The sequence below is a fragment of the Lycium barbarum genome, chromosome 5 (assembly GCF_019175385.1).
Source record: "Lycium barbarum isolate Lr01 chromosome 5, ASM1917538v2, whole genome shotgun sequence".
NCBI lineage: Eukaryota > Viridiplantae > Streptophyta > Magnoliopsida > Solanales > Solanaceae > Lycium > Lycium barbarum.
Window position 1 is genome coordinate 122,344,806 of NC_083341.1, and position 72,089 is coordinate 122,416,894.

General features: G+C 35.4%; 3 protein-coding genes and 2 long non-coding RNA genes across 7 annotated transcripts; 3 read left to right on the forward strand and 2 right to left on the reverse strand.

The window, feature by feature from the left end:
* The first annotated feature begins 3,733 nt into the window (after window positions 1-3,733).
* Window positions 3,734-7,626, forward strand: LOC132641329 (2-methylene-furan-3-one reductase). Its single transcript, XM_060358276.1, has 4 exons — window positions 3,734-4,239; window positions 5,469-5,792; window positions 6,554-6,713; window positions 7,185-7,626. The coding sequence occupies exons 1-4, from the start codon at window positions 3,829-3,831 to the stop codon at window positions 7,448-7,450; spliced, it is 1,161 nt and encodes a 386-aa protein (XP_060214259.1). The 5' UTR covers window positions 3,734-3,828; the 3' UTR covers window positions 7,451-7,626.
* A 23,310-nt stretch (window positions 7,627-30,936) lies between these two features.
* LOC132641331 (probable nucleoredoxin 1) lies at window positions 30,937-35,228 on the forward strand. Its single transcript, XM_060358278.1, has 4 exons — window positions 30,937-31,173; window positions 33,084-33,563; window positions 33,663-34,148; window positions 34,521-35,228. Exons 1-4 carry the CDS (start codon window positions 31,090-31,092, stop codon window positions 35,037-35,039), a joined length of 1,569 nt encoding a protein of 522 aa, XP_060214261.1. The 5' UTR covers window positions 30,937-31,089; the 3' UTR covers window positions 35,040-35,228.
* A 3,164-nt stretch (window positions 35,229-38,392) lies between these two features.
* On the reverse strand, window positions 38,393-44,570 carry LOC132641332 (uncharacterized). 2 transcript variants are annotated; one of them, XR_009582815.1, is made up of 3 exons: window positions 43,795-44,569; window positions 38,998-39,162; window positions 38,393-38,793 (listed from the first exon to the last, which is right to left on the reverse strand). It is a non-coding gene; the product is annotated as an uncharacterized LOC132641332 (long non-coding RNA). The 2 variants fall into 2 exon arrangements; XR_009582814.1 differs by lacking the exon at window positions 38,998-39,162 and having other exon boundaries at window positions 43,795-44,570.
* A 1,180-nt stretch (window positions 44,571-45,750) lies between these two features.
* Window positions 45,751-49,227, reverse strand: LOC132641333 (uncharacterized). 2 transcript variants are annotated; one of them, XR_009582817.1, is made up of 5 exons: window positions 49,082-49,227; window positions 47,820-48,014; window positions 47,630-47,740; window positions 46,903-46,968; window positions 45,751-46,219 (listed from the first exon to the last, which is right to left on the reverse strand). It is a non-coding gene; the product is annotated as an uncharacterized LOC132641333 (long non-coding RNA). The 2 variants fall into 2 exon arrangements; XR_009582816.1 differs by having other exon boundaries at window positions 49,023-49,227.
* A 12,759-nt stretch (window positions 49,228-61,986) lies between these two features.
* LOC132641330 (probable nucleoredoxin 1) lies at window positions 61,987-65,405 on the forward strand. Its single transcript, XM_060358277.1, has 5 exons — window positions 61,987-62,024; window positions 62,142-62,398; window positions 62,524-63,003; window positions 63,081-63,554; window positions 63,955-65,405. The coding sequence occupies exons 2-5, from the start codon at window positions 62,300-62,302 to the stop codon at window positions 64,546-64,548; spliced, it is 1,647 nt and encodes a 548-aa protein (XP_060214260.1). The 5' UTR covers window positions 61,987-62,024; window positions 62,142-62,299; the 3' UTR covers window positions 64,549-65,405.
* Window positions 65,406-72,089: the final 6,684 nt, after the last annotated feature.

The following is a 72,089-nucleotide window of genomic DNA, read 5'->3' on the forward strand; positions in this document are numbered from 1 at the left end:
CTTTTACTCTATTTATTCAAATAATATACCCTGTCATGAATATAATCTGCTTAGATTTAAGTACGATAAAATGATCATACAACATGTCGATATTGGTTGTTGAATTCTGTTTGGTTCCAAATCCGAATTCTGTATTGAGTTTCATTAACAAGTCATGTATTAAACCTTGTTCCATTTTCAGTTGGTCAGGTTGTAGTTTAGTAACTTAGCAGGATTGTGCATATTTTGATTAGTTTGGATTAGGCACATTCATGTTTTAATTAGTTTAACTTCGGTTTTTAGTAACGTCCATACGTTCACATCTTAGTTTAGTTTTTCCAGTCTAGTAGTTAACAGTCCTACATGTTTATGTCTTAATTTGGTTTGCTTTAATTTCAATTTATAAGTGCTTACATGTTCACATATGTCTGTCAGTTCAGTCAGTTCGATTGTGTGTGTTTCGTGGTTAGTCAATCTAGTCTTAGTTAGTATCTTGATAGTATTCGTATATGTTTTATGTTCAGCTAATGGCAGTTTAATGGTCGATAACACAGTTGCTGCTAATATGATTTTCAAATCTGCTTCAAAACCTTCTTAATAACATTTTCTCCTTTATTCTATGCTGGGTATATCGCCCCTGTTCTACACTGTTTGGTATAATTGTTAGGATGTGTTTGCTTCAGCTTCTTTCTATTATGATTAGTGTAAGTTGATTTAAGGTCGAGCATAATTTAAACTTAACAATCCTCTTCCATTTGAAACTTTTTTTTTGGGACAACTGATTAAGGATGGCCTTGTAACATGATCCTTGTAGTCATTATTGTTGTTAGTTTCCATTTGCACCCTACATTTAAGTTGAGTATAATTAGTTGTTGAAACATTTTAGTTTGACTTCCCTTTGGGGAATTGGCTGATGCATTAGGTTTTAATGTTCATTACTTTGTTATGTGCTGGAGTATCTGTTCGTTCCTCTTTATGTTGTTTGTTTGCAAGTATTCTTTGAAATAATAATCAACTAATATAGATAATCCGGGATTAGTCTTCTTGTAGGATTGGTGTTGTCATATCTAAATAACTGCCAAAGATGATTCTTCCGAATACATCTTAGTGTTTGTCCATCTTAACAATACCTGTTTGCCTGATTAGATATTGAGAGCTGATGTTTGATCCCTTAGAATAATTCCTCCTTTTCTCTTTGGTAGATTCCTATTTATGTTAAAGAACTGATTGTCTTAAAATATGACTAGTTAGCATTGGTCCTATCCAGTTAAGATTTTCATGCCTAGTTTAGTTGTTGTCTGTTTCTTTTTATTTTACGTAGGTAGTCTCTGGGTTCAGTTTCTTCGTTTTGCTACCATGTTTTGAGTAGTCTTTCTGCTATTATCTTGCCACATTTAAAGGGCGAGTTCTGTTGCATTCTGACTCGAACTTTGTTATATTTCTTGAGCTAAGCTTCTGCTCTGCTTAACTGATGCCCCTCTTGGAAAATTGTTTAGTCTTCAAATCCCTTATGATACGGATGCTCTTATGATATTACAGTTATCTTGCTACTACATCTGCCATACTTGCCTAATTTTTTTTTTTTTTTTTTTTTGTTGTTTGTTTAGATGACATTAATATTCTAGCCATATGGCAGTCCCGGTTTTTAGCCAAAATATATTGACTTGTTTGGAATTTAATTATATATGTTTAACCTTAGTCGTGGATTGTGTACTAATCTTTTTCCCTCATTTTTCTTTTGCATGATTATCTTGCATACGAGTTCTTTGGACTCGTCCTCCTCCGCATTCGGTGTCGGACTAAAAGCCCAACAAAATCCTCTCGTGTCCAAACCCCGTCCGCGGCCGAACAAAAAATAAACATCTGGGCCAAGGCCCAACAGACAGAGACAGCCCGCATCAATATATGAATAAATTTGCTGGGCCGAAGCCCAACACTAGCGGACAACAGTATTCCTTAATGGGCTGAGCCCATTTACATCATACCTATTCCTCTATTTTTATTTTTTGTGTGCATTTGATGTGTATTGTATGACTAACATTTTTTTTCTTGTTTGTTAATTTAGATAAACCTTAGTGAAGTTAAGGGTTTTAGTTTAGTAACGGGTAGTTAAATCCACAAATTACATTCACTTCTATTTTCTAAATTATTTATAGTGTCTATAACATTTATTCGGGTAATTGATTTTCAAATAATATGACTATATATTTTTTTGAGTTAAATGAATCATCTTTCATTCTTACTATCTCATGAATTTCAAACGTCGTTAAATAGGAGTACAATTATATTTTATAAACATTTTCAAGATTTATCCAATTATATATATTTTTTGCCGAAATTGTTTAAATAAAGAGTGATAAAAAATAGAAAGAATTATGGACTTTTCATCATATTTAAGAACATAAGTCTAGGCATTTCTACACCACCATATTCATATAACATCATTTTTATCTAAAGATAACATTTGACAAATCATCTTTTAAAAGGCTATTATTCATAGGCAAATTACCCTATTTTCTACAAAATCTTATTTTTCGAATAACATTATTATATTTTTCATTTAAGGCCTTAGCAATATTTTTTAGTCTCATTTAACATTTAGAATCTTCTTTTACGCAAATTATTACATTTTCTACAAGTATTATTTTAAACAACACTATTACACTTTCATTTAAAAACTTTAACAATATTTGTAAGTCGTATTTCAAAATAGCATTAAAAGTACTCTTTTTATACAAATTATTATTTTTCTACAAGTTCTATTTTAAATGGCATTCTCACATGGTTATCTACAACTTTAGTCATATTTACAAAGCTATTTCCTTTCCTATAATACTATATTTACACTTAGCCTAACTAATCATAAGTCCGGTCGGTTAACCATTGTTAATGGGTCTTAAAAGGTGTCTAATACCTTCTCTTTAGACTAATTGAACCCTTACCTAGAATCATTTGGTTTCGTAGACTTTAAAATAAAAATCAACTTTAGATAAATCACTTTAATAAACTTTAGGTGTCCTAATTCACCGTAAATAATTAGGTGGCGACTCCTTAAAATAAACAAACAAAAAACAGGAATCACCAATATGTTGTACTTCTAATTTAACCCGGTTAAAATGGGGTATGACAATAGGTATTTATACATAAGAGGAATAAGAGATAAAAGGAAGCTAATATCCTACACTTAGATGTAAATCCTACCAAATATTCTACGTAATATTTTCTAGTTAATGCTACACAATATTCTATAATAAATATAGAATATCTCTAAGTATATTTTCATATATTTAGAGTATATCTATTTATGTTTCCAATAATCATAATATCATGTCCATCATGCTAACATTTAATAAATTCAAAATCCATAAACTCAAAATCCTACCCCTGTCCTGCTTCTAGGTTTCATACCTGGCTTAGTCACTAACCTAAGTAAAGTTCCTCAATAGATTAATTTGCCTAATGTACTGTTTCAGTGTATCCACAGTGTCAAGGGGCATATGCAACAAATAAAAGGTGTTAAAAAAAATGTAAAACCTATATGTTAAACTTTTTCTGCCCATAATCACTAGTCTCTAACAGACTAAAAATTCCAACAAAAAAAATAAAAATTCCAATAAGGCCCAATATGTTGTGTCTCCAATGCTCTGGTTAGTTTGTGGCTATTAATTTCCTTTTGGCCACATCAAAAACAGGGAAAATTGTGAGGACAGGATATTTCAAATCACTAACTTACTAACAAATGGATGGCTGAAAATTGAAGCCAACATCAAACATTCATCTTCTATACCACACATAAAGTGCATAAGAAAAATATAGACTCCGGCAAAAACAGTTGAGAAAAAAAGAATAATGGAAGCTCTATTATCTTCCACTGCTCTTCAACTCAAACCACTTCACCCACCCTCTTCTTTCTCTTCTCTTCACTCTCCATTTTCTTCAATTCTTAGAGTAAAGGGTAGTAAAAAAGCTGAAAATTTTATTCAAAAGAGCACATTTTCCACTGTTTTGCCACTTAGAGTATCTGCTAGTTCTCAGGCTGCACCTTCTGAAACATCAACAAGTACTTCTATTCCTTCTGAAATGAAAGCTTGGAGTTATACTGATTATGGAAGTGTTGATGTTTTGAAGTTTGAGTCCAATGTTTCTGTTCCAGAAATTAAGGAAGATCAAGTCTTGATTAAGGTTGCTGCTGCTGCTCTTAATCCTGTTGATTTTAAACGACGGCTCGGAAAATTCAAGGCTACTGATTCTCCACTTCCTGTATGTTTTGGTACCTTTTTCTTGTTATCTTTTGAGTTTGGTTTGAATTCCATGTTTGAATTGTAAATATTCATTTCTCATCACTTGTTTTATAGTGCTAGTGCAACTTCTCTCCTTATATTTCAGCATATAAAATGTTCAACTATTTTTCATGTACATTTCATTTCATAACTATAGTGTTCACACTTCACTAGTGTTTAGATTTCTGTGACAAAGTCTCAAAAATTCCACCTTTGAAATCATTGGAGGCTAATCTTAAATTAGAGATTTTAATTGTAAATTGAGAGACTTATCTGCACTATCCTACAACTGTTGAAGATATTAATAAGGGAAAAAAACTCAAATATGTCATCGAACTATAAAAAATGACTTATTTATTTTGTTAATAGTTGGACGCATTTATGTAATCGTCGTGATGGAAATGGCTCATTCATGCCGCTTACTGTTAACAGATTTAATGGCTGGTTTTAAAAAACTGGATTTTACACGTGGCCTCCAATTAGCGGCTCACTTAGTCAACTTAAACCAGCCTAAATTAAATGAAAACCGATCCCAAATTAAATTAAACCCGACCCAGACCCGATATACCCAGAACCCTTTTAACCCAAATACCTATTCTTATTGAGTTATTTCCCTCATCCACATTATACAGAACCTTTGATCGTATAATGTTGCTTTAATCGTACAATGTGTACCTTTGATTGTTAATAGCTTTAACTGGAGGCCACGTATAAAATCTGGTTTTTTAAAATCAGCCATTAAATCTGTTAATGGTAAGTGGCATGAATGAGCCATTTCAGTCAAGGCGATGGCATAAATAAGTCCAACTATTAATGAGTGACATAAATGAGCCATTTCAGATAATTCGATGGCATATTTGAGCTTTTACCCTATTAATAATTAAATAAAATTGTCACATTCCTAACTGTTTAAGTTTTAGATGAGTTGGCCGCACATTTTAACATGAAGTCAGAGCAAACACAAATTCTGGGTTCAATTCTCTTTGGCGTCAATTATAAAATAGAATTTTGAAGTGCCTGGCCCATGGAAAATAAACATACTGGCACATGAACGACCGTGTTAAATTTATAATTAGGTAGAGAAAAGTGTATCCTTTGTGACAATTAAAGCTTTTAGAAGGGATGGTCACACAATTCAACAACACTATAAGACAAAATCGTACAAATGTTCGATTTAATTGTTGTAAAAGATGTGTTCTTTTTGTGTAGACTGTGCCAGGATATGATGTTGCTGGTGTGGTAGTGAAAGTTGGTAGTCAAGTAAAGGGGCTTAAAGAAGGGGATGAAGTATATGGAGATATACATGAGAAAGCATTAGATGGACCAAAGCAATATGGATCTTTAGCTGAGTACACTGCTGTTGAAGAGAAACTAGTTGCTTTGAAACCCAAGAATCTGAGTTTTGCAGAGGCTGCTGCTCTTCCACTAGCTATTGAGACGGCTTATGAAGGTCTTGAGAAAGCTGGATTTTCTTCTGGCAAATCTATTCTTGTTTTGGGAGGTGCTGGTGGTGTTGGATCCCTTGTAATCCAGGTATGCACATTTCAATAAGTTTCATTTGAATGTATCATTTCAAATTTAGAAAAGCAAGATTTCTGGAGAAGTGTTTAGTTCACCTAATGATAACTATGAGTAACCGTCCATAAAGCATGGGCGGAGCTACATATGCCGAAGGGTGGTCAACTGAACATCCTTTGCCGGAAAAGTATACTCTGTATACATGTCACATTTTAATTCTTTTATATATACCTATTAAATCTCGAAATCCCTTGGCAAAATTTCTTGTTTCGCCACTGCTATAAAGAGTAGATTAGTAACCTAGAAATTAGACACGCTGTCCACTACACTGATGCTAGTGTCATACGAAGATAGCATAGTGACTTGGCTTTGGGAAGGGTTCTCTGTGGACAATGCCACATTCAATCGTTCTTTTAGTCTTCATCATTTACTCCCCTTAAATTTAGCAGTCGCCCGTCTTCTTCATTTGGCCACATTACATCATATGGATCCAATAATCCATTTGGTGTTTCAAAAATGGATAAAATAACTTCTTACCCTTATTTTTGTTGAAAGGATCTAGTAGGTTGGGTAGCTTTTGCTATCTTTTTTCCGTTTGGCTTTTTATGCTCCTAATTCTTGGGGCATCACGGCAATTATATACTGCCGATCCAATGTTCACCCTGACTCATTGTGCCAGAATGGCATTTCTTGTCGATCCATGTTTCATCCTTTTTTATTTTCATGTCTCTGCTGCAAAATATAAAGCTGAAGTGTCGCATTTTCCTATTATGCAGCTTGCTAAACATGTATTTGGTGCTTCAAAAGTAGCAGCTACCTCCAGCACAGGGAAGTTGGAACTCCTGAAAAGCTTAGGAGCTGATTTAGCTATTGACTACACCAAGGAAAATTTTGAAGATCTGCCTGACAAGTTTGATGTTGTTTATGATTCAGTTGGTAAGAACTTAGTTTCAACTTAAACAATATAATGTCCATTCTAATATACACATTGGAAGGACAAAGTGCACATCTAAATTTATTAGACACGAGAAAAACAAGATATGCTCGACACTCAAGTTAATGTTACGAGCGATCGCTAAACTTTACCTACTATTAACAATAAAGTCACAGAATTTGTATATTTTCGTCTCATTAAAGTAACGGAACTTTACCCACTATAAAAAGTTAACAACAACATAAAAATATTTCTGTGACATTAAAGATGCTGAACTTTACTCACTATAACAGTAAAGTCACCTTGACAGGTAGATTTTGCCATTATAGTGGATAAAGCTTAGTGACTTTACTGTTATAGTGGATAAAGTTCAGTTATTCTAATAGGATAAAGGATAGTTGTGACTTTACTGTTATAGATGGTAAAGCTTAGTGATTACTAATTTGAGTACTGACTTTGTTTAAAACCTATAGGTCAAGGCGAAAAGGCGGTAAAGGCAGTGAAGGAAGGTGGAAATGTGGTAGTGCTAACAGGGGCAGTAACACCACCAGGTTTTAGATTTGTAGTGACATCAAATGGAGAGATGCTGAAGAAACTGAACCCATACTTGGAGAGTGGGAAGGTGAAACCAGTGATAGATCCTAAAGGACCATTCCCATTTGATAAAGTTGTGGAAGCTTTTTCTTATCTTGAAACTGGCAGAGCCAGTGGAAAAGTTGTCATTCATCCCATTCCTTGAAAGGTAGCTCTCATTTTGGACAGTTTCTATACATTTAGGCTACCTTAGGAAAAGGAGAAGTTTTTGTACGTCAAAGCCTACTGTGGCATGTTACATGTGGATAAAAAAAAAACATGTATTGTTGATCGTGTTGGACAAAGAGAATAAAATTCTTGAGGAGGATTTTATTGTCTTTATTCTTTCTGCCATGGTTTTCCTATTTGGTGTTTACCAACATTTGAATTCTTAGCTAAAGGAGAGGGAAAAAAAAGTAACAATAAATTAGTAATAAATGTTAGAACCAAACTAGACAACCATTAGATGGAGGACAAATATGGGACACAATAGACGACGCGGGGCGGAGGACAAATGTATTAACAAATCGAATATTTCAAGGATAAATTTGACATTTTCCCGGTCATATATATGAAAACGGAATGAACAAATATGTAATCGATTATTTTAGTATGCACTAAAATGGCATGGTTTGTTTTTTATTTTACAAACAACTCAAAGACAGGTATTGTAATTAATTAGTAGTTTAGGAGATTTTTACCTTGTATCAGTTCTTATTAGCTATTTTCAGAAATAACAAATCTTTTGAACTATACATAGAAGCTTACTTAACTATACAAACTTAAAATACATATTACAAAATTCTTAACAACATTCTCAAATTTACATTCCATGGCAGATTTCAATCCATAAAAGGAATCCCTGCTGGACCCAGACCAATCACTTCCGATTGTTTAAGTGCACCTTGACTAACTCACTGGATATATTTAATTGATTTATTTCGTATCAACGTGTATATCAAATAACTCTACCCACCAAAATTTGTGCAGATAGTAAGAAAAATCACCTAACATTTTTTCCCTCCTGATATATGTGTCAATTTTTTCTCATGTACATATATACACTCGCTACGTCAAGTCTAGATCCGTCACCGGGCAACACGGTGGTGGAAGCAGTAAGGCGGCTAGTGTTCGATACAACTTGTTGGTATTGGGTTCATATGAAATCACTACTTGAGATGCCGAGTATAAATTTATATGTAAAAATTCAGTAAAACTACAATAAAGAGTATATATGAAATCATAACTTTAAAAAAATAATAGGTTCAATGTTAAGAATCTTAAAATTAAACCTATACAATTTAAATCATGGATCCGCCTTATATTGGGAAAAATGCTGTCACGACCCAACCCCGTAGGCCGTGACTAGTGCCCGAGTTGGGCACCCTAACACACTTATCCAGATCGAATCACATACAGATAACGTACACGGGCACAAATATCACACGCTGCCCCAAATCATATCAAACTGGCTTAGACATATTTCAAACGCAACCATATATATATATATATCAAAAGCCGACAAGGCTATCAAATGGCGCAACGGCCCAAAACATATACGAATGCAAGCCGACAAGGCTGCTATGGCGAATAGGGTCATACAAACACACCTGTACAGAAGTAGGCACGACCCACAAATACATCTACAGACCTCTAAACAGACCAACAGATACATATGGCGGGACAGGGCCCCGCCGTACCCCTGAATCAAATATATACATATGCAACGAACGAGGATATATACCAAAATGTAGGCTCCGAAATGATAGGAGCACTCCAAACAGTAGAAGGGGGATGTCCTAAACTGGTGGATCACCAAACTGTGCGTCTGTACCTGCGGGCATGAAACGCAGCCCCCGAAGAAAGGGGGTCAGTACGAAATATGTACTGAGTATGCAAAGCAGAAGCTACAGAAACAAATCTGAGGCATAAACAAAATAGTAGTACAGAAAATAAGTACAAATCCAATATATCAAAATGTTTAATTTAAAAAAATATAAGTCATGCATAGGGTACAGAAGAATATGGTCGCCCGCCCGTCAATGGCGCCATAACACAGCATAACACCAGAAAGGTTTCAAATCTCCGTATCCCCGTCACATATCATAACGCAGCATAGCGCCGTACACATCATATCACCAAAATAAGTGGAACCTGGCCCTCCAACGAGTGGCTCGGTAAATCATAAACACAGCATAACACCGGAGTATATCATAGTGCGCACGACAACAGAACCGGCCTGGGAACCGGCGAAAGATATAGCAGAGCGGACGAGCGGAGTCATGAGTAACCATATGCATAAAATCATTAACATAGACTCAAATATAAGTAATTGACCATACTTGACTTCGAAATGATAATCATACCAAATTCTTTCAAAAGTCGTCCGAATTACATAAAGGAAAGTCGCGGGACCCACGGACGGGTATTGACCCGAGTCGGGCCCGCCTATGGAAAACATACTTATCATACGCCATACAAATTCCTACAAAATATCGGAACAATCCGAGCCTTTCTGTGAAAGATACGATATTCATAGTTACGAAATTTCTTTAAAACAACCTTTTTGTACAAAGTTTGGAAACCAATTCTTTGGAAGACATAATGGTTCATATTTCATCACATCATACATAAGAATGCCAAGAACATATATATAAGGATCATATCATACTCGGATTTCGAATTTAGAATTTCCTCGAGGCTCGTGATATAGCCTATTGAAAACTAAGGCATGCCAAAAGAATGAAGGATGGAGCTTTACATACCTCGTACGCACTCCAAGCTAGCCAATCTAAAGTTAATCCCAATCTACGCCTCAGGCTCCCCAAGGTCTACAAATACGCCAATGAATATCAAACATTAGCTATAGGTACTTAAGCCATTTATTCCAAACTAATTCTAAATTCTACAGAAATTTGGACAGCATTTCCCCTGTAAATAGGCCACCCCGAAAATTTAACTCGGCCAAAATCAACAACACAACAACAATAATCAACCTAGCAACATCAATGACCAACCCGAAAAGCGATATAACATTAATAACTCTCTTTTGCATCATTCGACAACATTCATAATATTCGATTCGACGCTTACATTCAAGCCACATTATCGCTCATACATTCAATTATCAACCCAAATCCTTTCCAACAATATTCAAGAGCACTTTTGACAATTTACATAATAATTCCAACAATCCAACAATTTGCTCTAATTTGGCCGAAAAACAGTCCCCCAAACCCGAGACCCCACTGTGCACACTCCTCATTTCCAAGTCATGATTTTATCAACAATTCACACTATAACAATATCACTCTCCTAAATATACAAATTACATCAAACGCACAATAAGCCTCAAATCAGCCCATACAATTACAACACCATTCTTGAGTCGTTAAGCGCTCAATTCCAAACTAGAATTCATAACGACAACAACTAAAACGCTAAGCGATATTAATGCGTTCTTCGGCATATAGCAAGACCAACACTCGGCTACCCTACACATATACATGTATTGGTGATTCTTAGCCATCCTACACACTACAACAATCAAACATGCTACAAGAATTAATCCATCAACTCAATTACAACACCCATTTACACGGCTCACACACCATACACACGGCTCAACTTCAACATACCATATTTCATGATTTTCATCCATATTAAAATACTACAATATGCATAAAACATTTATAACACATAAAACATGATCAAAACTCACCTTTCTTCTTCAATCCCTCAATAGGTTAGGGTTTGCGATCCACTAAACGAAAGACTTGATCGCTCCAATAACACTTCCACGCTACTTAGGGACCTCCAAATAGTGGGTTTGCACCAAGGAATAAATTTTGGAAAAGCTAGAATTGGAGTTGGTTTTGCCCTCTCTTGGCCGAGAGTTTGGGGTTTGTTGGTTCTCCAATTTCTTGATATTTTGCTAAGTGTAAATGAAAGAAGATGACTTGAAAGTCATCTTTTAAGTCCCACACAATTTTCTCCATGTGTCCTTGGGCCCACACATGTGTTGGACCAATTAAAATTGGCCACAACAATGTGTGGGGACCACTTCAATCCACACGGCCACAAGGCCTTATTTGGCAAGATTTTCAATTCCAATTATATAAATTTTGGTCCCAAATTTTCCTAAGTGTTCAAAGTCAACAATTTCATATACAACTTATGTCTCCAAAATAAAATCAAAGGTCAAAAGTCCCTACTTCAATCCCGGAATAGTCTTGGCCCTAACTTATCATAGTTAATCCGGGTTGTCGCAATGTATAAAAATACGGGATATAACAAATGCGCACCCGGGTATCTTTGAGTTACCGGGCACTAGGATGACCGGGGAGCCTTCACAGCTATCGTCCATTCCCAACAACTTGCGTCGCATCAACCGACCTCGATCAGAAAGTCGTTGCACGAATGAACATTGGTGCTTGATAATGTCCAAATCCACTCCTCAAAGAGAAAGTGTACACGGTTGTCGCAATATAATTTACCCAACTATGAGTCGGGGTCGAATCCACATGGAAGAATATAAAGGCGATTTAAACAAGTAAGGAATTGTCACCAACTATGCTAAGCCAAACACTTTTTTAATATTTGATATTTGTTTTAACAACTAACAAAGATAAAACTAACTAAAAAGCGGGTAAAATGATCAACGGCCACAAGTATGGATACAAAGGACATTACGCTCAAGTAACGATCCAATGTATTTCACGATTTCACAACTATGAGTGAGTTTATGCTAATTAGAGAATGATCTCTAAATTTCATCAAAAGTCTCTCGACCAAGTCAATGAATTTCACTCTAAGCTTTCTCAAGCCTTAGAGTGTGATATTAAGCACAATCAATACAATCTCATGTAACTTTCCTATTTTAGCTCAAGTTATTAGATGGGGTTTAATGACCCAAATTCTTGTTAATTAATCTTTCCCAACCTTGATCTTCCTCTCTCGAGCTCAAATTGAAGTAAATGGGCGGGTCTTAGGGTTAGCTAATCCCTTAAGAAACATTAAAGAATAAGATTAATTAAAACAACATTAACTCACTTCATTGGCAATAAAAATCATTCAATACATAAGCAAAACAGGAGTTTCATCCAACACTTTAATCATAGATTATTTCCATAAACAAGATTCAAGTGAAGAAATAAATACTACATACTTAGATGTTCAGTACCTGGGGTCAATCATCCAAGGGACTGACGAGATTGACGACGATGTCACACATCGTATTGGAGCGGGATGGATGAAATGGAAGCTCGCATCGGGAGTGTTGTGTGATAAGAAGGTGTCGCCTATTCTAAAGGGAAAGTTCTACAAAGTGGTGGTTAGACCGGCTATGTTGTATGGGACGGAATGTTGGCCAGTTAAGAAAGCGCATGTCCAGAAGAAGAAGGTAGCTGAGATGCGGATGCTGAGATGGACGTGTGGGCATACCAGGAGAGATAGGATTCGGAATGAAGTGATTCCGGATAAGGTGGGTGTGGCCCCTGTGGTGGATAAGATGTGGGAAGGGAGGTTGAGGTGGTTCGGCCACGTGCAGCGGAGATGCACTGATGCGCCAGTGAGGAGGTGTGAGAGGATGGCTGTGGTGGGCCTGAAGAGAGGGAGGGGTAGGCCAAAAAAGGCCTGGGGAGAGGTGATTCGGCAGGACATGGCGTTACTCCAGCTTACCGAGGACATGACCGGTGATAGGAAGGGGTGGAGGTCGAGTATCAGGGTAGAGCGCTAGTGGGGGGCCGCGAAGTTTCCTTTCTCGTATTAAAAGTATTTTTATCCTGCTTCTATGTGTTGGTCTTTTTTATCTTTGTTATTTTATCATAACTTCGTTGCTCTTGCTATTTCTCATTTTCACATGGTTTTGATTTGCTTGTCCGTATCTGACTCTTTTCCCTTGTTTTCCTTGCTTTCTTTTGAGCCGAGGGTCTTTCGGAAACAACCTCCCTACCTTCCAAGGTGGGAGTAAGGTCTGCGTACACTTTACCCTCCCCAGACCTCACGTTGTGGGATCCAACTGGGTATGTTGTTGTTGTATACTTAGATGTTCAATACAAAGCAAGAAATTAAAGAAATGAAGTAAAGGTTAAAAAAAAGTGTTCAACCAAATCTTCAACCTCAAAGTGTGTTGTAAGAAACCCTAGCTCCCAAACTTGTGTAAAAATAGCCAAAGATGAAATATAATTTCACCAAGTCTTGCTTTTATAGTTGCCCAATTTTTTCAAGTCCAAAAAAATGACAAAATATGCCCCAGATTTCAGTTTTTGCAGTTCTGACCCCTTTTTGCATTTTTAGCCACTTTTTCAATTTTCTTCAATTTGGTCTCTTTTTGACTTGTTTTTCACTTGGTTTCTTCCAAAGCTCTTTTCAATTATATGAACCTATAAAATGAAAGTAAACGACATTAAATGCACTATTTTTTTAATCAAAACATAACAACAATCTAAGATTAAATAAGAAATAAGTTGGTAAAATATCAATCTATCAAACTCCCAAACTTAAACTATTGCTTGTCTTCAAGCAAATCAAATCATACAATTTCCTTCAAAGGACTGCATTCAAAAGTGCACCAGCATCATACCAAGTCAAAAAGGTCCACTTTAAGCACAAAAACATGACTTTGATTGGTACAAATAATTAGGCTTCAAGCATGTGAAACTTCAACCAAATAATTCCCTCATTTCAAAATACAATTTCAAGAATGCAATGGATCCATTTGACTCAATCAAGCCTCAATAAGTAACTCAAAACTACTAGCTTACTAGATATGCTCATTTGACTCAACTTGGAATTTTTCAACATCACCAATCTATCATAATCCATACGCCCTCACAAGAAAGTGAGTCCCAAAATCACTATATTCACAACAACAACAACACAAGGGACATATACACAAAGTCACTCACACTCAACAAAGAAATTCTAGTGCTAACAAATATCACACCATAAGCTTGCCCTTATTTTCAATCATCACTAACTCAAGAACATTCGGTTGGAGATCACATAGGGACTTTTTAAGCTTGTACTGTAGGCTTAGGGAAGGGTAGGATAAGTATTTGAGATACAAGTGACTACGCCCTCCTTGAACACTACACAATACTTTTTGTCCACTTTCCTCTTCGTTTCAAAATATCACTCCTTCCTTTGCATACTAGTTTCCCCAATTATTCCAACTTCTTTTTGTGCAAACATTTTCTTGATTTCTAACGTTTTTGTTCTTTTCCAATTCTTTTTTTTAAAACAAAGATACACTTTTTTTTTGCACAAAAAGTTTGCAACCTTTTTGTATTTTTAAAATTTTCTTCATTTCTGTTGACTTTTCCACAACACCAACCTTCACCACTTCTCAAGCAACACTAACACCCCAACTTAGATTTTTGGCCTCAAATTCACAATTTAATGTTCGAGGAGGGAAAGGTTCAAAAGAGAGAATTTTCATCAGAAAGGGTAAACGTTTGTAATGTTCATAGGCTCAAATGGGATTACTAATGATATTATTTATGCAATGTTAGGCTAGAAAGGCTAAAAAAGTTTTTTCAAAAATCACAAAGATAGCCCAAAGTCATCTCTCCTACCAACATAACCAAAATTAGCATTGAAAGACTAACCGGGCAAGTTCTAGATGATAAAAGTAAGCATAAGAATAATTCGACAAACACTCACCACACATTGCATATGCACTAGTCAAGATAGATCAATGTCACTTCCTAAGCAAGAACAAATAGAACAATATCTCATCATCCCAAGTAAAACCCATCTAGTAGGTAAAGATTCACAAAATGAGCCAAAAAGTTATCACAAAGATCATCCTTTCCTATGCACCTTGCTTTTTTTTTTTTTTTTAACTTTCACAAAAAAATTTGGAGGGGTACTCGCATTTCAACATTTCACATGCAAAGACTAATCAACATTTCACATGCAAGAGACTAACTCTATTAGTACCAAACACGTCAAGAGTTTTCACATTTGTCCTCAAAGGAGCACCTATACTTAAACTACAAGACTAATTAAAGAAGCTAAAAAAGAAAATACAATAATGTAGGGAAAAGTGATGCTTTGAGACTCAGAGAGAAAAAAAATGAAAAAGGCTTTTAAAAAAAAAAATACTTTATATACCTTTGGAATTTACGCTTGAAATGCGGTCGCATTTCAAGTTTGCGGCCTCGCATTCCCTCCGCAAATTCCACTTACCTGACGTGGCAATGGCTGATGGAGGCGAGCAGAGTTGCGACCGCATAAGTGAGATGCGGAGCCACAACTTGCTTGCAAACTTCATGTTTTTACATTGGTCACTGCCTTTTTGTGGGGTGAAGGTGCGGCCGCAACTTTTCGACGCATCCAGATATGTGGTGCCGCATCAAGGCCGTAATTCACCCCGTGCCTTTGGTTCTTGTTTCCTTTTCCAATTTTTCCAAGAGTCCATTTTTGTATTTGTTTTCCCCTTCACTTCCTTGAAACCTTGCATCCTACACACATAAACAAACATTAAACAAAAGACTTGGGTTGCCTCCCAAGAAGCGCTTAAGTTAACGTCGCGGCATGACGATTACCAACTTTACCTCTTTTCCTTCCATTTGGAAGATATGAATTTGCGCCCGAACTTTGAATCAAGATTCCGGTAGTGCTCGTGAGGCAGTGGTAGGAAAGCAAGGAGGCCAACTCTCGAGTATCGCATTTTGCACTTTTTGGCCTTTAAGTGAGGAATGTCATTTTGTCTTCTTGGCATAACAAACTTCAAAATAAAAACACATTGGTTTTCATCACCAAATTCCTTCATAGGCTCAGGTGGTTCAATTTTCATATCGCCCTCCAAGCACAATGTTGAAAAATGGTTAGAATGGGATCCAATGAATTTTAAACTTGCACTATATTTGACATCCTCACTCCCAAATGAACTAGAGTCAATTTCAACATTTTCCATGACACCGATTGACTCTAATTCCCTTTCTTCTCCGGCATCTGCAATAAGTATAGAGTTGGTTGGCGGATGTTCAATTTTTGATTTCTCACAGTGAAGCTCACTTTTTCCTTCAAATATGGACCTTTCTTCACTACTTTCAACACCCTCAAGTTGGTGAGCATTATGAGCCTCAACCAATAATTTCATTTGATCCTTCAAGGTGTGAATAGCTTTGTCGTTGCAATTAATTGCTTGACTCAAGTCATTAAGTGCTTGCTTCAAGCCCTTAATTGCTAAGTTCTACGTTTCCACCAAGGATGGTCCCCAACATGAGCATTATCCTCTCATTTTGAGCATTTGAGACTTCCTCCACTTCCATATCCCTATCATCCTCAAAATCAAAAGTAGAATCGTCATAGTAGGGGTTCGGGGAAGGGAAGGACAAATAAGCACAATTAGCCCAATGACCATTTTGACCACCACACTTATCACAAATACTCCACTCATAGGTTTGGGATTGTGCCCACAATCCGCTCCCGGGGAAATTCAAACAATTTTGCCATGAATGTGGTCCTTCACAATAAGGACAAGGGTCATCAAAGTATATCCTAGCTGAATACTTAAAAAATAGTTATGATGACACGATAATACTATATGTGTACATATAATGAAAATACGACTAAGGGAATTAATAAAAAATAAGATAGTACATGTATGATATGCGCGTATGAAAATAGTATGTTGGTACACCCATAATAAAGGAAAGCAATTAAGACAAGATGTAAAATTATATGTATTAGAAATATATATATTGTTTTCAAAAGAGTACGTAAGTATATTTTAGAAAATGAGGTATAATATGATTGTTGTATTTAATGTATACTAAAGATAAGTATTTATAATATAACATACATACGTATGCATGTGATGAGAAAATGATTAAAGGTATTTAAAGTAAGAATAGTATACATACATGTAAAATAGGACCTTTGTATATAAAGTAGAGTGTATACCTTGTAGCTCTTGAAAATACTTAGACCACTGTACTTGGATCCTAATATGATTTTCTCGTATTAAATTTGCGAAATTTGGGCCTGCTCATGTTAGCACTAAATAAAAATGATTGCCCATGAAATATGCACCTTACCCTTTTGAAACCCCTATTTAGATCGCTAATTTTATTAAATTGGATTTAAATGGAAACGTTAGTTCGATGAGCAATGAACTTAAAAAGGATTTTTTTTTTAGTTAATTTCCTTTAGTTGGAAATCATTTTTTAACCTGAAAGTGCATAAACAAAAGCTGAAAATCATTTGGCGATTATCATTCTAACAAACCTAAGCCAAGATTAATTATCCAAAGGGGAGAGGGAAAAGTAGTGACTAAATTTACCATCATCCTCGATTGGTTTATACAAACCCAAACACAAACCAAGTACTGCATATGTACAAATAGCAAGTTCACAAAGTGTTAGTCGAATGATATAAACAACATATACAAACTGATACGAAGGTGGGAAATTGTGAAAAGAGGAAGGACGGAGACTCAAGACGCGAATGAGATGAGACTGCTAGCTCGAACAAAGAATACGGCTGTTGATTCTTCAGATCTGGGCAGAGGTTGGAGTTACTACAACTCCAAAGATACTCCCAGCCACGTACATGTACATCAATAAGAAGAAGAAAAAGGTTAGAATTGTAACTTGATCTGGAAAGATGAAAATCTATAACTAAGCACGTAAGCTCTAGCAAACTTCTCAGAACCTTAGTTATGAATCTCAATACCAAACATTCAGATTTCAAAATAAGCAAATACTGTCAATAATTTTACATCAAGTTGTAATCTGGATGAAGAAAAAGAAGAAGAAAAAAAAAACAGGTGGCTAACCAACAAACTTGTACCATATTCATGGTTAGCTAGGCATGTAAAGCACTCAGGAAGATATAGTAATTAGACCAAGTATTCTAACACACTGTTACGGGCATGAGAAGAAGATTTAGCATATTCAAGTGATTCACATTCAGAGCATTCACATGCTTGCAAGACAGTAAGAATTAGTTCAGGTAAATACTAATTACCTATGATAATCTTATATTTCTTTTGCCATGTTCATAGCATTGTACTGTTAAGAAAACTGACTAAAGGCTGTACAACCAGTTCGGGTTTCAACTCACCAAGCCTACAGATAACAGCTTAAAGCAGGAAGAGGCTAATCTATTCATGTAGGACTGATTAAGCACTCTTAAGATCAATACAAGGCACAACGACTCAATAAACTCATCATCTTCACTTAATTGAAAAGAGAACACACAAACAAATGCTTGAATGAATACGACTACTACTCCTAGATTTATTCAAAAGGATTACTAATCTTTTCTTTCAACTAGAGGAGCTACACACCAACAGCTATCTACTTATCTCTAACCATAGATCAATTAGATTTCGGATATTGAACTCTTTTTTTTTTTCGATTCGTACTCACTGCCAGACTACTAGCCTGAGACTCTTTTTTTCATATTAACTCGTTTTCACCTTTCCGAACATCACCCTTTAGTCTAGCTTAAGAGTTCTAAAATAGAAGATCAGAAACTCCCTGCTTAATCTAGAACTGAAACAGTCAAGTAAGACAAGTATTAAAATTTAAGTGGTTAACCCAAGTCCATCTAGAATTCTAGATGAATGATGAAAACAAACAAAATTTACAAAATTTGGATTCAAAATTGACTTGACCTGGACAATGATTCATCCTAAAGGTCATCTAAACCAGCAACAACTAAATACAGGTAGACTACAGAATCCAAATAAATAAACAGCAGGTTATTATGCAATCTTTAAGATTTTCATTGTTAAAAACCATTTTTTGAGACAAGAAAACCTCTGTCGTTAACACTCAAAAAGAGACTAAACGCAAGTCGATTAGTTGATCTCTTATCAGCAAACTGGACACTAACCTATGTTTATAAATCAATATAGAAATTTCAATCTAGAAAGGATAAATCAACGCTTCAGACACATTTTTTGAAAGAAAACAAAGTGATCTATGCTTATCTATATTATACATAGTTCATTAGAGTGATTAATTACCTTAACTGAACTATTTAAGCTTTTGAACCAAAACAAGGAACTTCAAAAGGACAACTGTTCATCCAAACATGCTGTAAAGATCTGGTTTAAACGTTAAATGAGTTTAAGTCAAAACAGAGCTAACATGTTTTTACATGTTCAAGCTTCTTATTAGGAACCAAAAACATTCACACTCCTTCAATTCAAGACCAAATTTAAACCATTCTCCAAAGGAGAGTAGTGACTTAAAAATGAGTAAACAGAGATGCATGCATAGCTTATATACAAGTTCTAATAAACTCAAACAAACAAACTTGGGTCCAAAAAAAAAGGAACAAAAAAGAAAGTTGGGAAAGACATACTCATTTAAGCTTAAGAGACTAAGAATAGGATAAGTCCCAAATTGGAAAAAAACTATGACAGAGCTCTCAACTTAACTTAAGTAAAATCCAGAACCTATCTTTGAACTAGATATTCAAACTTAAACTTCAAAGCTCATCATTCAAAATAAATCCCAATCAAAGAGTTCTGTTTTAAACTAAGAGAGGAGACAAGACAACAACTAATCCCCCCGAACCCAAACTAGTTTACAGATAAATCAAATGACCAGTAATTTATAATAGTAAGCAAGCTGAACATAAAAACAAGAAAATGAGCTTAAAACTTAGCAAAGCTGACCCTTCTAAGTTTTCAAAACACCACATATGCTGTCCAGTTTGCCAGAAAGGCGGTAAACCACCCACAGATAAAGACTAATGAAATAAGCCATGCTTTACGAAAAAAAAAAAATAAGGACGTAGCAACTTTTGACGAATGACTGAAACAGAAAATTAGCCAAGCAACAATTCTTCTAAGTATGATTAGTCATTTTACACTAACTTACAACAAACGACGAGCAAACACAATCTAGCCAACTAAACCAAATAAACGATGAGAAATACTTGACAACTACATTTCTACTTTAACAAGATTAAAGACGAAGATAGGACGAATGTGATTACCTTCTCCGTGACAGCGAACTGAGGCTGTTGTCGTCGTCGAGTCTCCGAATCCGCTTCAAGCAATCCTTGCTCAGCCGAGAACTAAAGAGGGGATTTCGACAATCAAAGCTTAGAGCGATAATCAAAACTTAAAACAAGATTTTTCTGAGAATTCGAGTTTTTTAGCAAAGGAATTTATGAGAGGGAAAGTTTATGAAAATAAAAGGGATTTTTGTGGTTCTTTTTTTTTTTTTTTCCGATTGATCTCCGCCCCTTAACAGCCCATAGAGGGGCTGTATTTATAGCCAAAGGATGGGGTTAACGGCTCCCTCAAATGCTGAATTCGAATTTTGAAAGAAGAAAAAAAAGGAAAATTTCTAATGACTGGAAAAGACAAAATTCTGGTCAGGAGGAAAGGAATCACCTTTCCAGATAAGATTTGATGGCTGTGGATTCGTTGGGACTCCGAATCTCGCGGGTATGACAGTTGACGAACCTTTACCCACCGGGTCGAATAAGAGTCGACCTCGAAACCGACGGTTCATCGCACTCCTCTTCCACAGAGGTTGATATGATCCCCTACTGGCTCCTTTAGAGACGTGGTAGCAGTGGAGGCGGCTATGGCTTCGAACCAACGGATTTCGATGTTTTTGGGTTAAAGAGAGAGTGGGGTGCTTGGTTCCGTGGTCTGATGGGCGTGGTCGTGGTGGTGGTGGTGGTGGTGGTGAGGTGACGGACGTGACGGGGTGGAAGAGAAAGAGATGAGAGGAGCGTTTGGTTATGGTTACAGATGAAAGACTGATTAGGGACTTAGTTTAGGTGTTGGGCCGGGTCGGGTCAGTGGGGTGGATATTGGGCTGCTGAATATTGGGCAGGGGCGTTTAATATTGGGCTGGGGCGTTTGGGGTTAAGGGGATTTAATTTGGAGTAGAAGGGAATTGGTCCAATGTTTGATAGATGAATTATTTTCTAATCAATTAATAAAAACATGCTTCTTTGTCCTAATTAATTCCCAAAAACGTGTACATATGAAAATTATAATACAAGTAATTTAATATACGTATTTAGTTTAAAATAGAATAAACGATGATTAACATAGTAATAAATAGGATCAAAGGAAAAATGTCAACACCAATATTGATATAGGAATATCAACACTATTTTTGAGTGATTTAATTGTAAAGCACGATGTTTAGTATTTTTTTTTAATTATATATAAAAAAAAATAATGATGTTTCGGTGATTTTTAAGAAACGATAGAAATCTTTCTTAGTTTTAGAGAAATAATATCTTAAAAATAGTGTAGTAATTAGTGAAAATATTCCAAACTCATTTCTGGGGAATTTTCACGACTGAGAAGCATAGTGAAATTAATTAAACGAGAAAGGAGGGCCAAAATTGGGTGTCAACAGGTATATCTCCTTGACGGTCCATAAGTTCCATGCCATCATCGCTATTAGTGTTGATTATCTCTTCATATTCTTTTTCTTCTTGACGGGTTAATTTTGGTAGCCCACGATTTCTTCTTTCTGCGTTGATCCAATCCCTGAATAAGATAGAAATCTCCAAGCTATCTTGTGCTAATGAATGTCTATGATCTCCGAGTTGAAATCTTGCCGCGCTAAAAGCTGCCTCCGAAGCTACTGATGATGATTGAATAGTTAGGATATCTCGAGCCATTTTTTAGAGTAATGGAAATGCCTTGCCACGCTCCCTCCACCATCTGTATTGTTTCTAAATTGAATTTTAGATTTACTAGAAGAACCAGATTTACTAGAAGAACCAGATTTACCCTTACTACTACGGCTAAAAAGGTTAGGGATTTCGACAGTTTTACCTAGGACCGGGATCTTAACTTTTTTAGACATATTATCAAAGTATAATAAAATAAAATATGAAAATTAATTGAAAAAAAAAAACGCAAATAAAATGCAAGAATTAAATAAATTAAAGGATGGAACGAGTGTACCAAACGTCTGCGTAAAAGCAGATGTAACCGTAACTGTAAACGTTGAAATTGAAATCATGTTACGTGAAGCTTGAAAGTTGCTCCAAAATTCAAATATTGCCCACTTCACCAAAATAATAATAATAATAATAATATTTCACCAAATATTAGAGAGAGTTATAATTGATAATAAATATTAGAGAGAGAGATAATTGGTTGATGATTTGTGTGAAAATGAATAAAAATGAAGAGGTATTTATAGTTTAGAATTTGGATTAAAATGCAATTTATTAAACTTTGGGGGTATTTTTTTTTTTTTTTTTTTTTTGCGGAAAAAGGGACTCCAACGGTTGAAAATGAGATCGTTGGAGTCCCAATTAACGTTAACTTTTGTTTCCAGTGGTCAAACCCAGCGGCTGGGCCCCACCTCCAACGATCAAATGCTGACCACCTTTAAAAAAAAAATTAAGACTAACGTTTTCAGGCAGGGCGGGACCGGTCAGCCAGTCCGGTAACGGGCCTCGCCGGGACTTTCCGCCCCCTACCCGTCTTCCTTCCCCCTCTGCCCGCTCCCCCATCGTTGACCAGAATGGGGACGGTCTGGTGTCGGACCGGGACGGACACGGGGCGGGTCCGGGACTGTCCCGTCCCCTCTGACACCCTTAGTGGGTTGTATGTTTGGTTTGTATTCAGGAGGTCTCAGTTGAGTTTTAGGTTGAACTTGGTGAAAAACCAAAATTTTGCTGGTCTCTAGTGTATCACACCTGCGGGTAAAGGGGCGCACCTGTGGGCCCTCCTATACGGGATTTGGTTCGTAGGTGTGAGTATCTGTGGTCAGGGGTTGGCCGCATCTGCGGACCTTCCCCCGCATCTGCGAACTTCCCTAACTTAAGTGAGGCCGCTTCTGCGGCCAATTTTCCGTAGATGCAAGATCGCACCTGCGAGGAATGGTCCGCATGTGCGGGATCACTGGATCAGAAAGTCCTATTGAATGCCATATTTTCCAACTTCGAACCCCATTCTCCCTAAATCATTTCTAGGACCTAGTAGCTCGTTGGAAGGGAAAATGAAGGTTTTTCAAGGTAACTCATTGGGGTAAGCTTTCTATCCTTGTTTTATGATTTCATTATAAATTAATTAAGGATTTTCTTGATGGGAAACTTGTTTTGAAAGAGGATTTTGTGACTTCTAAACCTTTGGTTAGAAAGTAGTTTTTCTTAACTAATCATGTATGGTTTTGGAAGGATTTCCTAGTTTTTTGCTTGATTAAGCTTGGATAAACTATTTCTAAACTCTAGACTTGATTTCAAAATGGATTTTCAATGGATTAGTTTATGGGTTTTGGAAGAGCGCGGGCCCGACAGGTTTGGAGTGGCTGACTAGGTTGTTTAATGTCATTTTTAAGACGACAATGATGCCCGAAGAATGGAGGTCGAGTGTAATGATCCCTCTATACAAGAACAAGGGAGATATTTAGAGTTGCAACAACTACAGAGGTATCAAGCTGCTAAGCCATACTATGAAAGTGTGGGAAAGGGTGGTGGAGATGAGGGTAAGGAGAGGCGTGTCTATTTCAGAGAACCAGTTCGGATTCATGCCGGGACGCTCAACTACTGAAGTCATCCATCTTGTGAGGAGACTGGTGGAGCAGTATAGGGAGAGGAAGAGGGACTTACACATGGTATTCATCGACCTAGAAAAAGCTTACGACAAAGTTCCAAGAGAGATCCTATGGAGATGCTTGGAGGCTAAAGGTGTACCTGTGGCGTACATTAGGGTGATCAAGGACATGTATGAGGGAGCCAAAACCAGGGTAAGGACAGTAGGAGGAGACTCAGAGCACTTTCCAGTTGTGATGGGGTTGCATCAAGGATCAGCTCTTAGTCCGTTTTTATTTGCCTTGGTGATTGATGGATTGACGCGGCAAATTCAAGGTGAGGTGCCATGGTGTATGCTTTTCGCGGATGACATAGTCCTGATCGACGAGACTCGTAGCGAAGTTACCGCTAAGCTGGAGGGTTGGAGACATACTCTGGAGTCTAAAAGGTTTAAGCTGAGTAGGACCAAGACAGAGTACTTAGAGTGTAAGTTTAGTGAAGCACCTCAGGCGGCTGGCTTGGAAGTGAGGCTTGGTACCCAGGCCATCCAGAAGAAAAGTAGTTTCAAGTATCTTGGGTCTATTATGCAAGGAAGCAGGGAGATTGACGATGATGTCACACATCGTATTGGGGCACGGTGGATGAAATGGAGGCTTGCTTCCAGAGTGCTATGTGACAAGAAGGTGCCACTACAACTTAAGGGCAAGTTCTACAAAGTGGTGGTTAGACCGACTATGTTGTATGGGGCGGAGTGTTGGCCAGTTAAGATCTCTCACGTTCAAAAGATGAAAGTTACCGAGATGAGAATGTTGAGATGGATGTGTGGCCACACCAGGAGTGACAGGATTAGGAATGAGGATATTCGGGACAAAGTGGGAGTGGCCTCGGTGGAAGACAAGATGCGAGAAGCGAGATTGAGATGGTTTGGGCATATGAAGAGGAGAGACACAGATGCCCCACTGCGGAGGTGTGAGAGGTTGGCCATGAATGGTTTCAGACGAGGTAGGGGTAGGCCGAAGAAGTATTGGGGAGAGGTAATTAGACACGACATGGCGCAGTTACAGCTTACCGAGGACATGACCTTAGATAGGAGGGTTTGGAGGACCCAGATTAGGGTAGAAGGCTAGTAGATAGTCTCGTTATCCTGTCTTATTAGTAGTCGCATTATCGCAGTATAATTTCTTGTGCTCTGATTTCTGCTATTATCTGTTATTTCCTGTGCTTTGATTATCCTATGTTATCTGTGTCGCTTGCGTTATTTCATTTCCATATCGCTTTGAATCTCTTAGCCTTATCTGACCTATTTTTATGCTTTTTTTATTGAGCCGAGGGTCTTTCGGAAATAGCCGTCCTACCTTGGTAGGATTAAGGTCTGCGTACACTCTACCCTCCCCAGACCCCACGTTGTGGGATTTCACTGGGTTGTTGTTGTTGTTGTTGTTGTAGTTTATGGGTTTTCTCCAAAATTGGGAGTTTTGATAAATTGATGAAATTAATGCTCATTTGAGATTAGATTTGCATGAAACTTAGGGTGGTGATTGTTTAGACTTCGGGGGAACTAATTTTCCAACAAATTTTTTATTTTTCCCTTGTGGGCCCGGGGTCACTTTTCTAAGGTTATTTTTTAGTTGTTTGAGAAGTATAGCCATATGAGTGTCCTTAGACTCATATACTAACGTACAATACTAAATTGATAGACTTTGATCGTTCTGGGACGGTTCGGAAAGGAAAGGCTCAAGTGGATTGATTTGTGGCACATGTTCGTCTTTGAGGTAAGTTACGGCTTACCTTTGTTAGACTTCGATTAGAGAATCATATGTATTTCGTAGGTGTTGACGGGGAAAGCATGATAGGCATTCGGGCATGGTTGTGTTGATGAATTCACTGGTTTGGTATGGATGCTGTTATGTGGGCTTGTCGTCATGTTTGCTAATACATGTGTTAGTTGATTGATCTGTTTTGTCATTTGATTCTCATTCATCTCATGGAAAGGAAGGGCTGAAAGTAATGACTTGAATGGTTCAACATTTTTGGCATGCATTATTTGATTCTATGATACATGTTGTTATATCTCACTTACCTCATGAAAAAGGAAGGATGATAATAAAGCATTGAGTTATGATTGTTAACTCATTCATCTTTGGCATTTGATACCTCACTTAAGACATGGAATAAAGATGGATAATTTGGTCGACTCGAGTTGTGATTAGCATTTGTGGCATGCATTGTAAACTCCATGATTGAGTTGTTGATGATTTGATTCCATGCATGGCATACATCCCATATTTCATATGTGATTTGATATGATATGTGATTTGACATGATTGTGATTTGAAATGTTGATAAGTAGAGAGTGTAGCCTCCGAGGTCTTTCTCGGAGAGCATAAAAGAGAGAGAGAGTGCTCGTGATCTGAGGTCTTTACCGGAGCGAGATGAGTGCCCGTGATCCGAGGTTAATTACCAAAGCGAGACAGTGCTCGTGTCCAAGGTCATTTGCCGAAACGAGGGTACATGGACTTCGCGGGTCCCCCATGGGCCATGGCTTTGAGGCATTTCCCTTAGTATGTGTGTACGGTTTTGAGAGGAGGCTTGGGGACATTGCATAGCATTGCATCCCATTTGTATTGTACTTCATATCATTGCATAGCACATTATCTCATCGAATTCTTTGTTGGTGATTTACTTGATTGTTGCTTGCTTATTAAGTGATTACTTAGAAACTTGGTGGACTTATGGATTAGAAGCTTCCACCTAGTCTATGACCGGAGGATATTGAGATATATTGTGATTATTACTACCATGGACTTTTACATGAGAAAATGATTTGTGACTGTACTTGACTGCTTATCTGCTCTACTTGTTAATTTCTTCCTGTTTATATGTGTTATCTAATCGTTGTCGGCCTATGATGTCTACGAGTACTAGTGTTGTGCTCATGCTACTTTTGCTGTACTCCGCAAGTTTGATCTAGGTTTGTGTTCGAGACGTCGTGACTGATCCCGAGGCTATCATCAGAGATGTTTGGGTGAGCTACTAGCCAGACCTATTACCCGGAGTCTCTTCTTATGCAATCTGTCTGTTTCTTTTCTATAGACAGTATTTATTTCAGTGTTGAGTCAGTATTTTCATTTTCAAACTATGTATTCCATTTGGAAGCTCTTGTACAAGTTTAGACCAGGTTTTGAAAATTTTATTGATTAAAGTTTTCTTCTGCACTTGTTTACGTTACAATATTTGTTGATTGATGTTTCGGTGTACTAAATTTCCGCACGTGTTTTAAAAAAGAAGTAAATGATTTGGGGATGGTTCGCCTATCATGAGGGATAGTGTAGGTGTCATCATGACCCGAGAATTGGGTCGTGGCAACAAGTATCTTCCACTAACTCATCTGGATCCTCCTTTTTCCCCTTTATTTATCGATTTTACACTTTGAAGAAGAGAGGTGGATAGAGAATCTCCAAGTTTAGATGTAATTTCGCATACCAAAGTATTTTCTCACATCCTACTTGATGTGATACTGCATTATGGTACAATCTTATTGGGTACATAATTTATGTATAAATTAATACAAGTAAATATATTAAATAAGAGAAGTATTTGAATATTTAAGTATGCAGAAAATTTTGTAATAAAATTAAATTTGCTTTGCTGAATACACTTGAGGACTTTACGTTTGTAAAAGCTGTACAAAATAGAATCAAGATTTTAAGATAGTACAATAGTCTAATTTTAAGATATTTTAAAGTACAATAGTCTAATATAAAAAGTTTGATTTGGATTGTCCCTATCACCTTTTCCTTGCCCTCATCCTCATGTAATAGGATTTAAAAAAAAAAATAGATTGTTGGATGTTAAACACCAACAAAACTATTTGACCATAAAAGTCACAAACTATTTGACCATTTCACTTAATCACATGAAATAATAAAATTTTATCTGAAAATATATGTCTTGTATTTATTTATATAATATAAGTAATAGATGCAAGTATTTTTTTCTTAAATTAGAAACTATTAAGGGAGGGAGTATAAATTTGGAAAATTAGTAGCCTCAATGTTTTCATTTTTAAGCCAAAGTGATATCATCAAATTAAGTAAATAAATATTAAATGGTGAAAGCTAATAAGCAAAGATATGACGAAGACATGTGCCCAACACCTCTTCACCTACTCAAACATCTCATTTGCAGAATTTCAACATTCCACAAAATTGTTGAAAGAAGTTAATGGTATGTTTTCTTTATTTTGTCTTAAAAGCAACCTAAGTAGATAGAAATTTATCTATTATCGGGTTCGAGCTTCGGGAGGGAAAAGATTTTCGTTAAAGGAAGTGTTTCTCCTTTAATGATCCTTTCGCAAGGCGAATGAGGATTAGTCAGGACCTCACAACAGGAATCAAATATCGGGGCGAGAAACAAAAAGAAAATTCCTACTAAGTAATACCAATCAATAAGGATATAATTATAGATTTATTTCGACACCTACAATTCAATTAAGAAAAATTAATAATCAGTGCGGTTGGGCCTATCGGTTTTCAAATAGGGTAAAGTACATATATATACATATTAAGGAGAAATATTTACGAAACGTGACGATAGTTTTTTAAAAAATTATTTTTTTCGCTCAAAAATTTATGTATGAAATGTGTATATCTCGCTCAAGGCTTAAAAAGTTCGCTCAAAATTTAGTGTATGAAAACGGTATGAAAAATGTATGAAATGTGTATATTTCGTTCAAGGGTTAAAAAAACCGCTCAAAATTGTGTGTATGAAAACGGTATGAAACTTGTATCTCGCTCAAGGCTTAGAATTTCGCTTGTATTTTCATATATAAAGTTCATGTTAGATTTCTGTAAAATTAATACAACTACAAATATTGTATACAACTTTGATACAATACTCAAGACTTAAAATAAATACTCAAATTTTTGTGTATGAAATGTGTATATGTTGCTCAAGACTTAAAAAGTTCGCTCAAATTTTGTGTTTGAAAAACGTATGAAATGTGTATATCTTGATCAAAGCTTAAACATTACGCTCAAAATTTTATGTATGAGAATGGTATGATATGTGTATATCTCGCTCAAGACTTAGAATTTCATTCATATTTTTCGTATATAAACTTCATATTAGGTTTCTGAAAAATTAATACAACTACAATAACATTGTAACAACTTTCATACAATATTCAAGGCTTAAAGTTTTCGCTCACAATTTTATGTATGAAAACTATATTAAAAATTTCGCTCACACATAGACATTCCATACATTTTTCATACAGCTTTCATACACAAAATTTGAGGTAATTTTTTTAAGCCTTTGAGTAAAAAAAAAATTTTAAAAAATAAAAGTTAAATTATTTTCTGAAAAAAATTAAAAAACGAAAAATATATGAAAATCCGTCATGTTTCGTAAAATATCATTATGTTTTGTAAATAAAGAAAATTATTTATATATTTTATAATAAAGAATCTTAAGTAGGTAGCCTATGTCATTTTCCCTTTCAAATAATCATTGACACTCATGATAGAAAACATTTTGTTTCCTTAATCGGCTTTATACAATACAAATAAATCGAGGCTTCAAAACCTATTTCGGACACTAGACGTAAAATAAAAAAACAGAAAAAAAAGTCCTGCTAAGTACTCCCTCAGGTTCAAAAAGAGTGTTCACTTACCAAATCAAGAAAAAATTAATCTTATTTTTCCAGATTTGTTAAGTGACTAAATCCCAATACCAATTTAATGAGGGATAATTTAGTCAAATCACCTATTTTTATTCAGGAATTAGTATTTTCTCAAGAGGTATACAAAAAGGTAAGTGAACACTCTTTTTGAACAGGAGGGAGTAATAAGTTGAACCTTTTGGCTTTTAGTTTGGATATTCCTTCATTGACTAAGTCTTTTTTTTTTTTATAAAAAATCAAGTCTTCTTTGATAATTAATTTAAGGATGTTCCAAGATAATATTTCTCCATAAAATATTCACTCAACCAGTAGTCCACTCCCAAGGGCATCTTTCTTTTTTCCCACGTCTTGTCCATTAAGAAAAACTAAGGAAATTACAAGCTTGAATGAAACATCATCTTGACCGTCCATTACGTTTCAGTCAACTCATGTCCAATCCAATCAAATTTGCTGTTTAATAATTCAAAATACTCCAGAAGCCCTACTGGAGATATGACTTAGAAACAATGGTCCTTATAGTTTGAGGTAAATTTAAAATAGTCTCTTAAGTATGCATGGTACGATTTTAGTCCATTAAGTTAGTCAAAAGTTATTAATCTCCTATAAATATTTACTGTCAGATAGATTTGACATGAATTATGAAAAAAAATAAAAATAGGGAGAACTCACATATAGAGGTGCAATTTTTGTAGCATCTGCTATTTTTGATTTATTTTTAGTAAATACAATTTTTTGAGGTATAATTTTTACTATTTTTTATATCTTTTTGTAATTTTTTGTGTTGCATCTTTTAGAATTGATGAGATTTTCTTAGTGTTTATAGTTAACTCTTATTCCCACTATTTTCTTCGAATCGAATATCAATTGATGAATTATTATTCAAGGATCAAAACTATTGGGGTCATTTGCACTTTTGTCCTTATTTTGTGTTGGTCTTTAATTTTTGTCCCTCGAGATAAATAATTTTTTTTTGGGCATGTGATTATATTTTCACATTATAATATTCTACAGATTATGCCCCACCCTTAAAGAAGTTATGCCGAATTATGCCCTGCTAGACATAAGTTTGATTTTGAAGGACAAAAACTAAAGACCAACCAATTTGAAGGGTAAAAATTAAAGACCAACCCATTTGAACGGAAAACCGTGCAATTTTTTCCGACTATTTAATTCTCCCTCTGTTTCAATTTATGTGAACCCTTTACTATTTGAGGAGTCTATGAGGTGATTTTTTGACCATGTTTTCCTTACAATTTTTCTAAATTATTTTAATTATAAATTATCATGACTTATACTATTTTTAATGTAGTTTCTAAATATATAAATGTTATTTTTAAAAACTTAAAAAATCTATATGAAAACTTAAGGTCAAAATTATAAAGTTTAACCCTCGTACTCCGAAAAGGTTCATATAAACGAAAAGAGAGGGACTATCATACTTAGGAAATTATATATTTGTCATTTTCTCTATCTTTCTTTTCCAAGAAAGTTTCTCTCTAGTCTGCAATACTTCATTAATTTTCTTTGCACCTATATAAGCAGGTCCAAGTCTTAATTTTAACTTGCATACACTACAAAACTTTGTTATTACCACAAAGAGAAAAAACAAAGAAAGAGGCTAAAAAAAGGAAATGGCAGAGCAGGATAATCATGATTTGATTAAGTTACTTGGTTCTTCAGACCGTGACTTTCTGATTCGCAACAATGGTGACCAGGTATCAATAGTTCTATAAATTATTTTTACGTTGTGTGGCAACTCCATAATTTAAGTTTTATTAGTTTAACCTTTTAAAATTTTAACATTCAATAGGTTTACCTCCTACTTTTGCAATTTTAATGAATTTTAATTTTTAATACATAAGTTTATATTACGCGTTGAAAGGACTGAGGTTTACCTGCGAATACTATGTCTTGCTTTTCATTTCGCGCTGCTTTGTTGTTGTTGTTGTTACTGCTTTTCATATCTGTATTCCCTTTTTCATATTGCTTTAAAATGCGTTAAATAAGCTGAGGGTCATCCGAAATAACCTTTCTATCTCTGTGAGGTAGAGGTAAGATCTGTTATACCCTCCCCAGACCCTACCTGTGAGATTACATTGAGTTTATGTTGTTGTTGAAAGTACTCCTCAGACCCTACCTGTGAGATTACACTGAGTTTATATTATTGTTGAAGGTACTGAGTTGAGACGAGCCCGCAGCTATTGGTACGCAGCCATCCAGATTTAAGCCACCTACAGCCCATTAAATGGGCAAGCCCTCACTACCTAAGTTTCTCCATTCCGGTTAAGGGTAGAGGGATCACATCTATTCCACCACGCTCTTTGGTGGTAGTTTCTTGTTATTATGAAAAATTCGAGGTTCATTATTCCTTTTAGACAAGTTAGGCTTGTGGACTTCTTAACCTATCTAAGAAATGTTCTTCTGAGATTGATCTAGGCCTTGGACAGCATATCCTCGAAAATGTTTTCAAAAATTTGAAGGACGATTACTTTTGAATAGAAATTCTTAAAACTCATTGTGTTTGGACTGATTTGTTATTCAGAAAGACAGTTATGATTTATTGCCCTTTACTTTGCAAAGCTAGCCACATCATTTACACCACCTATGTTTTGGAAATGTTTAAAAGAATATCCATAAGTCAACCTGCATAAGAGGAAAGAAAAGTTTGTAACGTAGAAAAATATTAAAGTAATAAATAAATAATAAGCTTTAGCAATTTTACAGTTTAAAAGAAACAAGATGAGAAGACTTACAAAGAAAAAATAAGAACATGATAATGGGGAGGGATTAAATATGTAATAATTAAAAAAAAATGTAACATATATAAAAGGATCAAAGTAAATATTCAAGAGTTAGTGAGATATTGTGGAAGTAAGTTTGGTTAATCTTGCTTACTTTAAGTTGTTTGGAATTGGCTTGATTCGAAACAGAAAAGCGTCGTTTTGTTGTCTTTTAATTTTTTTTTTGGCGAATGTTTTATTCTGTTTTTGAGAAAACAATTTGTTGCCAAATAATTACTTGTTTCTTTCAAGGAGACTGGAAAAAAGATGTTTGGACCAGACGGTCTGGTTTCGCAAAAATAGCTTTTCCCATCATTTCAAATTTGAAAAAAGTTTGTACTTTCAACTATTTGGTTGGTCTTGGTTACTTTAAGTGGTTTGGAATTGGCATGACTCGAAGCAGAAAAAAATCAATTTTTTTTTAAAGTGTTTTATTCTGTTTTTGAGAAAACAATTTGTTGAATAATTACTTGTTTCTATCAAGGAGACTGGCAAAAAGATGTTTGGACCAGACGGTCTGGTTTCGCGAAAATAGCTTTCCTATCATTTCAAATTTGGAAATAGTTTGTACTATCAACTATTTTTTGTTACTCTTTAAGTATCTTTTATGGTGGATTTCAGAACCACTAACTGATTCTGCAATTTTTGGTTGCTGTGGAAATGAAACATTTCAATGTAGTTCAATTGCATTTGCTATCGTTTTTTTCATATGGCTGACTTTTTAGTTTTAATGGTATAGACAGGCATGTTAGAAAAGGGCTAAGGTGAATTTTGAAATTAGTAGCTAGCTTTGATTAACGGATTAATAAATTATGGCAAGTTTCTCACGAACTTGTAATTTTCAGGTTAAGCTTGATACTCTAAAGGGGAAAAACGTTGGTTTGTACTTCTCAGCATCATGGTGTGGTCCATGCCGACGTTTCACCCCGAATTTGGTAGAGGCGTACAATGAGCTCCTATCAAAAGGAGACTTTGAAGTTGTTTTCGTTACTGCTGATCAGGATGATGAATCATTTAACGCGTACTTCTCTAAAATGCCTTGGCTTGCTGTCCCATTTTCTGATTCTGAAACACGTAAACGTCTGGATGAATTGTTTGATGTTAACGGAATACCCCACTTAGTGATCCTTGGTGCTAGTGGGAAGGTAGTGACAGATAGCGGGGTTGAAATCATCGCTGAGCATGGTGTGGAAGGTTACCCTTTCACTCAAGAAAGGCTAAATGAAATTAAAGAGCAAGAAGAAACCGCTAAAAGAGAACAATCTTTGAAATCTATCTTGGAGTCACAATCAAGAAACTATGTAATTGCAGCTGACGGAAGGAAGGTGATTCAAGATGCTGTTTTTTTCTACTGCATTTTTTACCTTTGTTCTTAAATTAAAATTTCCCTCATTACTATTTCACTAAGTCTTGATAACTATTAGGTACCTGTTGCTGAGCTTGAAGGAAAGATTGTAGGCCTGTATTTCTCAATGACTTCTTTCGAAGAATGTGGATCATTTACTCGGAAGCTGATCGAGATGTATGACAAGTTGAAGGCATGGGGGGAGAACTTTGAAATTGTGATGATTCCCCTTGACGATGAAGATGAAGAGGAATCGTTTAAGGAAGGGTTTGCAAGCTTGCCTTGGTTTTCACTTCCTTTAAAAGACAAGACGTGCGAAAAGCTAATCCGATACTTTGAGCTCTCTGACCTTCCTACCTTAGTCATCATTGGAACAGATGGAAAGACTCTTCAATCTAATGTTGCTGAAGCCGTCGAGGAGCATGGCATCCTGGCATATCCTTTTACCCCCGAGAAATTCGCTGAACTTGAGCAGATAGAGAAAGCTAAGCGGGAAGCACAAACGTTGGAGTCGATTTTGGTCATGGGAGATCTTGATTTCGTCATTGGAAAAGATGGTGAAAAGGTAGGATACAATACATCACATCTTGGTATATTTTGTTACGTCACAGAACATGGATCCTTTATTTGCCTTTATGTATCAATGTCGAACTGACGTAGGTGTAGGTACTTTGTTCTGACTCTTAAACTTTTTCAATAAATTTAACCAAGGACTACACATATCTATAGCATATACTTATATACATCTATAAGCCGATTCCATGTGACCTGTCCTTCTTACATGAGATATTGGAGCTTTGGAGCTCCACAATCATATGCTTTTAAATGAACTACGGCTTTCTATACATGTTAATCACAATGCTTTGACTAGTATAATTAACATGACACCCCCTTTCTGTTGATGTCTTACTCAAGCGACCAAAATTTTTCTCTGTAGATTCTGGTGTGTGATCTTGTAGGGAAGACTATTCTTCTTTACTTCTCTGCACATTGGTGTCCTCCATGCCGTGGTTTTACGCCAAAGCTTAAAGAGGCATATGAGACGATTAAAGCCAAAAATGGTCCATTGGAAGTGATTTTCATATCCAGTGATCAAGATCAAGCCTCATTTGATGAATATTTTGCAACAATGCCATGGTTGGCTCTTCCCTTTGGTGATGAAAGGAAGGCATCCTTGAGTCGCCTATTTAAAGTTCAAGGCATACCAAAATTGATTGCTATAGCGCCATCAGGCAAGACTATTACAACTGAAGCCAGAAATTTGATCATGTCTCATGGTGCTGATTCTTTTCCATTCACTGAGGAGCGTATGAAGGAGATTGAGGCAGGAATTGCTCTAGAAGAGAAAAAGGAAAACGACATGAATCCTGAGGAAGATCAAAAGGAGCAAGGCAAAGAGGAACAGAAAGCAAATGAAGGATGGAATTGTGATGGTGAAGTTTGTTTCAAAGGTTAATTTGTTATTATGGTTCGGTGGTTTTAGTCTTACTTCAGGGCTATGCTGTATAATGGGCCTTACTATGTAGTTATAAGGCACAATCAATAAAGGTCACTTTGTAGTAATGGTTTTGAAATCGTTCTTTGTGAGACACTTTTAACTTGTCACTTTTGTGCAATACAAGTTTAATTAAGCTTTGGACCTGTATTTGATCCAGATTATACTGTCTTATCTACAGGTAAATCATCACTATAAGTCAAGTTACTTGTGCAAAGGATATGATACTGACTTGCAGAGTTGGATTACAAACTTTTCATTTCTTTATCTTCAAGAGTGTTGAGATTATCTGCTCCATCGTGGTCTGTTTGTTTCGCTATGATAAGCTTTTTGAAATTTCATAATTTGTGGCAAAGAATGCAACGGTTTTGGAGATGTTCATTATGTAAGTTAAGAAAATGCAGCGACTGTTCAGAGAAGTGTGTCCGCATATTAATCACAATTTGCTGCGAATTTGTTAAGGCTGTCCAAGATTTCCCAATTTTATGATGATGTTCCGTATATCAGATTTTGATGACTGGAGTGCAAGTGATTTTGTTTATTGGCATTATAACTTGCAATTTGTATTGTGATTATATCCTTATGGCATGTCAAATGTTATGGGTGCTTGGTTTCGGAAGTGTTTCTTTGTTGCACTCTAAGGGCTCGTTTGGTTGGAAACAACTTATCCCGGGATAAGTTATCCCGGGATTAGTTATTCCACCCTCAAGGTGGGATAAAAAAACACTATAATCCTGGGATAACTAATCCCGAGATTAGTTATCCCGAGTTTTTATTCCAACCAAACGTGGAATAAGGCGGCACTAAATTTTATCCCAGGACTATTTTTGCTTATCCATCATACCAAACGAGCCCTAAGATGTTCTTGTATTTGATTTTTTTTTTTTTGGTGGATCTTTCGGGGAAAACCACATCTTTATTGATAATTAGGCTTTGGAAATGTTTTGTTTTGCAACCTTTATCAAATAGAAATGAAGTTTTATGATGGCCAAGTAGCTTGAACCTTCAATAACTTTCTGTTATTGAACCTAGGGGTTGGCATGATACGGTATATACCGATTATCATACCGAAATCAAAATTTTTTATACCGTGTTTTTGGTACGGTATTTGGTATGCATTTTTAGAAAATTTGGTATTCGGTACGGTGTTTGGTATTTATAAAAAATATACCAAAATACCGAATACTATACCGAAGTATATAGTTACATATACAATTCATATATATTAGTATTAAATACTAAAAACTATATAATCTAGTATTAGTACAAAATTAATTATTTAGATGTTGGAATTTTGACTAATTAAGATTGATTGAAATGCCCTTTTGTCTAATTGGTTTACGAAGCGGACTGCTTGAGAAGGACAGAGGCTTTAGTTCAATTGAAGAAAGGAATATAACTACAGAATTGATGCTAAGCCGGTAGTAAGTTAATCAAAGCAATATACTAATCAAGGATGGCGTCTAGCAACTCCTTAAGGGCCGGATAGAATGAAGTATACAATTTACTCTTAAAGAATTTGTAGAAGAATAATCTAGTGTTTCCTTTTGTCCTTATAGTTCCGAGACACCCTAGGATATGTTTCTTCTGTGAAATCCTAATAGGTGATCATCTATGTGTACATGTTAAAATATAATCGATCATTGGATGAACTAAGAAGCTCTTGTCTTTTCTTTTCTTTTTTCCATTCAATTTTCCTAGCCAAGGTCTTAAAATAAGTCGTTTATAATTGACAACATAGAGCTTAAACTTATTACCGTTGACAAATCGCATCTTGATCAATCACTAATTTTACAAACATTTTATCATAACCAGTATCCTTTTAACCATTTCCGTAAGGCTATGAGCGTCTGGTATCGAAGTACAATGAATAACTTGTCAATTACTAGGATGATCTCAAGTCAAATGAAACTTTTACATCACATTACTAATTTTAAGCATGAGGAATTATCGAATAAGTCAGTCCAATGATCATATCTCTACATGCATCAGTATGTATGTGATTTAGTAAATGAGATCAGCTATTCTTTATCCCATAATTTCCACCACACATATTGATCTAACTTGAGCACTGTTCTAATTAATGATCCTACAGTCGAGAATAATTTTAGATTAAGTTATAAGGGGTGTGACTCTCATTATCGTAATCTCCATCATGATGATAAGTCTCAAAACTTAATCAAAGGCTTTATCATATTAATCAAACAATTGATAATAACTATGAAAAGAGAATGTCAGATAACATATATTTATTTCAAATAATGTTCACAAAAACTATGTTCAGGTCATCATATGTGAGATTGGATCTAGGGCATATTAACTATATCCCTTACACCTTAAGCATACGTCATCGAACAAGTCCCGCAAGAATAATGGTAGTAATCGAAAGAAGAAAGAAAATTTACACACTTGAAAAGATAACAAGCTAAAACCTCCATAGTTTCATAGCGAGTCTCATATTTATAACTACCTGAAAAAATAGAAATGTCACACCATTGAAGTACTATATAATCATTGACATTTTTGTATTCTTCTCAAACATTACTATACAAAACTGTTTCAGAAAATGGTGCACTTAACCATTTAGTTGCTGTCGAAGGTTTTAATCGCACAATGATTATGGAACTAGTGACCCTGTTCAAATTGGACACTGTGCTAGGTACCACCAAGAAATGGACACAGTAATTTAAATGCAAAGCAAGAAAGAGTTTAAACTATTTATCTTCAATATTTCAAATTCTGGCAGATATTACGAGGATGGATAAGGCAACCCTAATCCTTCACATGAACAAGGTTTGCAAAAAATAATCAAGAAGAAAGTACACAGACTAACACGTCGGCTAACATACCAAATCAATGGCAAACAACATTTATTGGTCAACATAAAAGCGCAAATCTTAATAGCTAGCTATGAAATATGCACGTGACTAGAGGGATCCAAGATTTGAAGTATGGGGGTTCCTGGATTTTAAATTAATAATTTGTACATATTAAATTTCTTAAGACAAATACATGAATTAGATCAGAGATATTGGGTTCTGCCGAACTCGAAACTAGATCCACCCCGGTGCAGGACAAGTAATTTGTTTTAAAATAGTTGTTATATATTGAAGTTTATGACTGATGGAACAAGAACTAGCTGTTACAAAGGATGGTTTTACTTTAATACGATGTTGTGTTTACTGTTACTATAATAAAATTGGATCAAATATGACTGGATAAGGTCTAGATGAATGAAATTGTTTAACCTTCCGAAGTAGGACAACAGAAAACAAAAACAAATAGTCTCCAGGATAAAACCCCCAAAAACAAAAAGACAAAGAGACTCTGTTAATTAGATCATATGATAGATTTGCAGATTCAATATTCTGTCAAAATATGAAATCAATGCACTTGTCCGATAACTCATAATACGCCACTCGTATCAGTCTAAGTACTTAATTTTTGCTTTTGGTGATGCTCGAGGATAGCTTATCAGCTTCTTCAAAGTTTCATTACACCTTGTGGCATTACTTTCCCCAATCTGTTCAATGATCATTCTCTCAAGGTTCCAAGAATGGGCAAGGATGACTTGTATTAGGTACATTTCAGTAGTTGCCCCCTTGAATTTCCCTAACCTTATTGTTATAATCATCCTCAGAGGGTCTCTCAATTCGTTTTCTGCCTTCGACGAGTAATCAAACAGTTTTGTTCTCTCATACACTGTCTCATCAACCTAAAGAAAGAATCATATAGCACCAACTCAGTCAACCTACATAGAACTGATGACGTTCAAAAATTAAAATATATGTATATTAAATAATATTTGACCTATTACACAATATAATTTTTGTAGCAAAGGATGTTTAATTGACCACTCTTGAGCCGATGTGGCTCGGTGGCTCAGCCACAACACTGTGATAGTCACAATATGTCTTACCCTCACACCTTCATCTATGTCAAGTTCATAAAGGCTGGGAGAATTCCGCAATAGGCAAAGGGCTCATGAAATACGTCTAACAGAAATCTTCAAGTCAAATATTTTTAGGCTTTGCAGGCTTAGTGATAGATCAAGAAAATCTGGCACAAAAAACGACCCTAAGTTCTGAAAAAGCAATGAAAAAAAAACACATTTATGAGTTAAGTCACTTAATCCATATTGCAAAAAGATGCAAATCAAAAACAAAGCACAGCCTATCTTTACCTTTAGGGATGACCCGTTCAAGCAGAGGTGCTTAATGCTTTCGAATATTGGGTTCACATTAAAACATTCAAATGTAACTGTATAGCTGGTAACGATAGACAAGTTCACAAGTTTTGGAGAACCAATTTTAACCCGATCAACACCAATGCAAAATCTTAAATCCAAAGTCTCAAGCACTAGCAGAATAAGACTAGCACTGTCTTCTAATACTTCAGAATGTTCTAATTGAAGGCTAACAAGATTAGGGAATTGGGTAAGATAGGGCACTTTAAAGATACACCTCGAGAGCTTCAAATGTGTCAATGTTGAACAAGTAAACATGCTATTATAAGGCAATGGATATTCTTCATCGTTGGCCATATCTAGAGTGAGCTTCTGGACACCATGCTTCGTGACGAAGATGATGCATTGATCCACATCTGACTGTGTTAGTGATAAGTTATGTCATTTTGTGTTTTGATGATTTAACAAACACTTGAGGGACCAGGAACTCGAGCAGGTCCACTGAATGTCGTACAGTCAACGCGCTATAGCTGTAAAGCTGCGTTACTGTTACTGTGATGACTGGCAGAACCACAGCAGCACAGCAGCACAACTGCAGTTTGCTAGAGGCCAAACCTACAGCTAAAGGCCAATACCAAAGATGATATGTCCCTATCCATGGTCACATGCTTCTTACATGCTCCCCAATATATATATACAACATGTTACAATGCTACTAACACTTCAAATCTGAAAAATCACATTCTTCCAAGTGTAGCTGCCGCTGCTCTCTAGGTGCTCGCAAGAACAAAGCTTCAACAAATCCAAGGACCATATCCTAATAGTTGAAGATGCTTTAAGTCCTAGGTTTGTTAAGTCTTTGCCATGTTGTTCTTCATTTGTAATCCTACTCTACTTTCGAGAAGTGTCATTGTAGGAAGGTTTCAACCTTTGATATTATGGTTTCTTGGCTATAGTTAGTCAAAGTGTGTTTGGGTGCTTGGCTAGAGTTAGTCAAGGTTAGTTTGGTTGTTTGGCTAGAGTTAGTCAAGGATTATAGCATATAATAGAGTTATTGTAAGGGGTGAGGAATTAAGAGGTAGTTGCAAAAGGTTGTAATCTTTAGGTTGCTCAGTTTAGTGAAGTTGAAATCCTACTCTGGTGGGTCGTGGTTTTAATCCCTTGAGCAAGGAGTTTTCCACGTAAATATCTTGTCTTATTTACTTTCTGTTTGTTTACTTGAGGGAACGGATAGAGAATATGGTTCTCTATACTGTTGGTGGACACTTAGTTTCTATCAATTGGTATCAGAACAAGTTCTTTTTAAAAGCTTAACACCTAGAAAGGATCTTCGTCATGGCTACACCACCAAACCTCGAGGAAGGACAGTCAACTACAAGACCCTCAAGGTTTATGTAACATCCCGTAAATTCGAGTTAGTTGTGAATGTGAAATAATCGGGGTTTAGATGTCATCTTAGCTATATAGATACTTTCGGGATGGGTACAGGTGTTAAATGATCTTTTCGGGGTCAAACGAGATAAGGAAGTTCATTAGAAATCCTGAAATTCGTCTAAGACAGTTTTCAATTATGTCCAGCTTTCAAGTATATGTGTTGCGATTTTGGGAAAACTAGAAACATGAAAGTTGTAGGTCTCTGAAATACATTTCGAACCATATAAAGTGGTGCTCAAACCGAGCTACGTACAGGGAGTTATGATCATTTTATTGAGCGAATATCGATTATTGGAAGCGTGCCTTAAGTGTGCGTCGCGGGCCCATCGCGCAAAATCCACCTACAATTAAGAATGTGATCAGGTGTTGGAGCCACGTCGTGTGGCCAACACGGATCCCAGTCCTCGCGTTGCACCCGCGACGCGAGCTTAACGCGGATCGGGGTATATTTTTCTGGTTCTGAATTTTCTTTAATCCTACCTCGTTATGTTATTTCCCACTTCATTCCAAACCAATATTTCTGAGGAAAAGAACCCTAGAAAAGTCTCTCTAACCCTAAGGTGAGTTCCTACTCAATCTTGATATTCCCTCACCATATGCATCCCCTCTTGATAGTAAATCATCTCTCTAAAATCCTAAGTTCTTGAAATCTCAAGAAGAAGAAGATAAGAGCGTGTGGATTTCATATAAGAAGTAAAGTTTCTGAATTTTTCTGAGTATTAATAAAGTTTGGGTTAGATTAGAAAATTATACAAGGTTGGAATCTATTAGTGATTCATGAAAGGGTTCAAGAACTCGTTTATAGGCTTAGCAAAGCCCTAGTTTTTAAATAAAGGTAGAAATCCCTAGAATTAGTTAAATTTCTAAACTTTGTCATTTAGAAACCATTGTAGTGTGACTATTGAACTTGGAAGAATCCGATTGCTAGCTTATAACGGGATTACAGGCATGTCTCTTTTTGGATATACTTTTTTCGATCGGTTTTTATGAACTCTTTGGTGCTGGTTTGTGTTCGTGAGGAACAAGCCCACATTAAACCTTGTTTGTGCTATATTATATATACGTATTCACGATTGTTTTCCTCCTTAAAGGATGATTGAACACTTGAGATATAAAACTTTGGTATTCGAACTCGAATTAACCCATAAGGGATGTTTAGACTTGATAATTGGAAAGTTTGACTATCTCATGTGAATGCTCTATAATGGATTGTGTTGAACTTGAAACTTTTTTAAAGAAGTGAACCTGGTTTCTAAAAATTGAAATGACCTGATGTACCCCTATAATGGGTTGATGAACATGATCCTTAATGAACAATTCGGCTATCATGATATGATTTGAGATTCGGCTCCTATTCCATGATTTGTAATTCGGCTATTATTTCATGATTCTATTGTTTGTGTTTCACCTAGCTACTCGGGAGGAAGGATAGACACTATGAATCCTAGTGGGGTGTGCCTAACCATTCGGGAGAAAAAGTGGCCATCGAGGATCGAAAACCTCGGTATGGTATTTGCCTAGCTATTCGGGAGGAAGACTGGTCATTGAGGGTTCATAACCCCAATGTGATCTTGCCTAGATATTCGGGAGGAAGGATAGTCGTCGAGGGTGACAAACCTGGTGTGGTGCTTCTATGCAGTTTAGGGAACCTTAAATGGTCGTCCCTCCGTTATATTGATTTGGGCCTGTATTGGCATGTGTTATACTTTAGTTGCCTGTGAGTGGCTGGTTCATGATCTTGAGTTCAGGATTTAAAGACTTAAATGAGATAAATGACGTAATGAGTTGAAATTGATTTATTTCTCCTTTAACGATTTTCATTAATAGTGTTACTAAGTTTGATGATTTATTCAATCTCTGAATTTCAAACTGCTTTTATTGACACTGTTTTACTGATATTGTCCCGGAAACACTCACTGAGTACCCAGTACTCAGGCATACCATTGTTATTTTTTATGGTGTGTTAGGTAACGTTGAGGAGTGAGTTCGTGATACGTGCGCGGATTAAGAGAGCTTGCTACTTTCTGGACTATTTGGTGAGCCCACATGCTTGTTTGTGGGGCACCATCCTATCTTAGTTATTACTTTAGTTTCCGGACTGCGTCCTAAAGTTAGATTATGTTTTATTTATCACCTTAGAGGCTTCATAGATAGATGTTAATTCTGTGGGTAGTTGTTGAAGTCATTGCTTGACTCTTTGGGTATTGCTACGTTTTATAACGATACATTTCTGCTGATTTTATTATTTGATGGTGATCATGAGTTAGTTAGCTATTTATAACGTATTTATATAATTGTTGAAAGATTATCGAAAGAGATTAGACATTTATTGATTTTATAAGATGCTTCTGGTGTTGTTTATAGCATCGGATGCTTGTTACGCCTAAGGTGAATTTTGGGGCGAGACGGTTTAATGAAAAATATTATGGGTGGTGGAAGGCTAAGATGCATGATTATATCATGGCTGAGGACTCAGAGCTTTGGGGCATCATCTGTGATGGTCCTTTTATCCCTAAGAGATTTGATTCAGAGATCTCAAAGTCAGTTCCAAAAACAAGATAAGAATACTCTAAAATTGACAGAAAATTTGTGGAGAAGAACTACAAGGCAAAGAGGATCTGGATTTGTGGTATTGGGCCAGATGACAATCGTGTTTCATCTTGTGGATCCGCTAAAGAGATATGGGAAGCTCTAATATGCTTGTCACTTATGCTTCAAGACTTTCCACATTAATTTTCAAAACTTCCAAACCTTTAAACCTTAAACCACTATTTTACCATTATAAAACTACTTTTAGATAAGCTTAAACTAATATGTTGGCTCATTAACACACTTAAACAATCCCCAGATTCATAATCATGAAGAAAAACACGTCACTGAAACATTATTATATATCTAAAAGCATACCTAATCAAAAACTACTATAGCTAAGACTAAAACATACAGGTAAAAGCACATTCCACATTTTAACACTTTGAGACAATTTTGAACATGAAATTTACTTCCTCAAAGAGAAACGTACGGAATTTTAATGAAGCAAGTTATTAAAAAAAAAAGAAACTTATAAAATTGCAAAAATACAAGTAAAGAATGGACCTTTAAGCATCTTGCAATTTATTAAGAAGAAAACAGACGTGACAGTGCTCAAATCATACTTTCGAACCCGGGGCCGGCAACCTCGAACAGACCTCTCTACTCCGATACGTCTCAACAGCGGTGGTTACGTGGCTGTTTTGGGGTGAAGGTTGAAGCTATTTTCAGGGATGTTTCATGGTGTTTTTGAGCTGGTTTTAATGGAGTTTTTGTGGTGGTGGTTATGGGAGCTTGAAGGTAAAGCCAAATGGTGTTTAAAGGTTGAGTTTTTAAGTTGTTACTTCACTGATGGAGCTATAACGGGTGGTGTTTTCATGGTTGTTTGGTTGAAGGTTATCCCATGGCCATTTGCGATGGGTGGTTGTTTTTTCTTTTTGTTACATTGTTTTTGGTTGTTTTGGCTTTTTTGTCGTGCCTCAGAGGTGGTGCGTTTTATTTTTATTTTTTAAGAGGAGTTGCTATTGCGGCTGATTGGTATCTACGTGAATGCTATTGCGGCTGAAGTTTTTTTGTGTATTCTAGGTGTTTAGTCTACGGCTGATTGTTGTGTTAGGGTGATGGCTAATGCGGCTGATGTTGTGGGTTCTAGGTGTTAGGATGGTTATGGTGATGTAGGTCTTATTCGGATGATTATGCTATGTGTTTGTTTATCGTATCCTTGAAAACGTGAATAGTTGCGGCTGATTATGGGTGTAGCCTCTGGGATCCATTAAGTTTTTATATTTAGTTATTTATAGTGTGTTTAGGTGTAGGGTTTTGAATGTGTTTTCTTTATTCTCTTTTTTCTCAAAATGCTGGTGTGGATAGAAATATCTTGGGAAGGAAGAATGAAATATTTCCTTCCCAAGTAGAATGTGCTTTTGTGTGGATAAGATAGAATTTTGCCAAGTGGCAATACATTATTGGTTCTCCCTTCTTCTTTTTTTAATTGATGAAAATACTACTCCTAATTAAAAAAGCAAGATTAAAAATACTCAGTTAGTCAATACTTATTTATTACAATCTTTAACTTGAGAATTAACTAAAATAGATAAAACATATATTTTCTGGAAATTTTCTTTGTTTTGTTGCAAATTAAAACAAAACATATAAAAATGAGACTTTTTTTGCAGTTTTCAAATTCTCTAATAAAAATCAACTAAAAAAGATATAAAAGTTAAAAATGTAAAATATTAGACTAAAAAGGAAAATTAGTCAATAAGACAGTGAAAACGTCTCGGGAGGATCAAAAATCACGTGTCTACAAGACACATCCATGCTGGCTAAACATTCAGAATATGACTTAATCTTTGCACTCATGGCTAGATCTGAAGAAAATGATGACAATGAGAAAGATGAGGTAAATTTTTTTTATGTTCAGAAAAATCTGAAAAGTTACTCTAACAAAAATTTTTATCTTTAGCAAATGTGTTGATTGATGCCTATCATAGCTTTATTAATAAGAAAAATGCTCTAACTGAAGAGATTGATGGATTAGAACAAGTAAGGGATGATTTGGTAGTCACTGTTGTAGATCTAAAGGAGCAAGTTGAGGAAGTAACACTACTAAAAATTCCTGATTTACCTATGGAATTTATCGAGGGACGTCCATCGGTAACCAAGATTTACCGAGGGACGCCATCAGTACTAGGCTTGTAGGTAATTTGAACCTTGGTAAATAATACCGAGGGACACTCTCAGCAAATACCGATGGAGACCCTCACACATCCCTCGGTACTTCCCTTCCCTCATATTCATGCAAAATTAAATATACCAAGGGACGCCCCTCGGTACTTAAAAAATATATATAATATTGATAAATATTTACCGAGGGACATCCATCGATATATTAATGTTAATTAAATTAAAAAATTTAAATACACCGAGGGACAACCCTCGATCAATATAAATATTTAACAATTATATGTTTCATTTACTGAGGAATGTCCATCGGTAAGGTAAATTCAAAGTACTTTGATATTTGAAAATTAACGAGGGATGTCCCTCGGTAACCTGAAAATCTGAGATTTGCAATTACACTTGTTACCGAGGGACTCTATCAGTAAGTCCCTCAGTATTTCTGGTATTATTTTGGCAAGCAGTACCTATTTTTTACTGTACCACCTGCTATAAAAAAGATTTCAATAGAAACAAAAAAAAAGCCAATAATAGCCATCAAAACAATAATAAAAATACCCTGAAATGATTCAAGCATTAAAATTAAGCCAACAAACATCGTACATATCCAAACAACTTCGACATTATGCAAACACATATCAAAAGCATCCCACTAGACTTCAAACAATCCAAAATAACAGAAGTAAAAAAAAATAACAATTGACACCCAATACTCCATTTCTGCCTCTCGATGCTCTCTATTCTCCTGATCCTCATCGTCTCCATGCTTCTGATCACCTCACCTCTACATCCTCTCCAGATTATATCGATTCTACATGAAAAGTAAACTTTAGAATATAAACAAACGATATAAAAGAAATTCTGAAAAGGGAAAAAAACAATACAAGATAACTTCATTTTACTTGAGTAGCTTTTTAGCAAGCTGCCCAGCCGATGTTCGGATGGGCAGAATCTCCAAGGTTTCAGAATATTTGAATCTTAAACCAAGGTGTCATGCAAGATAAATCTTGTTTTCACTTGTCAACATATATTTTCAAAGCAGGTTTATGTCAATGTGAATAAGACTAATATAAGTATGAAATGTTCAAGCTTCAAAGGTAATTAACCTGCAATCTCTTTCTATCTTGCCACATATATTTGCAGAGTCAATAGAAAAGGCCCGTATACATCTCAGGTGAAAAAAGTAAGTCTATGAGTATTTCGTGGTATAAGCATGTTATTAGGTAGGTATAAGAAGTGAACGTCTTGAAATACACAGTTTTGCATCTGTTTTGAATTTGATAGTGCAAAAAGAAACTGAGAAGTGATAATCAGAAAATGTATGCCATTGCAGTTTTACATTTGATTTCAATTTGAGAAAGTAGGTAAGACTAAGTGACAGTTAACAAATACATTTGTCCTTCAGCAAAGATTAATAGACAAGGTTCATTTTTATGGATCAGGGAGGTAAGAAATGATAGCCAAAATCATCGATAAATGGCAGAAAAGTATTACCAAAAATCAAGCATTGCTCTAGTTTGCCTCAACACCAAGACGAGGAGATAATCTAGGAAGTACCTCCTGCACAATACATTCAATGACGACAATTAATATTTCAACATTTCCTAATTTGCTATAAACATCGTTATATAAATGAAAGAATAACTGCACGAAATAAACCAAAAGTTCAGAGGGTAGAGGATGTATAGCCTATGGCAGCTTCAATTCTTTAGAAGAGGTTACAGTTCATACAAGGCTTGTCATAACGTGTCCATTTTCAAGTTTTCCCATAGTCTTTTTCTTTTCCTATTCCCTAGCCTTACTAGACACAAGTATTCTTGTCTATTGGAACCAAATAAGCAAAAGCCAAATCACCAGTTTGATAAAATTCTAACATGCCTTAACAATCAGAAGAGAAATATATGGCTAACGATGCGTGATGCATTAATCAACAAATATCTCAGGTTTTACAGCTGTAATCTCTTGCTATCTTGCCACATATATTTGCAGTGTCGGTAGAAAAGGCCCGTATACATCTCAGGTGAAAAAAGTAAGTCAATGAGTATTTCGTGGTATAAGCATGCTGTTAGGTAAGTATAAGAAGTGAACGTCTTGAAATACACAATTTTGCATCTGTTTTCAATTTGATAGAGCAAAATATAGAAGTAGAGTCTTAACTCTTACCAGGAACTATAAAATAATATTACTAGTCAAATATATTCCAAGTAAGTTTAGAGCTTACATAGGTATCCTCTGCCCATGGCTCGACCCAAACTTCTTTTCCATCTTCGATTTTCGTATGGGTCTTCTTCCATACCTCATGACGGGTGGGTGGTCTATCAAGAGAAACTTCCTGCAAATGAAATAAACAAAGGTAATGTTGTTTAAGTCATTATTTATATTTGCTACCATCTAAATGCTGAAACACATACCAATTTTCTCCGAGCAGTCCCCATGGACACTGAACCACAAGGGTGTAATGAGCCACCCTTCTTAGACTTTCGAGCTGCCTTTGTCTTGGCGCTCTTCTTTTGAAACTCTGGCGTAACCCAGTATTGATTAAGCTCCTTCCAGTAATCTGTCCCAAGTCAGCCAGGCTTTTGACCCTTTTTTGAGCTCCTCATAGTCTACAAACAAAAGGCTTAATCACATAAAAGGCAGGGAACAACCGGAAAAAGAGGTAAAGGAAATGTTCAATCAACAACAAAACAAAAAGTACAAAGATTTCAGGAATTAGAAAACAAACCCCTAAACAGAGACGAGGGTGAAAAAGATCTAAAAGAACAAAACCAACTCATTACGAAAAAACCACACCAGTTCATCATAGACTTTGAAAGAAAAATTAATAAAATTCTTGGGGTTAGGGGAGAGGGAGGGGAAGGAGAGAAGGGAACCACGACTGGCGGGGGCAACGGCGAAAGGGTTATGGTCTTTCTTTTTCAGCAGCAGCTGCAGCAATACCGAAGGCAAGAACTCTAACGGAAAGATGCTGAAAATTAAGCAACCACAATTTGCAAATTAAGCAACTACAATTGGCAATAAAATTTATACTTTATGGGTTAATTAATAACACAGTTAGATATCTTAAATATTATGCTGACTATGTTTAGTTGTAAAGTGAATTCCTAAAATTTCAGAAACTTAGAAGGATCTCCATAATTTGCAACCAATTTTTCATAATCCAAATGAGAGGGGAAAGTGACATTGTCGTGAATAGACAAAAAATTGGAAATCTTAATTTCAACAAACAAAGATAAGTCCCAAAAAAATGAAAACTTTAGACACAGACAATATGAAATTTCGATTATATACATTCAGTATAACAAAAAATGCCCTAAAGAACAACACAGTTTGCATGTCAAACCCAGAAAAAATCAGAAAAAGAACTATGTGATTGGAAACCTTAATTTCCGAAACAAAAAATAAATCACAAAAAGATGCAAACTTAAGACACAAACATCTGAAATTTCACGTATTTACATTAATAAGAAAAATGCCCTAAAAACACGAGAATTAGATATTCAAAATAAAAAGGCAGAAAAGGATTATCTAACACAGTTAAGATCAAATAAATTTCAATTCCGAACAAATTAGATAGAATTTCAGGGTATATTTCGCTATTAGGAAAATTATACCTGGTGTGGATTGATAGAAAGGGGTTTGGGGGAAGATCTAAAGAAAAGCTTCTAATTACCAATTGAATATGTTGCAACTTCAATCTTAGCTTCCCTCTGTTCGTAGTCTTGTCTTTTTTCACTTCTTTTCGTGAAAATGGAATGGATCAGTGAAAAAGAAGAGTGGAAAGGTTTTTGCGGAAAAAGAAGTGGAAAAACCTAAGTTGAAAAGGTTCCCTCTTTCTTTTTGCTGAAATTTTTGGCGCTTTAAGTTTCCCGCTTTTGTGCTTTTCCCTTTTAAGTTTTCTCTCAGCTTTTATTTTTGTCTCTCAGTATATAGCATTAAAAAATCTCTTATAATCTTGGAGATAATAAGTAAATAATTTTTTTAAATTTAGATAATAACCGTAAAATTATGTAGAAAAGTTACGAAAAACTCACTTTAAATATTTATAATTTAAATCAGAACCGCTTTAGATCGAACAACCAGTTGAATAAAAATTTAACTTAACAAAATATATTTTATACTCCCTCCGGATCAAAAAAGAATCCACTTAGCCATTTGCATACCTCTAAAGAAAACACTAACTCCTAGACAAAAATAGGTAATTTGACTAAATTACCGCTAATTAAATAAGCATTGGGATTTGATCATATAACACTTCATAGGGGCAAATATGGAAAAACATGGTTAATTTTTTCTTGATTTGATAAGTGGACTCTTTTTTTTATCTAAGAAAAAAAGACTAAGTGGACTCTTTTTTTTATCCGGGTGGAGTATTTGTTAAGACAAAATTGAGGTTCTTTTAATAAAAGATGAATTTATCCTAAAAGAGTGAAAAATATATTATTATTTTTTTTGAAAATGTCAAATCAAGTTTTCTCCAAACACAAAAAGACTCACTAAGGTCTCATTTGTTTTTATTAAGATTAAGATGTCAGAATCTGAATGAACATCTGAATATTGAGATTTGCATTAAGAATTATATGTCTAAATCTAAATACAGATATGAATACTAAGATGTTGTATTAAGGTCTGAATACCACATTATCAAGAGTTAAGACTTAAGACTGTTTGTTTTCCGACATCTGAATGTGTAAAATATTCTTTATTTTTAAAAATTAGTATGAAATTTAATACAATACAAATTTAATCTAATATGTTATTAAAAGAAAATTAAAAATATTATATGAAGGTTGGTGGTAGCAATGACTAGTTGTGGTGTTGTGGGTGTCAATTAAAGATGGTGTCGGCTAATGGTGGTATTGTGGGTAGTAGCTAGTGGTAATGAATGCCGGTAATAGAAGTTGATGGTAGTGATTGGTGGTGGTGATTGATAGTGATAGATAATAGTGTTGGTAAATGATGACGGTAATTAACGATATATAGTGGTGAATGATGACGGTGATTAACAATATATAGTGGTGACTGATGGTGGTGATTGTAGGTAGTCATGAACGATGGTTATTGTAGAAACGGTGGTTAGTGATGGTGATTGTAAACAGTGACTAGTGACAACGTACGTTGATTGTAGTAATTGACAATGGCAGTGATTGTGAGTAGAGATAGTTAATAATGGTGGGCGATGATGATAATTGATAATGATGGGGAATGCCGTAGCGATAGCGATGATTAAAGGGAGGAAGGGGTGAGCTGCCATCTTTATAGAATTTTTTTAATTGACATGTTAATGATTTAAGACTTTGCTATAGATCTTTAATAATCATTCAGACTCATTAAGTGGTTGTAACATGATAGAATATCACAAATACAATTTCAATTACTGCAAATATTGACGTATAGGCTAATCAATAAATAATATTTCTTAAAGATACCAATGATTGACTGTTACTTAGTGTATTTATCAATTTATAAGTTACAATAATATTACTTAAGAATACCACTAATATACTTCTACCTTTTCCCAGAAAACGTTTTCACTTTGTTTGAAAATCAACGTTTGACCATGAAAATTCCAAGTTATATTTGGAATTTGGAAAACACCTAGAAACATGTTTTTCACTTTTTTCACTTTCAATATATTCAAACAACCAAATATACTTTGCAAAACTCTAACCAAACGCAGCTCCATCTTTAACTCTAACTTCAACTCCAACTCCAAAATTTCAAATAACGTGAAAAGTATTTGGTTTTCATGGCCAAATGCCAACTTAGTACAATAAATAAGTGGTACTACTAAATTTTCTTACGGTAGGTCTAGAACGGTAATGTAACTGAAAAAGGAAAAAGTAAACCTTTAAGCAATTACCGAGGGACTTATCAATTGACAACTCGCTATTATTTGTTTAAAAAATATAAAATATTTATATATATATTTAAAAAATAATATATATATATATATATATATATATATATAATTATGTAAATACTCAATTTTACATAATTAAATATACCGAGAGACATCCCTCAGTACTTTAAAAAGGAAAACTCAAAATAATTATATCTATTTTATCGAGAGACTCCCTCGGTACATTTTATTTAATTTCATTTACTTTCTATTAATATACTGATGGTGTCCCACGGTACAGGAAAAAAGAAATTCAGAATGTTTGTATTTATATTACCGAGGGTCTCTCTCAGAAATTTTAATTGTTTTTTATTATGTACCGAGAGAGTCCCTCGGTATAGTCAAATAAATGTTGACTGTAAAAAAGTCATATAATTTACCGAGGGACGCACCTCGGTATCTCTAAGAAATAATAAAAAATTAAAATATTTGAATTTTCCGAGGTACACCATGGCAAAGTCCCTCGGAATAGCTACATAGAATTTGTCCCTCAGTAACCCCACGTAGGTAAATAGCTAGTTTTTAGTAGTGTATAACTAGAGAAAATTCTCTGTTACAAAGCCAAATGGAAAAATGGATGAACACTCCATCTAAAGGGAAACAAGTGGCCAGTGAGACTTACCTTAAGCTTGAAAATGAGCTTAAGAAAACCAAAATAAGTCTCACTGCTGAGCTAGAGAAGAATAAGAACCTTCAAGAGGATCTGAAAAGGGTGACAAGTCACTTCATTGGACCTGGTCCTCTGATATGGTTGCTGCTATGTATAAAAGTAAGGGTGGAAGGTAAGGCATTGGTTTTCAAAAGGCCAAAGCCCCCTACAATCCCCATAGCAAGTATGTTACTGTAACTGATAATTGGTTGTGCACTCAATGTGGCCAAACTGGCCACTACAAGAATACATGTAAAGCCAAATTTCAGTCCTTGCAGAAAAATAAGAATTTTGTTGAAAAGAAGTCTAAGGTTGAGGGACCTGGTCCCCGAAAAAAGAAAAATGTGCTGCCTGCATGGGTAAAAAGAAGCTTAATTCACCCGTTTTATCAGTATAAGGGACCCAAGTTGGTTTGGGTTCCCAAATCTAACAAGTGACTCTGTTTGCAGGCTGAAGTGAAAGGAGGCAGTCAAAAATGGTACAGGATAGTGGCTGCTTGAAGTATATGACTGGAAGAAATGATGATTTCCTCTCACTTAAGGCCTTCCAAGGTGTGAATGTGTCTTTTGGAAATGGTAAGAAAGGATATATTCTTGGCATTGGCAAAATTAGCAAGACACTCTCCTATGCGATTGAAAATGCCTATTATGTAAATGGCTTGAAGTATAGTTTGTTAAGTGTGTCCCAAATCTATTATAAGGGAAATGAAGTGAAGTTCTTGTCTTGTTCTTGCACTGTCACCAATCTCAAATCTAGTAAAGTTGTGCTGATAGTAAAAAGATTCAAGAACATCTATGTTGTAGACTTTGATTCATTAAATGGTGGTGACTTGACATGCCTTAGTGCCATAGATGATGATGCTAAGATGTGACACAGGCAACTAGGACATACAAGTTTCTCTCTGTTGAACAAGCATGTTGCGAAGGACCTAGTCCGCGGGCTGCCAAATGTCGAGTTTAAAGATCACAAGGTATCTGATGCTTGTATAAAAGGAAAGCAGGTGAGATCCTCCTTCAAACCAAAGAAGGAAGTGAGCACCTCAAGGCCACTAGATCTTCTTCACATGGATCAGTGTGGACCAATGAGGGTTCAAAGCAGAGGAGGAAAAAAGTATATCTTTGTGATTGTGGATTACTATTCCATGTTCACTTGGACTCTGTTTCTATGAACTAAAGATGAAACTTTCCCTGTGTTTGTGGCCTTTGTGAAACATATTCAAGTGAAGTGGGGAAATCAAATGGTAAGTATTAGATCTGATCATGGTACTGAGATTGAAATTGCCAAATTTGAAGAATTCTGTGCTGAAAATGGTATAAGTCATAATTTTTCTGCTCCCAGAACACCTCAGCAAAATGGTGTAGTGGAGAGGAAAAACAGGACACTTGAAAATATGGCCAGAACAATGCTGATAGCAAGTGGTGTGTCCAAAAGTTTTTGGGCTGAGGCTGTTAACATTGCTAGCCATGTGACTAATAAATTCATGATCAGGTCCTTGCTTGAGAAGACTCCCTATGAATTGCTAAATGGGAGAAAGCCCAAGAAAACCTACCTAAGAGCCTTTGGATTCAAATATTTTGTTCTCAACAATGGTAAGAAAACTTTGGGAAAATTTGACGCAAAGAATTGATGAAGGAATATTTCTTGGTTATTGTTCTCATAGCAAGGCATACAAGGTCCACAACGAAAAAACTCAGTGTGTGAAAGAAAGTGTGCATGTGATCTTTGATGAATGAAATGAATTGGGTAATAAGGGGACACACGATGATGAAGATGTAGATGAGGAGTTTTCAAAGGCTCCTGATGAAATCATCGAAATCTCCAATGGAAAAAACTGAATTGATGAGTCAAGTCAAGCAGGGCATTGAAGAAGATGGAGTAGAATCTCTATAAGGCATAGAAGAACCAGGTCCCTCCATCACCCCACTTGAAGCTGAACATCGGGTAGCTGATGCTATGTCAGGCATTCCTGGGGATGAATAATGGAGCAGAAGTCATGCTTATGTAGATGTCAATGACAGGTCAAAACACAGAGGAACCTGATCCTTCGAATATTGAAGTTCAAATATCCAAATGGAAGCACAAAGGATCTCATCCACTCCACAATGTGATTACTCCCTTAGACTTTGGTATTCAAACTAGGTCTAGGGCGAGAAACATGTTTGCCTTATCAGTCTTTCTATCTCAAATTGAACCCAAGAATATTAAGGAAGCCTTAAAAGATGTTCATTAGATAACTGTTATGCAAGAAGAGCTCCATCAATTTGAGAGAAACAAGGTGTGGCACCTGGTCTCCAGGCCTTCTGACAGAACAGTGATTAGGACTAAGTGGGTGTTTCGTAATAATCTTGATGAATTTGGAAACACTACAAGGAACAAAGCAAGGCTAGTGGTTTAAGGCTACAATCAAGAAGAAGGTATTGACTATGATGAGACCTTTTCTCCTGTTGCAAGAATGGAAACAATTAGGATTCTTATTGCTTTTGCATCGCATATGGAATTCAAATTGTTCCAAATGGATATCAAAGGTGCCTTCCCTAACGGGTACCTGAAAGAGGAAGTCTTTGTCAAGCAAGCTCCTGATTTTGAAAGTCATGAGCATCCTGAGCATGTGTTTAAGCTTGACAATACTCTTTATGGTTTAAAGTAAGCTTTTCTGGTATGGTATGAGAGATTGTCAAAGTTTCTTCTTGAAAATGGCTTTACAAGAGGAAAAATTAGCAATACCTTATTTTTGAAGAAAAGGGGAAGGAATCCGTTGATTGGGCAAGTTTATGTTGATGATCTCATTTTCGGTGCCACAAATGATTCCCTTTGTGAAGAATTTGCAAAGCTCATGGGAAGTGAATTTGAGAAGAGCATGATGGGTGAGTTGAACTTCTTCCTAGGGTTTCAAGAAAAGCAAACCCCAAAAGGCATCATGATCAGTCAACAAAAATACATCAAGGAGCTACTTAAAAGATTTGAGATGGAAAATACTAAGGCCATTGATACACCTATAGCCATTGCTACCCGATTAGACATGGATGAACCTGGTTCTCCTGTGAATGAAACCATGTATAGAGGTATCATTGGGTCATTATTGTACTTAACTGCCAGTAGACCCGACATTGTCTTTAGTGTTGGGTTGTGTGCAATATTCCGATCAAGTCCAAAGGAATCTCATTTTGAAAGCTTCTAAAAAAATCTTGAGGTATCTCAAGGGGACTCAGGACATGGTCCTCTTTTATTCTTTAAGAGATAATTTTGACTTGGTTGGATATGTTAATGTTAATTATGCTGGATACTTGGTGGATAGAAAGAGCAGTTCTAGAATGGCACATTTTTTGGGGTCATGCTTGATCTCATGGGGTATAAAGAGACAAAACTTTGTAGCTCTTTCTGCTGCTGAAGCTGAGTATGTGGCTGTTGCCTCTTGTTGTGCTCAATTTCTATGGATCAAACAACAACTTGAGGATTTTGGTGTGTTTACTAAGTGTGTGTCCTTATTGTGTGATAATACTAGTGCACTTAATAAGGCAAAAAAATCCAGTGCAACACAAAAGGACCAAGCAAATTGATGTAAGGCACCACTTCCTAAGGGATAATGTTGAAAAGGGGTTGATCTGTATGAAGTTCTGAAATATAGAGGACCAGGTAGCAAACATCTTTACCAAGGCACTGAGCAGTGAGCACTTTGAAAGAAATTGTTTGGAGTTGGGCGTGATTAAGCTCAACTAGTTGCCTCTCCTTAAAATCCCCTCAATGATTGGCTATGTTAAGAGGAAATATACAATGCTAAAAGTGTTTTTGGTGGCATCTAAGTCATTCCTATACTGTTACAGGTATACACGCATCTTCAGGACAACATAAGTATTGAAGGTATTGCATTTTTCAGATTTTTTGCCTACATCTTAAAAAACTGTCAAGGAGCCTGGTTCCTATGGCTCAAGTTAGTAGTCTCTTCAGTACCTATATGCTTTTTCAACTGTCTAAAAGTGCCACGTCATTAAATTTCTCCCGCCTCAATTTCAAACTTAAAAGCCCAAACGATACACCTACTCGAACTGACCCGACATGTAAAAGAGTTATTTTTAGCACCCAATCAAAACTGGTTCCTTGCTTTCCTATTTAACCCAAAAGTATCTCATCTCTCTCCTCACTTAAAATATTTCACCCTCTCTCTCTCTCTCTCTCCTGTTCAACATTTACCCTTTCATCTACTCTTTTTTTTCTTGTATCGTCATCTACCTAAGATTCAACCATGTCTCACAACGACTCTTCCTCTCCCATTGCACCAGAAACAAACCCCTCTCATTTACCTTCTAAAAACCCAACTTCATCAGATCCAAAAACGCATGATTTACCCCCAAAATCCCTAATCTCTGCTGACCAAAACCCCACTTCCAAACCACCATAACCAAAGGTTTCAGGTCCATCTAGGATTCGCAAGAGTCAAACCCTAAAGAAGTTTGTGTCTTCTTTCTCACCCTTTGCCCCAACTGAAAAACCCGACTCGAAGGAAAGTTTCAAACTCTGTCTGTTTCAAAATTCTTCCAAAACACTGAGGAGCTTGACGAGAAAAAGGATGAAGTTGAGGTTTCTAGCCAAACTGTGGGTGCTGAGGTTATGGGTACAGAGGATCCAAGCGGGGTTGGCAAAAAATCAAGTCCCGTTGCTATGCATGAGTCTACTGGTGTTGGTGATAATAGAGATTCTGTGGAAAATCCTCAAAAATTAGGTAATTCCAACCTTTTGGTTAGTGATAAAAGAGTAGAGGACCCTACTGTAGATTTTGATGGAAACCTGTCTGAAAAGGGATTGGGTATTTCTAATATTTGAATGTTGTTGACCCTGGATCTGTGTCTCCCATTATTGTGCCCTAGCGAGAACACTCTCATAAGAAGGAACCTAGTTCCCCCAGTCCTTCTCAAGAGGTTGACTCTGACGATGATATCATTATAAGCACTATTTTTTAAAAGAACTTTTGGTCGTGCTAAACAGAGTGGTGTTAATGTAATAAAGCATACTGCTTCTAAGCCAACCACTACCAGGCAAAGGAGCAAGGCTAAATGTGAGGCAAGTATTGGAAAGAAAAGAAGAAGGCTGGTGAAGAGTGGTCTGAGAATGAAGAGGATATGGTGACAGTGTCTAATAAAGAAGAGGAAGTGGAACCATCTCTACTAGTAAGGAAAAATTCTAAAAATAAAAAGGAATGAAATTTGTGGCGGATGAGACTGAAGTAGAGGTTGAGAAGGAGAAGAGTGTGTCTGGCTCTTCTAAGAAAAAGAAACGCAGTGAGAGTGAGGAACCTAGTTCCTCAAGAAAGAGGTAAACGATTAAGGAGTTGGAATTGCAGAGGCAAGAAAATTTGAAAAAGCAAAAGGTGCTATTGGGCAACTGGGCAGAGTGTTTAACTCTGAAATTGCTGAAAAATATGGAGTGAAGGAGCTGCTGGAGATTTTTGAGTTTCAAAAGTGGGAGAATCTGTTTGCCTCCCCTGCTCCCTAGTGTCTTTGAGGATGAGGTAACAAAGTTCTACGTCTCCTTAATGTTCACTGATGACTCCACCTTAGTCATGATAGTAAATGAGTTAGAGATCGAGATAGACGAAGCAAAGTTGGGTGAAATTCTTGGGATCCCAACTGATGGACTGAAAATAATTTAAGGGAAGGCATCACAAGCTTTCAAAGATATAATTGTCAAAAGGGGAGTCTCTACGACTGGTGAGAGGCTTTATAAGAAGCAGCTCAAGCCTGAGTATCAGCTCCTTTTTGAGCTTGTTAACAAAGCGTTACTTCCAAGGTCTGAAAGGAGATGTATTGCCTCTGTTGTGGACCTGGTCCTTTTCGAAGCTCTAGCAACTTTTTAATTTGTTAGTCTGCCTGCTCTAATGATTGAGCATGATGATCAAAGTGGTTAATGCTAGAGAGGGTAAGCATGGTCTCCCATATGGCTTTTTCTTGATTGACATCTTTGAGCACTTCTATGTTAAGACTGGAAAGGCCACTATGACTAGAAAGCAGATGTTCACCATAGGACTTTCAGAGGAATGTGAGTGTTTGGAAAAGAAGGGGCTATTGGCAGCAATTCAACCATTTCTAGCCTGATTGAGGCTCAGGAGCAGGCCACTGCAGAAATTGAAAGGCTCCAAGCTGAGAATGCCATCCTAAAGTCAAAGCTGGCTGCAAAGGCACAAGAACCTGATCCCAGTAATGAAATGGCGACTACTAATGATGTGTTAAAGGCTGAAAATGTTGAGTTAAGGCAAAAGCTTGATGTGCTCCGTGACCAAATGGTCCAGGATCAGAGGGCTGCCAGTGAGAGATGTGATAAAATCCTCAAGGTTTTCGCTCTTCAGTTCCTTCCTAACTTGTCCTCAATCTCCATGTCCCTTTAGCCCATTCCTCCCCTGTTAAACTCCTTTTTGTTTACTCCTACCCCTTTGATGACATTGGTACTTGTGGATTTTAATTATCATAAATTGTATTGTTTTGACTGCTATGTCTTGGATATTATCACTTTTACTACATTTCATGAGAAATTACTTTGGTTTTTGCAATGCTTTTTATCTGTTGTTCTTGTTTTTGCTTATGTTGTGTTGCCCAAGTGGCCATGAGTTAATGTCACTGAACTTCTTTGTGCTTGTGCCGCTTTTATAACTCTTTTCAATGATGCCAAAAGGGGGAAGTTTTCTAGGGGGTAAATTGATATGTTGATGCTGAAAGTTTAAGGAAATGGATGCCAACATGTTGTTTAAGTCTAATTCACAGGGGGAACAAGTAGGGAACCTGGTTCTTGGTGGGAATTTTATTTATGGGTTTGTCATCATCAAAAAGGGGGAAATTGATAAGTTATACCATTTTGTGTTTTGATGATTTGACAAACATTTGAGGGACCAGTTACTCGATCAGGTCAGCTGAGTGTCGTACAGTCAACGCACTACAGCTGTAAAGCTGCGGTACTGTTACTGTGCCGACTGACAGACCCGCAGCAGCACAGTTGCATTTTGTTAGAGGCCAAACCTGCAGCTAAAAGCCAATACCAAAAGATGAAATGTCCCTATCCATGGTGACATGCTCCCCAATATATATACAACATGTTACAATGCTTAACCTAACACAAGTCTGAAAAATCACATTCTTCCAAGTGTAGCCACCACTGCTCTCTAGGTGCTCTCAAGAACAAAACTTCAACAAATCCAAGGATCAGATCCCAACAACTGAAGATGTTTTAAGTCCTAGGTTTGTTATGTCTTTGTCATGTCGTTCTTCATTTGTAATCCTACTCTACTTTCGAGAAGTGTCATTGTAGGAAGGTTTCAACCTTTGATATTATGGTTTCTTGGCTATAGTTAGTCAAGGTGTGTTTGGGTGCTTGGCTAGAGTTAGTCAAGTTTAGTTTGGTTGCTTGGCTAGAGTTAGTCAAGGGTTGTAGCTTACAATAGAGTTATTGTAAGGGGTGAGGAATTAAGAGGTTGTAATCTTTAAGTTGCTCAGTTTAGTGAAGTTGAAATCCTAGTCTGATAGGTCGTGGTTTTTAATCCCTTGAGCAAGGAGTTTTTCACGTAAATATCTTGTCTTATTTACTTTCTATTTGTTTACTTCAGGAAACAGATAGAGAACCTGGTTCTCTATACTGTTTGGTAGACGCTTGGTTTCTATCAGTTAGCTTTTGTGTGTTTGAGATCAGATGGAATCCGAAAATAGGTCCATTATGTTGCATGAGAATTTTATGAATTACGCTTGAAGCAAAAGATAGAGAAAAAATCGGGGACCAAACACAAGATGTGGTTGTGTGGACCATAACTGCGACCATTGCTTTGATAAGATCCTAGTTGTCGCAGCATCTTGAATGGGCATGTTGTCTAGTATTCTATGTAGCATGTACTTTGGTAAGTCAACAATAATGGTAGGCTTCCTCAAATGACTAACTACCTTGCCTCGCCTCATACTTCTACCCAGAAATATTTTGCAATTCTTTTTTGGTTGAGCATGAATTGAGAGATCTATAAATAGTTGTCTTGCTAGTAGCAGTGGATGTTAATGCACCAAAATTAATTAAATAGGAAGAAAACCAATAGGCACTTTTCTTGAGTTCTTCAAAGGACTTTTTGTTGAACTTCCCAAAGTGTGTTAATTACCAACAGAATTTGTCTTTAACAAATTAATGCTGGAATTAATTCTTAGAAACAGAGCCATTTTTTAGTCTTCAATGAGAGTAAACTAAATTAGGCGTTTTCTGGACGTTTCTTGTTTAATGTAGATCCATTTTGCTAAGATGGGGGAGACATGGACAAATAGCAACTTTTTGGACTGTTAAATCAAAGCTTTAGTCACGATCATAATATTATTCAATTTTTAGCCGCTCTTTAACGCTTGGACAAAAATACTTTTAAACGAAAAATCTCTAGTATAGCATGCTGGGAAAAGGAAAACAACATGGATCCTAAGGATGTATAACACGGAGCAAGGCAAATAGGGACATAAACCAAATGAGGAATGGTTTTATGGTGGTGAAATTTGTTACGAAGGTTAATTTGTGAGAATGGGTTCATGGGTTATAATCTTGCTTTATGACTATGTTTTATAGTAACATAAGGCAATCATATATTGTAAAATAAAGATAATTCTTTTGTTTACTACAGTCCAAATGCTCCCAACTCCCTCCAAATCTTGACAAAAAGTGTTAGAATGAGATGATTGACATTAAAATGATGTCAGTTATCTGGACTCCAATATCTATATTCCGTTCTAGAAATAAGGTAAATTTGTTTTTCGGTATGGGGAGTTCTCATTCATTGTTACGATAGGCTGAGAGCAGTGCCCGCTCCCTTGTATTTGAAAATGATGAAAATAATTTAACATCAATTAGTTTGGGTTCATTACCCAAATGGTCACTCAACTATCCGATAATATCTAGTAAAGTCATGTTTCTTTTGTGTATAACATAAAAAGTCACTTAACAATGCCTATAACACTCAGAAGGTCACTCAATCGGCCACATATCTATTTTAGTCTCTAAATTATCAATCTTTGTCCTTTTTTGCTTTTTTAATATATAATATGTATTTCTCTTTTTAATCTATATTATGAACTTAATTATAAGAACAAATAAATTTTATTCATAAAGTAAAAAATAATTTCAAGCACATATTATGGTGTAATAATAAAATAATGGCATAATACATAAACAGACCCTCAAACTTGGTCTCATTTCTTAAATATGCCCTTCAACTTTGAATGTGCACAAGTAGGCACATCAACTTGTCTCCACTTTATCAGTTGAACACTTTAACTTACAAAACGATCATCTAGACACCTCCAAAATTTATGTGTCACGTCAGTGCCACGGCAACATTTGTGTTTACGTGTTCAACGTTTTACAAGTTGAGGTGCTTACTTGTGCACACCAAAGTTGGAGGGCATACTTAAAAAATGAGGCTAAGTTTGAGGGCATACTTAAAATATGAGGCTAAGTTTAAAAGCTTATTATGTATTATGCCTAAATAATTGAACATAGTTTTCGAGCATATATAATGTACATATTATATTGTAGATAGTTGAGTGACCCTTTGAGTTATTTCCATCTGCAGCTCGTTATGCAAGTTAAAGTTTTACCTTTCTCCTTCAAATGATTATGAAAAATTAGTTAAAATCTAGTATAATGAGCTGTAATTTAGTAGTATTAGCAAACTCACAAGGGTTAAACGAATCCTTTGAACATTAGCTAGTACGTAGTATGGTTTTGGGGGTTTAGCCGTTATATAAAGTACTAGTTGTAACAAATTTTAGCATTTTTTATGAGATCACCTCTCAAAATGATAAAGAAATAAAGAGAAATGTGTTTCTATACATGGAATTTTAATAAGGTTGTTTGGAGAAGCCGGCAAAGGATATAGCTTTTCTCAGTAGAGACAAAGAAGCATATTTGAGGAATCTTTTAAGTGGAGAGGAATCAAGATTCCACTTTCCGTCTAAATAATAATATACCATTTCATTTGTCACTGTTGTGTATATATATAGCGGACCTGATTATAATATGGTAACACATTGAAATAAAATGCCATTCAAAGTTTGGTCTAGGCAGGTAATGCCTTCTAATCCATGTTCACATGACTCACAATAAGGCAATTAAAAACCATTTGAGAGGACTAACTTATTCAATTGATGATCTTATAAACAATTTAATATGTATTTGTGACAGGGCCGGCCAGGTTGAAAGTTCAGATGAAATTGACCGGCAAGTGCTCACTGTCCCTGATAAGGTTATCCATTTCCTTTAAGAGAGAATCAAACTGTATACAAATCAAATGAAACATGTTGAATATTGTCATTTTTGAAAGCTACAGGAATCAGTAACTGATGGCTATGGCAATTGATCAAGAAAGTTCTGCTAATGATCTCACAATTGTACTGTCTTCAAAGGAAAGAGACTTTCTAATACGTAGAAACGGCGAACAGGTATGTATAAGTTTATTTCTATAGAATTCTTGACTTTGCATATATACTTCCTCTATAGTCTTATTAAGAATAAGAAAGATTGAACCAAAACCAACTGGATCACTGCTTTTATACTTGTTTTGTAGGTTAAGATTAATAGCTTAAAAGAAAAGATTGTGGGCTTGTATTTCTGCGGTTCGTGGTGTGGTCCATGTCGCCAGTTTACACCAAAGTTGGTGGAAACTTATGAGGATATTTATCCTAAAGGTTACTCTGAAATAGTGTTTGTTTCATCTGATAAAGATGAAAAGTCGTTTATTGAATACTTAGGAAAAATGCCATGGCTTGCTGTTCCATTTTCTGATGCTGAGGCGCGTAAGAACTTAAAACAGTTGTTCAAAGTAAGGGTAATTCCACATCTTGTGTTTCTTGATGGGACAGGCAAAGTTTTGGGCAACGAGGGCATTAAATTTATCGAACACTTTGGTCCTGAAGCCTATCCATTTACATCAGAAAGAGTTAATTACTTGAGGTTGGAAGAAGAGAGGGCCAAAGAAAATCAGTCTTTGACGTCTCTTTTAGTCTATGGATCCCGCGATTTTTTGATCTCAAATGATGGGAACAAGGTAATAATTGTCCTTGAGTTTGATCATCTCTATGCATTACAAGTTTTTGTGCTTACTCTCGATGTGTTTGTTTTCAGATTTCTGTGTCTGAGCTTGAACGGAAAACAGTTTGCCTATATTTTGCAATGAGTAGTCATAGGGAGTGCAAGAATTTCACCTTGAAGTTAAAAGAGGTATACGAAAATCTTAAAAGAAAGAACTTTGAAATTGTGCTGATTTCTCTGGATGAAAAATATGAGGATTTTAAGGAAAGCTTTGGAAGAATGCCATGGTTGGCTTTACCTTTCAATGATAAGAACTGTGAGAGGCTGGTTCGGTACTTTGAGCATAAACTCCTACCACAGCTTGTCATAATAAGTCCTGATGGGAAGACTCTGCAGAAAAATGCAGTTAAATTTGTCGAAGAATATGGTGATGAAGCCTTTCCTTTCACACAAGAAAAGCTTGTTACTTTGGCTAATCTAAAGAAGAAGAAACTCGAAGCACAAACATTAGAGTCCATTCTTGTTACTGCAGATCGAAATTTTGTCATTTCAAATGGTGGTTTAAAGGTAAGTTTAGCTTGTTTGGCCAAGCTTCTAGGAAGACAAAAGAGCTTGTTTTAGAAAGTTGAGGTGCTTGGTCAAGCTTTTAGGCAAAACATAAGTATTTTTGACTAACAACAAAAGTTGATTTACAAAAGCTAAAAAACATAGCTTTTTTCAAAAGCATCTTCGAACATTGACGATGCACAAAGTATTGTTCTAATATTGGCAAAAGTGCTTTTCAAATTGGATATCCAAATAGAAACTGCTACTCTCCAAAAATACTTTTTCTAAAAACACTTTTGACAAAAGAACTTTTAAGCAGATTTTAGAAGTTTGCTCAAACAGGCTAGTATGACTTTAAATGAGTTACTGAAAATGTGGATTCATTTCATTAATCATGTTATTTTTCCTTGTACTTGTTTAGGTTCCTGTGTGCAATCTAGTAGGGAACAACATTATACTGTATTTTGCAGCAAGTTGGAGTCTCCCAAGTCGAGAATTTCTACCCAAATTCGTAACTGCATACCAAGAAATCAAGAAGAAAGATGAAACATTCGAAGTGATTTTCATCTCTAGTGATCAAGATGAACCTTCCTTTAATGACTTCTTTTCAAGTATGCCTTGGTTAGCACTCCCTTTCGACGATGAAAGGAAGGCGTTTCTTTCAGGCAGATTCAACATTGTTGGCATTCCAGTGGCCATAGCCATAAGTCCTAGTGGCTGCACTGTAAATACACAAGTAAGGCATCTGCTAGAGATGCACGGTGCAGGAGCATATCCGTTTACGGAAGAACACATAAAGAATTTGCAGCAACAACTCGACAAGAATACAATGGGTTGGCCTAAGAAAAGCAGAGATGAAATTGATCACAATGAGCATGAACTTGCATTAATACACCAGCAAGTGTATCTTTGCAGTGGGTGCAAGGAGCTGGGGTACGGGTGGTCGTTCTTCTGCAAACATTGTAATTATGGGCTTCATCCAAAATGTGCTGCAAAACAAGATGAGATGAACTGAAAATAAGTGTTTTATGAAAACCCCCAAAGCCCCTTTTAAGGGTTATGGTCACTCAACTGATGATTATTATCTCAGAAAGTCACCAATTTCATTCATCTAAGGGAGTGACTTTCTGAGATAATAACTACTACTATATTATTTTTAGTGACCATCTCAGAAATCAACTCCCCATTTTAGTAACATAGATTCACTTTAACCTAATATGTGACCTCCAGTTCATCTTGTGATTAAACATCTGGCTTATATTCAAAACTGTGATTTGTGTAATTGTTATAATTTACGTCTGAGCTTCTAATAATTAGTGGTTAGTTCATGATAATTATGCCTTTATGTACGGCGGTGAATGGATCTTCGGATCGATTACCGATTCTCAGCCCTGTCCTTTGAGTTCCACTCTGGTTGGCCTCTCTTGTTTCCATCTTACAATGAGAAGAGAGAGAGCAAAATCTACCTCCTTGACAGATTACAGAGCTACCGAGCTTCTCTTAAAGCCAAGTAGTTGAAAAAAAGGGTAAATGAATGCGTCAAGGCTGCGAAAAGGACAACTACATTTTGTTTTTCACATTTTGTTTTTTTTCCTCCATGAGATGACTAAAAGGTGCTAGATGGACTAAAGTCAAACCGGATAAAGAAAGCAGTTATCCTATGTGTAAACCTTGTTGTAGGAGCAGGCCGGTCTAAGTTTGACTTTGTCACTGGAATTTCCGGGAATCAGCTTCACTAGACATTTATAGCCTATTCATGGCCAAGCTCTATTTGGCGGACAATAATGATTCAACGAGGTGAAAGTAAGCCTGATAACCAGTTCAATCGGAACCGGCCGGTTTCCGATCTAAAAACCGGAATCGGCCACCGGTTTCGGTTTATCAGTTCCAAACATGGAAACCGGAACCGGATCGGTCCAAAACATTAGAAAACTCTTATTTTTTTTTTTTTTGGTATAGTATATATATATATATATATTATAGTATGTAGTAGTATATTGTAGGTATATTTATATATGTTATATAAGTTTATAAGTAAAATTTATATATTTACTAACTAACAGCATATATGTATATATATATAAAGTTATATGCTTAAGTTATACTACACATACCTAAAATATACTAAGAATATATTTATATATATCAATACCCCGCGCATAGCGGGAGCTTAGTGCACCGGGCTGCCCTATATATATATATATATATATATATATATAAGTTATATGCATACTCTATATAGTTAAAAGTTCTTATATATGTTTAAGTTATATGTATTATAACTTAAGTTATTTATAACTTAAGTTTTTTCTAAGTTTATAAATTTCTATTGTATAAATTAAGTATATTTATATTATAAGTATATTTTAGTTATTTTTCAAGTATATAATAACTTTCTAGTTTTTAATTTAAGTAGATGTATATTATAAGTATATTCTTAGTATATTTTAGGTATATTCCTAACTTAATATAAGTAAAAATATGAACACAAGTAAATAGAAGAAAGCTCAATGAGCCATATATTTTATTCATTCATGGATAACATTTATTTGCAAGTTGTAATTTTTTTTAACTTGCAAATAATACATGAGTTGCAAAGAAATAGTAGAATAATAAAATCAAAAAGTGTTAATCATTTGGCTAATATCCGTCATATCATATTCGGTCATGGAGATATCTTCAAAGTCTTCCATTTGGTCCACTCCACTTGCTATCAAATCTTCAATCTCTTCCTCTTCGCCTTCCACCGCTTCTAAGTTTTGGTTGCGTCGCTCCGATCTAATCCAATCGCGAATGCACACTAGTACTTGCAAGCTAAATCCGGATAATGAGTGTCTATGGTCTCCAATTTGTTGTCTTCCTTGGCTAAATGCACTCTCCAAAGCCACGGTTGATATTTGAACCGTAAGGATATCTCGAGTCATTCTTGAAAGTATCGGATAACTCGCCTTGTATCTCTTTCACCATGCTAAGACGTCCAAATGATCTAGTTGGTTGATATTCACATTTGGCTGCATCAAATAAAAGTGATATTCATCAAAGTTTGCATTATGAGAAGGAGTTGGATGTGAATGTAAAAGTTTTAAATGCGACAAACCCGACAAGCCCTTTTTGCTACTTTGAAAAGTAGTAGGGCGTGGAGCAACGGGTGTAGCATTTTCTTCCAAATTAGAATAATGACTAAAAAGTTTTCTAAACTCGGCATCAATCGCGAGCTCGGCTTCAATTAAAGATGGTTCAACTTCCTCTTCAATTTCTAAAAAGGTATAAATTTGACCAACCAATGCTCTAGTATAACACATTTTTAAACAGGGATTTAAAAGAGAACCCAATATAAATAAAGTTGGGATGGGAAAAAAATACTTCTTAAATTTTGTTGTCATATTAAAAATAGCCGTTTGATAACCGGATTTATTTTTATACTCTTGTAAAACTCTAGCTATTTCCGCTAAGTAAGCTAAAATTCCGGTTACCGTGGGATAGAATTGTCTAGAAAAAGCAAGAGTTGCATTATAAAAAATTTGTAAAAGTTCAACACATTCCTTAACATCTTCCCAATCGGTAATATTTAACCAATCATCACTATCCGTATTAAAATGGTTGTGAACTTGTTGTATGGGAATCCTATAATCATATGCTTATTGTAACATAATGTAAGTGTAGTTTCACCTAGTGTCAACTTCTACTTGAATTTTCCTAGGTCTAAGGCCATTTTTCACACAAGAATTCTTAAAATCTCTCAGTTTTGCCCTATTAGCATTACAAAAAAGAAATGCAACCGCATTTATAACTTTTTGAATAGAATCTTCAAAACACTCAAGGCCATCTTTAACAATCAAGTTTAAAATGTGACAACTACATCTCACATGAAAAATATTTTTTAGCGGAGGGTTTAATTCCCTTTTTAAAAGACTAATCTCCTTTGTATTATTAGAAGCATTATCTAAAGAAATACAAAATGTTTTTCTATAAATGTTAAAAAATCTCATAATAGTAGACATTGAATCCGCTAAAAAAAATTCATCGTGACGACTTTTCCCTTCATCATATAAAAAAGCTATAATTCTTTTTTGCATCACCCAGTTATCATCAACCCAATGACATGTAATAACAAAAAAATCTAACTTGTTAAGACTAAGACCCAAATCGGCGGTAAGAGAAACACTACAATTTAAAGAATTAAATACATGGCGCAAATAAAATCTATATTTTTTTATACAAATTTATAGCATCCGCTCTACAAGTACTTCTAGGAATACCCTCAAATAACGGATTATAACAACGTTGAATATAAGTAACAAACCTCAAACCCGAAGGAAAGGAAAATGGTAGAGCCTCAAAAGCAACCATTTTAGCTATTGCTACACGTTCTTTTTTCTTGTCATAGCAAAAAATTTTACTGGTTCGTGGGTCTATCGTCTTTTGAATACCCCCCACATTTGAACCCGTTTGCTCTCCCCAAACATCCTTATGTTTAGCTTTCATATGACCCGTTAGTGTACCCATTCCATCATCCTTACTAGTTTATTGCCTAAAAGGAAATTCTTGTTTACATAAATTACATTTAGCTATTTGTCTTTCCTCATTCTTAGTCATAAATTTCCAAATTTTAGAGGTTGGCTTACGAGTTCTTGGCGGTTTGTCTTGTGTATGTGATTGTGCAGGATCTGTATCTCCTATGGGATTTTTGGGGGCTTGTGTTTCATCACCATCAATTTCATTAGAAGTGTCGGTATAATGTTGTTGCATTGCCTCATGATCTAAAAGTGGATTATTTCCACCAATATCAATACCTAAATTAGGTGTTTCGTTCACAAATGTTTTCTCATTAAACCCACCCCTAACAATACCACTACTACCGGCATCACGTCTAAATCTCTTTGCCATTATTAAATATAATTAATTTAAATCACACTCAAATAAATCACAAAAAAAAAAAAAAAATTGCAACAAATTAGATTGCTAGAATTAAATTGCGTAAATTAAATAGCGGAAAATAAAGATAGAGTTGGAACGAAGGTACCAAATTGCCGAACTAATTTCCAACAAAGTGAAGGCGGCTAGAATTGCAAATCCACCAAAGCTTTGGAGCTACTTCGGATTGTTGGAAAATCACCAACTCCACCAACAATATTATAATTGCAAAATTAATAATTGAAACTAGAATAAAACTTTATAATATTTAATTGAGAGAAATTTAAAGTGGCTAATTGTTGCAAAGTAGCTATAATTGAGAGAAAGAGAAGAGTGAATTAGTGTGGATTAAAATTGAAAATGGAGAGGGGTTTATATAGGGGGTGAGGGATGGGTTAAAGTGTAAAAAAAAAGTTTGGGGGGGGGGGGGGGGGGGTTGGGGGGCCAAAAGGGGACTTTGGAGCCATTGGCAACGACCATTTTTGGAAAATGGTCTGTTGCCCAACGGTACAGCCCACTCAAATAACGGCTACTATTTTTAAAAAAAATCTTTTTTGACCAGTTTAACCGGTCCGGTTCCGGTTTACCGATTAGCCGGTTCCAAAAATACAAAACCGGACCAGTAATATTTCACCGGTTAACCGTAACCGATAAACCGGTTCCACCGGTTCTAGTTCCAGTTTAACCGGTAAAACCGGACCGGTCGGCAGGCTTAGGTGAAAGAACAAATCAGACATTTCATTTCTTATTATAAAACAAATTGGCTCGGGATTCTAGTGGCTAATGTCTATTAAATGAACATTTTACAGTTTCTTGTCATGCTGATGACTATTTTTCTAACTTTTGGTCTTTAAATGACCATCTACTCCTGCACATCCTAGGCAGGGAGGGTAGTTTAAAATTCACTTAACATATATAAATAATTTATCAAGAAATCAATAAAGTGTGTTTTATAAATTCAAAATTCATAAACTCAAAATTCTAGCTCCGTCCTGCTTCTAGATTCCATACCTGGCTTAATCACTAACCTAAGTAAGGTTCCTCAATACATTAAACTGCCTAAGGTACTTTTTCAGTGTATCCATAGTGTCAAAGGGCATATATATATATATATAAAAGTAGAGTAGTCTAGCTTAATATTAAGCCAAGTGGCGTAATATGAACAAGCCACTTGACAACAAATTCTATTTGCATTAATTATAAAAGAAATTATTAATTGTAGTTCAAGTATTACCCTATAAGGAATAATGTCATATAATTTAAAAATAATAATTATTCTTTATATGGACATTAGAATATTTGCACTTCAAATATTACCATAAAAGAAATTATGTTATATGAAAAAAATATTTATATAATATTATCCCTTACAAGAAAATTAGAATTTGCAATTCAAATATTAGCATTTATCACATAATAATAATAATAATAATAATATCTATATTATAATAAAAGGAGGGTAGTCTAGCTTAATATTAAGCCAAGTGGCATAATATGACCAAGCCACGAGCAACAAATCCTATTTGATTAATTTCTAACAAAAACTATTAAATGCAGTTCAAGTATTACCATATAAGGAATAATGTCATATAATTATAAAATATTATTTATTCTTTATATGGACATTAGAATATTTGCACTTCAAACATTACCATAAAAGAAATTATGTTATATGACAAAAATATTTATATAATATTATCCCTTATAAGAAAATTAGAATTTGCAATTCAAATATTATCATTTATCATATAGCTATATTATATATATATATATAAAAGAGTAGTCTATCTTAATATTAAGTCAAGTGACGTAACATGAACAAGCCACTTGGCAACAAATTCTATTTGCATTAATTATTAAAGAAGTTATTAATTGTAGTTCAAAATATTACCTAATTTAATAATCTACTACTACTACTACTACTACTACTAATAATAATAATAATAATAATAATAATAATAATAATAATAATAATAATGAACTCACGTAATATACTCATACGATATTATCAACACACAGTAGTAGTAGTAGCAGTTGTTAATAATAATGAACTCACCTAATATACTCATATGATATTATCAACACATAGTAGTGGAGTTGTTAATATTATTATTATTATTATTATTATAATAATAATAATAATAATAATATATATATATATATATATATATAAAAGGAGAGTAGTCTAGCTTAATATTAAGCCAAGTGGCGTAATATGAACAAGCCACTTGGCAACAAATTCTATTTGTCTTAATTTTAAAAATAAATTATTAATTGCAAGTCAAATATTACTCTTTGTTTTGATCTTGGATCTAATTTATAATCAAGAATACTCTTTTAGATGGTAAGATATAATAGTACACGATTAATTCCAAATAACACAAAATTTAATGAAAAGTCTTAATAAAAAATATTAGAATAATGTATAGCAGATATCAATTACATGATATGCTTATTATTCTATGCCATATTTAATAAGATTTTAGTGTGAAGGATTTTCATTTGTTAATAATAATTATATATTAAATTTTTAACTGAAAATAATAATTTAAATTTGACTTTAAAGCTAATGGTACTAATCCATATTTAGCAATTGAACTCCATACGGATTATGTATTGCTAAGATAAATGTGATATTAACCAATTATCACAATTAATTCAAATTAAAAGTGAAAGAGAAAACTAAAACGTACATTCATTATTTAAATTTGAAACGACCAAGTCCTATATGTATCTTGGTTTAATATTTTAATTGAAAGATAAAAGTGTAGGAATTGAAATGATATAACCCTTATATGGTAATTTTTGTAAAGAACGAAATTTTTAGGTAACAAAACAACGAGAGAATAAAATTATACCAATCCAAATTGATCACTTCCTTATTTTAGCTTATAAATATTTTACTATTTCTACCTAAACAATGTTTTCCTATTTTTTCGCTAAAGAATCGTAATTTTCTAACAAATTATATGTCCTATTGATTCCCTTCCATACGTGGACTGTTTTGAATTGAAAATTAGAGTACTTCAATTTTTTAACCATACGGTAAAACTTTTGAATTAAGAAAACTCTCATAATGTCCTGCCTATATATATTTAAAGTTTCTAATTATACCATTAGCCATTATCGCACAAATCAGTTTGGTAGAGGTAATTTTATTTTATTTTTATTATAGATTCACTCTCAAAGATTTAGTCTGTGTCTATTTCAATGAAAACAAAATTATGTGATCAGTGATTCTTGCTTTAATCATAAACAAAGTCGCTTTCAAGAAAAAATGACCCATCTGAATTGTTGGGAAGAAACAAGCAATCATCAAATTGCACGACGAGGTAACAGCGGAAGAAATACCCAAGTCAAAACTTCCCACACTATTTGAACCAAGAGAAGACAATAAACACTAGCACAAATGGAAATCCGGGCAGCAACTATACCAACAATAAAATAGCAAAGCAAGCAAAAATAACTCGAATGAAAGAGACACTAAATTTACGTGGTAAAACCCCTTCAAGGTGAAGAGGAAACATTCACGGGACCTCCGGCCCACAAAAGCTCCACTATAAACAACAAGAGTTACAACAATGTTTTCCAAATGGCTACAACAACAAAGCCAAGCACGGAGCAACAATACATAAAAGATAG

Excerpts from the sequence above, each read along its gene's own strand:
- LOC132641329 (XM_060358276.1), top strand. The coding sequence starts at position 3,829 with ATGGAAGCTCTATTATCTTCCACTGCTCTTCAACTCAAACCACTTCAC. Across the intron at positions 4,240-5,468 it reads CTACTGATTCTCCACTTCCT|ACTGTGCCAGGATATGATGT; the intron begins GTATGTTTTGGT and ends CTTTTTGTGTAG. Across the intron at positions 6,714-7,184 it reads TGTTGTTTATGATTCAGTTG|GTCAAGGCGAAAAGGCGGTA; the intron begins GTAAGAACTTAG and ends TAAAACCTATAG.
- LOC132641331 (XM_060358278.1), top strand. The coding sequence starts at position 31,090 with ATGGCAGAGCAGGATAATCATGATTTGATTAAGTTACTTGGTTCTTCA. Across the intron at positions 31,174-33,083 it reads TTCGCAACAATGGTGACCAG|GTTAAGCTTGATACTCTAAA; the intron begins GTATCAATAGTT and ends TGTAATTTTCAG. Across the intron at positions 34,149-34,520 it reads TTGGAAAAGATGGTGAAAAG|ATTCTGGTGTGTGATCTTGT; the intron begins GTAGGATACAAT and ends TTTTCTCTGTAG.
- LOC132641330 (XM_060358277.1), top strand. The coding sequence starts at position 62,300 with ATGGCTATGGCAATTGATCAAGAAAGTTCTGCTAATGATCTCACAATT. Across the intron at positions 63,004-63,080 it reads TCTCAAATGATGGGAACAAG|ATTTCTGTGTCTGAGCTTGA; the intron begins GTAATAATTGTC and ends GTTTGTTTTCAG. Across the intron at positions 63,555-63,954 it reads TTTCAAATGGTGGTTTAAAG|GTTCCTGTGTGCAATCTAGT; the intron begins GTAAGTTTAGCT and ends GTACTTGTTTAG.